Source organism: Cajanus cajan, chromosome 10 (genome assembly GCF_000230855.2).
Source record: "Cajanus cajan strain Asha chromosome 10, NIPB_CcT2T_4, whole genome shotgun sequence".
Classification (NCBI taxonomy): Eukaryota; Viridiplantae; Streptophyta; class Magnoliopsida; order Fabales; family Fabaceae; genus Cajanus; species Cajanus cajan.
The window spans coordinates 16,989,174-17,061,262 of NC_138526.1; the positions used below are offsets into that span (position 1 = coordinate 16,989,174).

Genomic DNA, 72,089 nt, shown 5'->3' on the forward strand with positions numbered 1-72,089 from the left:
AAAATGATATTTACCCAAACCAAGCAATATCATGCATCATGTTAGGAAAATCCCAAAAACATGATAATGCTTAGTTAAATAAACACTATGCATGCATATTCATCTCCATCATCTCATATCATGCATTTTATTGTAGATCATGGAGGGATCTAGAGGAGTGCAAGGGCAATTGAAGAAAGTGGACTTCTTATTGTACCGTGCCGAGAGGTTGGATCGCCTCTGTACCTTGATGCCACGAGAGGCTCGTTTGGAGTTTGAAAAATCCTATGGACGAGTTCTCGACTTGATGAAGATTTGTGTAGATCCATCTTTTCTGAGAGCATTGGTCCACTTTTGGAGTCTCGATCTACATTGTTTCGAGTTCCCCCAGTTTGACCTAGTTCCTACTCTCGAGGAGTACGAGCTCATGCTACGATGGCCCAAATCAGCCGGGGTCTATATCTTTCATGATAACCATGTGGCCGTGGAGAGAGTTGCCACTCAGGTCAAATTACCATCACGATCAGCTGCCTTAGTGGGGAACGGCAGTATTAAAGGTTGGAAGCTTGCTATGATTGAAGACCACCTTTCTTCCTTGGCTGGTGAGGGAGATTGGTTAGCTTTCAACAAAACTCTAGCGTTAGCTGTATTTGGGATGATCCTTTTCCCCTTTTACGCTAACACAGTGGACCATGCTGCGATGGACGCTTTCTTCGCTTGGGACGTACACATGAAGAGTCCCGTACCTGCCATTCTTGCCGACACCTTGCTCTCTGTTCATTTGTCTCAACAGAAGCAAGGAAAAACCATTCGATGCTGCACCTCCTTGTTGTATGTGTGGGGCATCACACACTTTTATGCCTTTAGTCATATGGGGACTTTGCCCGATCCGTTGAGAAGTTTTTCGAAGATCCCCGTACGCCGCCGATATGCTTCCGAGTGGAAGGAGGAGATGGAACAGTGGAGTATTGAACACTTCACGTGGGTTTGCCCTTGGTTCCGTCCAAGCAATGTATTGATGAGATGCGGCAGTTATCCAAGCATACCATTAATGGGCCTCAGAGGTTGCATAGCCTACTCACCAAGATTGGTTATGAGGCAACTGATGAGGACTCAGATCATTCCTACTATAGAGGAGCTTGGAGGGTTGTGTTTCTCTTTTGATTATGAGCATCAGAAGGACATGCACGCTGTCATGAAAGCGTGGGAGAGACCAACCTATGAGGGAGATCTCGAGCTTGGAAAGCCTCGGGTATCCGTCTCCATTGATTATGAGGAATGGAGGAGCAAGAGGGGGGTGCCTCAACCATCCACTTCTCGTGCAACCACAGCAACAAGGAAGGCATTGCAAGAACAAGTCGACGCCTTAACCAAAAAGCTGGAAATTATGGGAGCTCAAATGAGAGTTCTTGAAGAGAAAAATGAAGAATCCAGTTTTACTATTGATGGTCTTCAAAGGCAATGCAAGAAGAAAGACCACGAGATAGAGCGGCTCAAAGATGAGTGTGCTAACCTCAATGAGGAGATTACTCGGGCATCCAAAATGCCAAAGGTTGAACCGAGTAGTCAACTCCAAGAAGTCAACGCAAAGATAGCACACCTTGAAGCCGAACATGCAAGGCAGGCACAGTTGATCAAGAACATGCAAGACGATCTGCTCTTGACTCGATCCGACGCACAACAATGGCGGGAAGTTGCTCAACAACAAACCGCAAACCTTTCCGATTTCCGCAAAAAGGAAAGGGAGGGACTAGCACAAATGGCTAGACTCCGAGAAGAGAAGGATCGAGCCGAAGACGAGCTTAACGAGTTGCAGGCCATGATCAACTATCACACTCAAAAGGCGAAGGACGCTCAGAAAAGTAGTGATGATATGAGTCAAGCCGTCCATATGCAAGTTGAAGCAATAGCACGCCATGTGGAGGAAGCCGAAGACGAATGGAGAAGAAAAATGAACCCGCCTGTGGGTTTTTATCGGCTTTTCTTATATTGTAAAAAATTGCTTCAAAGCATTGTATGATAAGTTGTACACTTTCTACGATCAATGAAATCAAGTTTTGTAATTTATGAAATCTCTCAATTGCCTTTGCATTTCATAGTCATTCATTTGCATTTATCTCTCCCGGTAATTTAATAATAAATATTAATAAAAAGAAAGAAATAATCGATGCGTATGTTCAGAATGGATCGCACGCCATTGGTCATTAAATGCAAACCAACAACTGCACCAAGCAAGCACACGGCGACTCCGTTGTTGGTAATCAAGACAGACGAAAGGGAAGGTCCGACACCGTTAAGGATCATCGCTCCAAGGCCTTTCCCCTACAAAACAAATAAGGCTGTGCCATGGATATACGACGTCCATTCTTCTGCCGACAGCGATATCTCCAACATCGCTGGACTTGGGGGCATGACTAGGAGTGGCAGGATCTACTCTCCCGAAGATCTGCACGATAAAGCTCCCAAGAATAAAGGAAAAGAAAAAGAGAAAACCGAGGAAGATAGAGAATCCGAGGAGGAGACTGATGAGCTGTTAAAATTCATCAAACAAAGCGAGTACTCCATTGTGGATCAACTTCACAAGACACCAGCAAAGATCACTTTGTTGTCGTTGATCCTAAGCTCCGAACCGCATCGGCAAGCTCTGTTGAAAGTCTTGAACGAGGCGTATGTATCACACACCATATCCCAAGACAAATTTGAAGGAATTGTTAGTCACATCACGGCTAACGATCACCTCACCTTCACAGATGAAGAGATCCCCACCGAGGGATCGCACCATAACAAGCCCTTGCACATCTCTGTAAAGTGCAAGGAGTATCACATCGCGAAGGTCTTGGTGGATAATGGATCTTCCTTGAACGTGATGCCAAAAAGAACGTTCGATCAGATGGCAATCAAGGGAGTCCAAATGCGCCCAAGCAACATGATCGTTCGAGCTTTCGACGGCTCTAAAAGAGAAGTGGTGGGAGAAGTCAGTCTTCCAATCCAAATCGGACCCACTATCTTTAACGTCGAATTTCAAATAATGGACATTACTCCTGCATACAGCTGTCTCCTCGGCCGACCTTGGATTCATGATGCGAAAGCTGTACCCTCTACGCTCCACCAGAAAATCAAGTTCATCGTGGGTGACAAACTGGTGACCGTACAAGCTGAAGATGACATACTCATCAGTAAGCCATCCAACATACCTTATGTGGATGCAGCAGAGGAAGCTTTGGAAACCGCCTTCCAAGCATTGGAAATCGCCAATGTTGAAACGTTTCCCCGAGAAATGAAGAAGGTAGCCCATATGCTCACAAAGAACGGATACTTGCCAGGACAAGGATTAGGCAAGAACTCCCAAGGAATCCCGGAGCTACCCATTATCAAGGACAATCCGGGGAAACAAGGGTTAGGATACAACCCTGTTAAAGATCAAAGAACGAAGAGGAATCAAGATCCTTCTCGACGTTCTTTAAGCCAGATCTTTAGGAAGGCTGGTTCACAAACGTCAAGGCCAGCTGTCGTCATCAAGTGTCCTTTTCCTTCTAATAGGGATGTATAGACTCAGTGACTATTAGAGATCACTCCTCGGGGACAGCCCGACCCCCGAGCCTCGATAGGGCACATGTTTCCGCTGCGATTATAATAAAATCATTCTTCATTAATTTCTTGTTGCTTCTTTTCTTGCTTGCAATAAAATTCTAAACCACATTATTTAACCCTGTTTGAATGAACATAAGTGAGGTTAAAATCGTCTTAATAATCAATAAACCCGCATCATTTTTATGTGGAAGTGTGCATGACAGCTTGGAGCACCTTTTCTTGGCATCAATAAGTGCCATCATGGATAAAAGAAATCTTAAAGATAATAAGCTCGGCAGGAAACCCAAAAAGGAGACTGCGCAAAAATAAGAGCAAAAGACCCGCTAGGAATCCCACAAAAGGGTGACCTAGGCAAAAGTTAGGGTTACAAAAATGAACAAAAACAAAGGTCCGCTAAAACGCCACAAAAGGGGGTTTTAGGCAAAAATAAGGACAAACAGAAAAATAAAATAAATCCATGATGGTACCATCAATTGAATTCAACAAGGGGCTCAAGAAAAGCTATCCAAGTTGTCAAAGCACAATCATTAATAACAAAGATGTGCTTAACTTCATAAGTGTTTAATCGAACAAACCTAAACACAATAAGCCTACCATTGGCCAGCCATTCTTACAAAATCCATTTTTCAAAAATAAAACAATCCCCTCTAAAACACAAACTTTTGAAAAATATATCTTTTCCTTCTTTTCTCTCTTGTCCCAACGATTTTTGAATAATCTAGTGGAAACATAGAGACATAGTGGTCAATAGGAGGGTTGACACATCTTCTAAAGGAAGGGAAGGATTATTTGGTTGATGACGCCAAATCCCAAAATCAAATACGCATCATTCCTCGGTTACAGAAATCGGCAGAGCACAGCTCGTCTAGAGGAATGGCAAAAATCCAAATAGAAGAACGCATCGATTAATTCTTTTGAAAAAATGAATCAAATAGAATTAGGTGCATCATATACTGCATACATGCATACAGATGATAGGTGTACTGGAAGATCACTTATTCTCTGCTTCTAAAAAAAAAAAAAAAATGAAAATCAATGCGCCCGTATTGAGTTTAATACGGGCGTATCAAGGTAAACGTTGAAGCAACGTTTCGTATTCAATACGGCGTATTAAACACAATACGGGCGTATTGACGCTCAATACGGCCGTATTCCATGCAATACGGGCCGTATTGATTGCCACATTTGTACAATAACGGGAAAGCCAATACGGCCGTATTATATTCAATACGGCCGTACTGGCGAAAACTTCTCTATAAATAAGCCTCCCCCCTCTCATTTTTGCATACCAATCTTCATTCTCTGCATATTTTGTTTGTGAGTGCACCCTAGACAGCTTCTCAGAAATGGCAGAGTCATCCCGAAAAAGACAGAGAGCCCCAGCTCGACGTGAGATGACGGATCGACACAGGCAACGGCTGGAGCTCATAGAGACATTCAACTTCGAGCCGTCAAGGGTGCTCGACTTTGACCTTCTCCGAGCAGTGGGCTTGGAGGATGATGTCAGGGGTTACTTCGGCAGCATAGGATGGGGATTTCTCCTTGATTCCCCTTCTCAGCTGTACTTGACAGCCACGAAGGAGTTCTTGGCCTCCGTCGGTATTACTGAGTCGACGAACAGTTATGGGGAAGATGTCTGCTCGGTTGACTTCTGGATGAATCAGGGGTACCGCTCCTTGACTTTGGACGAGTTCAATGTCCAGGCAGGATTTTTCAGCCGCACTGATCAGCTGGAATTTCGTGATGCCATATGCGAGTGGCCTGATCAGTGGACTCCGGTTGACATGTAGAGATTGCTCACTGGCCGAGAGGATTACCAATCAGGGGTAAAGGGCTCCCGGCTTCCGACCGCTCTTCGGATCTGCCACAAGATCCTTACCAGTACTATCCATGGCAGGTCCAAGAGCCCCGAGTCGATTACTCGTCCGGACCTGCTGGCATTATATTGCATGGCCACCGGACGGAAGGCCAACCCTGGATATTTCTTCCTCGAGCATGTGAAGAAGCTGGGGGCACGAGAGGGAGGAGAGTCTAGACAGGGGTATATCTTGGTCGCCCCACTCCTTTCACAGCTGGCGGAGACATGGGGATGCCCCGATGGCGAAGAGCCAAGGGCGCTGGCACCAAAGCTGATCGGTGCTACCACTTTGATTAGTATGAGGATCATTACTAGATCAGTTGGAGGGTTTGTACGAGTAGATGGCCCCGATGCCTATGCCGACATCCTCAATGACCTCGACTTTGAGGGCGATGGCAGCCCACAGCCAGAGACCGGCACTTCGCAGTCGGATAGGGCCTACTTTGATGCCCGCTTTGACGCTTTACAGCAAAGCATCGATACTCGATTCGATGCTTTTCAGCATAGCATCGGCACATGGCAGCAGAGTGCAGATGCTCGACTAGATACCTTGATGCAGGGGTTCGACAACCTCTCCGTCTGGATGCATCGCCGCTTCCCGGACCCCCCACAGGACCCGCCGGTAGAGGAGTGAAGACTGGCTTCTGTTTTATTGCTTTTTCATGCACTAGTTCGGTTGGGCTTAGCCCCATTTCTCAAATTTTCCTTGTACAAATTCATTTTTAGTAATGAAATTTGCCACTTTTGAATTCAAAATTCTCTAGCAATTTAAATTCTGTACAGAAAAAGCCAAATCAGAAGAAAAGGCAAAACACAGAAAAAGCCGAAAATGAAAAAAGGCAAGGATGTAGAAAATCCAACAAACAGTTTGTGCAGAATAACTGAGCCTGGAGAGGCTTACCAAAATACTCCTCATCCTCCACATCAAAGAATAAATGAGCCTGGAGAGGCTCGCAGAAATAATACTCCCCAGAGGGAACCTCAGCTCAAGCTCACGGGAAAATCCCCAGCGAGAGCTATCAAAGCAAGATCGACGCAATCCCCAATGGAAGTGCGATCATCCAAACAGTATATACAAGTCAAAGGACTTAAACTTCCTCAGTGAAGATAGCTCTCCAGCTCAAGCGTTGAGTGAGGCTAAGCCTGCAGAGGCTTCCTAAATAATACTCTGGGTTACATAAGATCCCTAAATCCCCAGTCGCCTACTCAGAGGCACCCCTTCAAGAAAAATCACAAAAAGATCAATAACCATTCCCCAAGAGGAATCCGGCACTCAGCCGAACACTGAACATCAAGATAATTCGCCTACTCAGAGGCACTCTTCCAAAAAAGGAAAAAATATATATCAATAAATATTCCCCAAACGGAATGTGGCATCCAGCCAAGCACCAAACGTCAAGATCATTTGCCTAACAGAAGAGGCCAGTCAAGAAATGAATGACAAAATCCCCAGCGGATAAACAGCCTACACAGAGGCTACAAAATCAGAAAATCGAAAAGAGTCACCCGAATAAGGACAACCGGGATACTCCACCAACGTCAAAGGACGTCAGCCAAACATAAGGCATCGCTCAACTCAAAGAGAGAGCATCTGTGTCTACACCCCAAGGAGTCAAAAATTCCCCATGGGTACCAACAATGCAATGCAAGTTGGGGCACAAGAACCTATGAATGACTGCACATCCCCTAGACGGATCCCTGCGTTATCCAGCCCTCAGCGGCACAAAATCAGAAAAACCGTCGAAGCAGCATCGTGGACTGTGGAGACAAAAATCATATCAAATCATTGCCGAAGTGATCAGAAGACACGGAGGCAGGACCTGGAGAGGGTAAACTCACACTGCTGAATGTTAAGAGGCAGGACCTGGAGAGGGTAAACTCACACTGCTGAATGTTAAGAGGCAGGACCTGGAGAGGGTAAACTCACGCTGCTGAATGTTAAGAGGCAGGCCCTGGAGAGGGCAAACTCAGCTGTCGATGTTAAGACGCAGTCCCTGGAGAGGGTAAACTCACCTGCCGATGTTAAGACGCAGACCCTGGAGAGGGCAAACTCAACTGCCAAGTGTTAAGCGGCAGAGCCTGGAGAGGCGGTACTCAATCATCAGGGTGATGTTAACACACTGGTGTCTAGCTTCCGGCTCGGGCGTCGAGTGAGGCTAGGTCTGGAGAGACGGTACTCAACCATCAGCGTCATCAGAGGTGCGTTGGTGTCCAACTTCCGGCTCGGGCGGCGAGTGAGGTTGGGCCTGGAGAGGCAATACTTAATCATCAGTGTGATGTTAACACATTGGTGTCTAGCTTCCGGCTCGGGCGTCAAGTGAGGCTAGGTCTGGAGAGACGGTACTCAATCACCAACGTCGCCAGAGGCACGTCGGTGTTCAACTTCCGGCACGGGCGTCGAGTGAAGTTGACCCTGGAGAGGGTAAACTCAGCTACCGAGGATGTCAGAAGCGCCGAGGTATGCACCCACCTGGAGAGGCTACTCAACAATTTTCCACCGGAAGACACTACAAGTCAGAAGGTTGGCGTATTACCCGGACAATTGGGTCAACTCCTTTACTTGTCAATCGATACACCAAAAAGACCGTTTGACTAAGTAAAGGGGGGGCAGCTGTAGACCCCTAAAATTGTCCGGGTCGGAAATAAAGCTTGAAGACTCTCGAAGACTGAAGGAAGATCAGCCAGAAGGACTCCTGGAAGGCCCTAGGAGGGTTCTCTGTAGGTCTAGAGGTCTTAGAATAGCTCAAAATAAGGAAGTGGAGGGAATGAAGCCCAATACGGCCGTACTGAACTTAATACGGCCGTATTGAAGCTTCAATACGGCCGCAGTGAACTCAATACGGCGTATTGAAGTTTCTGAAACTTCAATACGGCCGTACTGAAATCAATACGGCCGTATTGAAGCTTCAATACAGCCGTATTGAACTCAATACGGCCGCATTGAAATTTCTGAATTTCAATACGGCCGTATTGAACTCAATACGGCCGTATTGAAGTTCAAAAATTTCAATACGGCCGTATTGCTTCTGTAGGCCGTATTGCGCCTATTCCCTATAAATATGACGTCAATTAGACGTCATTCCACACTTTTTCAAATAGTTTTAACCCTCTCCTTGAGTATTCTGGGGTTTTTGAGCAGTGTTCTGCCCTAGAAATCACTCGGAGAGTTGATCCGACAAAGTTTTTGAGCCCCGAGCCATTTTGCTTGAGGATCGAACCTAGTCGAAGGGAAATCCTCCGGATTTCCATAGTTAAAAGTCTTTAGGAAGGAGCGAGCGAGCTTGTAGAGCGAGGGAACGCCAAAAAGCTTCCCAGTTTTACTCAATATATAAAAGCACGCTTCAAGAGGTTTCTTCTTAAATCCTTCCTTTTACTGCTTTCTGTGTGCATATTTAAACTGTCATCATGTAGATAATTAATTTATAATCGCTTATAATAAATAGGGGTAATTTAGTAATTTTACGCTGTTATTTTAGAAAATAATCTGTCATAGGGAACCCGAAAGGGGCGCTGTGGGGTGCTAACACCTTCCCCACGCGTAACCGACTCCCTTACCCGACTCTGGTTGTAATGGCCAAAGTTGATTTATAAAATCAATTGCCTTATCCCTTTTTCCAATGTTTTGAGTAAAACATTGGTGGCGACTCCACGAACCCTCCTTTTGCGAAAACCACTAATCCATGGAGGGTCCCGCTTGGGATTAATATGGATTGGTGAGACGTTTTAATAAATAAATTGGATAGGATCGACAAGGTCTCAGTTTGAGAACAAGTCGTTCTAATAATCCAATACATTTTCAAAACTAAAAATAATAAGCGAGCTCGACCGTCTTCGCGACCGCCGAGGCCCGTTCGGGCCGGTGGCGACATACACTTGACACTTTACACTCATTTTTTAGAATTTAAAGTTGTTTCTTCTACAAGTTTCTCTAAATTATTTCTTCTCTCTCTTGGAATTTTCTCTTTACATTTTTCTACACAAAAGAATTGTAGAGTCTTGATGAAGATGTGTGGCTAATCTATTCATCTGATTCGAGGCTTCATGAATTACGATAAAATTTAAGTTCTCATCAATCAATTATTACCGAACAAATTCTCTTCGTCTTCTTCTCCATTCTAGATCTATTTTCCATTTTCCATGATTATGAATTTTTTATTGGATTTAGATAAGATTTGGAGATTAATTTTGAATTTAGATCTAGACCTAAAATAACCTAAATCAATCGTTCACTGTTTTTCAATTTAAAGGAAATTGTGAAATTATAATTGAATTTCATGTTTTTATGAAATTCAATAGATCTACATTTAGATTATTCTCGTGTTGATTTAGGTTGATTGATTTTGGATTATAATTTGAAACATGAAAATTTTACCATAACAATGGAAACCCTAAATTGATGTAATTTCTTATTGAATTTTTCAGTTGAATTTTTTTTTCATGTTTGCAATAATCTAATTTCTCTTTGTTGTTCATAAAAATATTTTTTCTAATTGCATGATAATTTTGAATGCTATTGACTTTTGTCTTCGAGAAGAAATGACTTAGGTTTCTTATATTACAAATATTTGGAGGAAATCTAGTAATTTTTAATAATGATTCAGCATCGCTATCAACACACTCCAACATATGAAATCAAAGTTAGGCTCCAATGTTAGCCATTTCTATGTTTTAATTAGAAGTTGTATTGGCATTCTCAATTTTATGTTTGAACCACTTTGAGAATGTTCTATTATGTTTGTTGATCAATCATTTCTCAAGCATTTATGGATACTTTTTCTTCACAATGTCCTTGTGAGTATCTAGGTAATGTACAACTTCATTGAAGTCTTTCAGTATATACAAATGTGTTTTAACACTTCTCGTATGTAACTCATAATCTTTGCATTTCATAAACCCTTACAAATAATTCTTCCATGATAACCAGACTTAGGTACCCCCATAGCTTTAACTTCTAATAAGTATTCATTACAAAACTTAATAGATTTCTCTGCAATATATCTTTCAACAATGGATGCTATAGATGGTATTGATTCTCCATATACCCTTTCAATATCTTTATGTATCACTCAATAGGGTAAATCCATCATAAGAATGGACGAAAACACACCTTCATTTGATGCCAGATAAGAATGACTTCATTCTCTAAGTCATCCAAGTTTTGAGGATTAACCACTTTACTAAACATTACATTAAAGAAAAACAATCTAATTATGTCATATCTAACATTCTTAGGCAATATCTCTCAAATCATCATTGGTAGCAAATTTTGTGTCGAGATGTGACAATCATGAGACTTTAAACCTAGTAATTTAATATTTTTCATTAATACAAGCTTCTTGACATTGGAAGAATAACCTTGTGGAAACCTTCACGTCCCGTAAACACTCATAAAAACTTTTCTTTTCTTTTTTAAACAACATATGACATGTTAGGGACAAAAATGCCTATTTATCATAAAATTACGGAGCTAATTGTTCTCTTATACGTATCTCAACCAAATCTAAACAAACATTTACACCATCCTTTGTCTTCCCTTGAATGTTAAGAAGAATTCCAATAAGATCGTCACACACATTTTAATCCACATGTATGACATCTTTGCAATGTCTTAGATCAAGCATCTTCCAATATGCAAGATAAAAGAATATTGACATTTTCTTCCATATGTTTTTCTTAGTTGGTTGTTTTTCATTCTTTCTAAGTAACATAGTTAAATTCTTCACTCATTCATAAACTTTGTCACTAGTTAAGGGCGTCAAAGCTACTTCATTTTCTTAACAACCATTAAATGTTTTCTTCAATCTACGCCATAAAGATTATGACTAAGAAATCTCCAATGCCCAAGGTAAATTGTTTTCCTTCCATGTTGAAATTAATGGTGACATGTGTTATTTTCACATATAGGACAAGCTTTATGACCCTTAATATTATAGCGACCCAAGTTGCTACATACTAAAAAATCATTGGTTGTGCAAAATGACGTGGCACGCATCTTAAATGTTTCAACTGAAAATTTGTTAAATACATCAACGCCTTCCTCCCATAACATCCTCAAGTCCTCAACCAAAGGGCTTAGATAAACATCAATAGCATTTTCTGGTTGTCTTGGACCTAAAATCATCATAGATAACATACATGTTTACACTTCATACACAACCATGTCGTTAAGTTATAAATCACTACCAAGATAGCCATGAACTATGTTTATTTCTTACATTACATATGGATTCATTCCATCTGTAGCTATTCTAAGCCTATGGTTTCTTAAATAATTGCTAAAATCTGTAAACATAGAATCTAATTTCTTCCATTGCAAAGAATTTGTCAAATGCCTCAATTGTCCATCTTTCTTCCATCTATCTATATATTACCTAATGTTTTTGGCATCATGGACGTTAGTGAATAATTGCTTCAACCTTGGAACAATAGAAAAATATCACAACACCTTCGTGAGAGGACCTTTGCTCACCCCACATTTAGAGTCACCTTCAGTTTGTATAGTGATACCCCATATTGTGGATATGAATGGATTTTTTTATACTTCATACCCATTGGACAATATCTTTAATTTTTGTGTTATAATTATGTGTTGACAAAGTGTTACCTTTGAGAAGCATGTCACTTAGTAACTCAAGCAATTATGTGATATTTTTATTATTAGTTGAACCATGTTTTGCCTGACAATTGAACAATCTTAACACCTCAAACAATCGTGTTACATTAGAACAGTTTGGATACAAAAGGATTCTCCACATCACTACACAAACGATCATACACATACACACATTTGAAAAAATTAGTCCGATCATATTGTCTAGTTGATCGTCCATTTCTAAATTGACTTGTTCTTCTTATGTTTGAGACACTTGCACGCATGACATGTCTAACTATTCACCATGCCATGTCCATACTCTTTAACTTCAAAGGAAACCATCCATAAAACATGCTCTTGTATAATCTCTACTAGATGCCTTTACAAATTGAAACAATTCACACATGATAATGGAACATTCCATCATTGTTAGTAACATTTCTTTGTACAAACTGAAAAACTCTTTAACTCCATTCTCATATTAAAAATTTATGCATAAACAATTCTTCCAACTCTTATACAATAGCATCTACATTTAACATAAACCATACCAACCTCAATTTTTAATACAAGGTGTGGGACTTCCCATTAAAAAAGACAATTCTTTATACTTGACTAATATACAAAATTTGAGTGACATTTCGTATATTAGACTCTAAGTACCCAAAATGAAGGTGGTGACATTAAATTCACCACAATCAAGTATGTACTCAAAGACCAACAAAAATAGTAGTAAATTGAAATCTTATCAAATTTAAAATGAGACTTAACCTTTCTCTATATATTAATCATTTATAAAATATATCTTTCCAAAATTGTTCAAATAGACAATTCAAGATTCAAAACAATATACATTAATTGTGTAACTATTGTATTCAATATCAAGCGAAAAATTAAGGTTCACTCACAATCAATCAACCCTAACAACTATACTATAAGACTTTGAGATAACTAGGTTATGTTTAGTTAAAAACTATATATAAAATCAACAATATAATATACACATGTAATTAAGTTTGTAAAGACCACAAAAATTAAGTTAATAATAATTAAAATATTTATTTAATTATTACTAACTTATAGTGTAATAAAAATATATTTTAATTATAAATTTTAATTTTTAATCTATATTTTCTGAATTGACTAATATCTTTAATCTTATAATTTTTAAATTAAATTCTTATTTTCTAACATTTTATCACTAATAATTTGTATATTATTTAATTATATTAACATAAATTTACTAATTATAATATGATATAGGTACCTAACATATTTTTTTTTAATTTTTAATTTTATCTCACTTAATTTTAAAATATTTTATTTAAATTATCTAATGTTATACTTTATAAATTTTTACATTTCAACTAACTTAAAATTGTCTAAAATTTTGTTAACCATCTAAATTGCCTAATGTTGCCAACTATCAATATGTCCCAAAGGAACCACACATACCTTATCACAGTTCCTAATATTCATCTTAAATCTAATAAGGCTGTTCTAATTATCCATCTCATTGCCATATATCCACAAATTGCCAAATTTCCTATAATTGCTACAAATTAGTTCTTTATGTGCATAGAGAATACACACATTTCATCAAAAATTAATGAGCAAAGGTTAAAAACCTCCAAATCAGAATATTAGGTGTGTATTATCCACCATAAAACATAAACAACAACAAACAATTAAAGTACTTATTGCATAAAACATAAACAATCAAAGTTCTCATTGCACATGGAAGAAATTTGGAGACGAGATGAACTTGGAATGAGACACGTGCAAGAGGTCATAATAGAAGGGAGGTCACTACGGAAATGAGTGGCTTAAGTCATCGAAAATTGTGATTGAGGTCATTGTGCAATAATCACGAATGTCACATAGGAAGAAGAAGAATATGAGCAGAAAAGTGTATTAACACTTTTCACCCAAAATAAAAAGCCTTTCGATTTCATGTTATGCATTACCGATCATAGAAAGGTTGGAGGTCAACTAGAAAGTTTACCATCTCCAACATATTTTATGATTGGTGTTAATACAATCGACATATAAAACTCTTTCTACGATGTGTAGATTGACACCCATCATATAATGTTTTTCCATATTTATAGTTTTTCCACCGTGTCACTTTGTATGACATGTGGATTTGACCCAACATAAGATCTTCGTCATAGAAAATGTCTTTTGTACTAGTGGGGTTCTTGTGAAATTGGACAAATTTGCATGAATTAGTTATAGATATGCTTTGTATATGTGTTGCAATATTTTTACCAAATGCGAGTGAGGGGAAGTGATGAATGTGGATAAGTTTGGAGGACCCTATATCACACAGCTCATGATTCTATGAAGTGCAAAATCCAATGTGTTGGTCATGGAGAAAGCCACGCTGGGCACAAAAATGCCGCCAAAAAGGTCCTTGACTCCTTTGTGTTAGGCTAGAGGTATCTCATCAAAATTTGTTTTGACGTCGTATATAAAAGAAGGTGACACTGAGCATGACCTAGATCATGCCAGGGTGGATTAGGTCCATAAGGGTCTCTAATTCCTCAACATTGAGGGTGGGGGCATCCACACCGAGGGCGAATTAGGTAGAGAAGTCCCACACCTTTTCACATTAGTCATGGACACCACTACTTTTAGCGTGAATATGGCATAGAGATTCATAATCTATCCACACTAGGTGGGAGTTTGACCTCAATGGGTATATAGTCATTTTCTTAATTAACTAGGTTTATACAGTAGTTTAGTATTGGAAGAACATGTGAAGAGTGATTATTTTTAGAATCAAAAGAAATGAATAAAGAAGTTAACAATTTGATAAAAGTGTTTGAAAAGAGAAAATTAAAGAAAGACTATAAGTGTATGAGGTTAAGTGAACAATATGATGTTATGTGTATGAATAATGAAAATATATAGTAGTGATTTATGTGTGAGATAGTGTTGATGAGGATGAGTATATGAGATGACATTGATGTGTAAGGAAATATTGTGATGCATGATATGATAAGTCATTATGATGTGATGTGGTGATGCGTTGAGCATGTAAGTCTAGGCTATGGATGACATTAATGAATCCAAGACTTGGTGTGTTGTGGAGAAGTCTTAGGACTACGGTTTGACAAGTATCACCTAATTGTCTTTGCATGTGTCATTTTCTATTGTTTTTCTTTGTGGAGTTCTTGTATTCATGTTATTTTGCAAGGTAGTGTGACTCTATGCAGGATGGTCTTGAAGGTCATCTACCTAGATCTTGGGGAGGTTATGGTAGGGAGCCTTTAACACAGGTGTTAGGTAGAGGTGGTCGACTCTAACATTTTGACTAAATATTGATAGACATCTTCTAGTTGAGAATGGATTGAGGGTATTACCAATTCGTGGTGATTCAATTCTATGGCTTCTAAGCTTCCTTGAGTTGGTAATGATGGGGAGATTGGTATCACATGCATATATGAGTCAAGTACATTCATTTTGACTTCTTAACTTTTTAATTGAGATATCTTGAGTGGGAGGAGTGATTTTTATAATGATAATGGTATATGATATGATTAGAATTTTCAATATGAACATGCATGTGTTAAGATGTTGAAGATGAATATACCTGCACAAATGATGCTAAAATATTATTGTATATTTAGTGAATACTATCCTATGCTTCATATGTGTTGCCTATGATTGTATTTGTGTGTTGGGGATGATCACCACTTACAATCTGATTAAGCACAAGAAGAAGGGTTTAACGAGAACAAAACTTAAAACTTCTTTAGTTACTTTGGGTCTTGCTCTAATAGTGTGATATTGGGGTGGAGAGTTCATAATTTTGCATTTATAGTTAAAATATGTTTTATAGCATTATACGAGTTATGTTAGAATTATGTAATGAGGTGGTTTGTGTCTTGTTTAAATTTTGTTTAAGATTATTCATGTTTTGGTTAAGAGTTTTATTATAATAGATTTGTGAATTCTTTTATTAATTAAATGAATTAAATTTAAATATGTTTTATAATGATTTTAATTTATATATCTTTTAAAAAAAAATTGTCAGTGTCTCAAAAACTATGTTAAAAAATCATCAGAATAACGTTATAAAAATCGGCTAATTAGTTTCCGAATATTAAAATTGGCTAATTAGTTTCCGGATGTTAACTTTTTTATCCACCCACCTAAAAACAACTGCCCAAACTCATTTACTGTTTGGAGATAACATAGCCATCGCCTATATCTTATTCATATATCCAATGTAGAACAATAATTGTTTAACTTATCCATGCATGCAATTATTCAATGTTGCAATAACTTACACCTTAAGTATTTGTTTTTTATTATACTTTTTTGAGCAACATTAAACCTCGAGTCGCTTAACAAAGTGATCAAGCATTCAAATACGTAGTGACATGATGTGGGAAAAATCTTGTTAGTGGTAGCTCAACTATTAGTGCTAAGAAATTTCTTGGGGATATTAAATTTTTTTTTTTTTTTTGTGACTGATTAGTTAAAATATTCATTTACAATCGTATCCGTAACGAAAAAAAAAATCATATCAAAACAGGGAAGGTTTTGGCCTCTTCAATTCTGCCGTGGTCAAGGTCGATTTTTGAGGATTAGGTTTATTGCATTCAATTTCATCTTCTGGATGGGTTGAAAACTCCCGAAAAAACTTGTTTCACTCCACTTACATAAATAATATATATATATATATATATATATATATATATATATATATTAAATATATTTTAATTCTATAGTGTAAAAAATAAGACATCAACAATTTTAAAAAAATAATTAAGATATTTAAGATATTTTATTTTGAGAAAATATTTTCTATTTACATTTTCTATCATTACTTTTACTTAAAAATATTACGTTATTTTTCTTTAGGTTAAATTATATTTTTAGTTATTATTTTATATTTATTTTAATCATTTATATTTTTAAATGTTTATTTTGTTATTTTTTTTATATTTTGATCAATTCGATCCCTTTTAAAATAATAATGATTATTTAATTTTATAACACAATTTTGAATTAATCTTTTTATTGATTTGAGACGTCAAACTTGTAAAAATAAATTTAAATATGTAAAAATTATTTATAGAATTATAAATATAATAAAAATCATGTGAAAAATATCTCATAAACAACTAGAAAATAGTATGAAATAATAGTTTTGAAATTTTTGATTGTGTTTTGGATTAATTTTTATTCAATTTTTACTATGTTTACAAAAAAAATTTATTTGAAGTTTAGTTGCGTTCAACAGTTTTCATATAATTGATTTTAATATAAGAAATTTCAAGTCTTGAATTAATTAAAAATTGATCCAAAATCATGTTTTGAAATAAAAAATAATCATATTTTAAAAGGATCAAATTAATCCAAATTTAAGAAATAAAAAACCAAAAGAATATTTTAAAATATAAATGATCAAAATAATCTAATAAATAAGATAAACGAAGAAAAAATATAATTTATTCTTTTTTATTTTATATTTTTAAAAGTCATATAGAAAAAATGAAGAAAACAAACAAATATTTTCACTGCTTTTTATATATAAAAAAATTAAACAGGAAAAGTGAAAATAAAATATAATTTTTAAACAAAAAAATGTAATTATAATTTTTTTAAAAATTAAATTATTACAATTTTCGATTTCAACTTTATGATTTAACTATGATTATAATTTAAACTAGTTATTTAGTTTTAATAATTGTGAAAAAAAAAAAGAATGAGCATAAAATAATCCTTCTTTTTCTGTAAAAAATAAAAATAAAAATATCCTTCTTTTTAAAACTTGTAATTTTATACTACAGATTTAAGTTCAGACGACGCAGATATTTACATTCTCAAATCTGCCCTCGTCTTCACAAATTGAATATAATTCAAATCAAAATGGATTTTTCCAGATATTAACATTCTCAAATCTGCCTCCACATTTACAAATTGAATACAATTTGAATCAAAAATATTTTTCCTGTTAAAATCTTGGAGAGAAATAAATAGATATTCGAGAGTTCGAATTATATTGATACTTTATGAAAATTTAATATTTGATCATTTTGTGTTTAGAAATCTGTATAATAATATTATTACTCTGTTTTCAGTCTATATAAAATAAATAAATGAAATTTAATTTGATTTGAACGAAAAAGATTAAAATATCACAAAATTATTCTATGAATGCCCCAACTCCTCCATCAGAGGGTACTTATCTCACATCAGATATTATTTCACTCACTGATCAAAATAATAGAATCTGACGAAATATTGCAACAAAATATATTTATTTCTTTCATAAAGGATTTTTTTTATTTTATTTTATGTCAGACGATATAAATCGAAAAATCAGAATGTGAAATATTTTCAATTGTTTAATGACCCACATGATCATTCTCCAGTTATATCTCTTAAACTAGTATTGACCCCTGAGAAGAAAAATCAATATAAGAAAGGAACAATTAGAAAGTCAATATATATATGCCGATCGATAATATAACAATGCTGATTTTGAAGCAGAAAAGACAAAAGGGTATTCTTTCAAGACAGCCTAATTTGAGAGGATAATTTTGAAATATCAAAGACCTGTAACTACCATTTTTGTCTAAATTCTTTCTCTAATTATTTTAATTAAGCTCAGGTAATAAAGAAAAATCAAAATTGGAAATGAAATAGGTACCTTGAGTAAATAAATAAATAATGAAAATGGTGGAATGTTCTAAGAAAGAGAAACAGAATCGGTTTAAGTCAAAATTGGCTCTTAAAAATAGAGTAAAGACAAACATTTGATTAGTAAGCAAGAAAATTACGTTTTGTACTGGCTTAGTTGTATAGTTGTACGTACGTGGGTCTCTTAGTGCTATGCAGGTCATGCACGTGCATGGAATAGAATAGCGACCATACACGACTCTGAACAGTGAACAATGACAACCTAAACCTATTGATCTCGTGAAAGGGTAATGGAGAGAAGAGAACAGTGCAGCACACCCCAATAGTTTTGTCTTTAACCATAAGCAAAAGGGTCAAATAGAATAATAATAATGAACAAGTCAGATTTTGAGTTTGGTACAATAAGAGCACCTTCTTTGCTTAATTTTCAATTCAAAAATCAACCCAGAAGATCCGCCAGATTCTTGATGAAATCTGTCGGATCTTGCTTTCCAAACTGTCAGATTTCCTTGGTGGATTTTGTATCTTCTTGACCATGATGTGCTCCCTTTTAAAATGTGCATGCCACCCTCCTTCATCACATCACTTTTTTCATTCTTTCTTCTATTCCTATTCATTTTTCTCTCCCTAGCTTCTTTTTTCCTATTGCTTTTTCACCTCATCATCGAAATTATGGGCATAGCCGCAGAGGCCCCGTTTCATGTTTTGGCTGTTGATGATAGCCTTATTGACAGAATGTTGATTGAGAGGCTCCTCAAAACTTCTTCCTTTCATGGTAAGTTTATTTTTTTTATCTTACTTTTTAATGTTCATAAACTTAATTATAGTGCTTACTTTGAAGGAATCATAATTATGTGGTTTGTTTGGTCTTATATCTTACATTCAGTATTTGAAGGGGCAATTTGGTTTTGCTTAACTTGAAATCTAATTCTTTTATGTTATGTTTTGCAATTACAGTAACAGCCGTGGATTCTGGCAGTAAGGCTTTGAAGCTTCTTGGTTTGGTTGAAGATGAGCAGATAAATGAAGAGCCTCCCTCTATTGCTCTAGAAGCTCATCAGGTTCAATTCTCTTGCAAAATCTCTAAATAGTTATGCATATATATTGTTTATCCTTTTTTTCTTTGATCAAGTTTAAATGATGTATGATCTAATTCCTTTCACTTGTGATTGCAGGATGTAGAAGTAAACCTGATCATAACTGATTACTGTATGCCAGAAATGACTGGCTATGACCTGCTGAGAAAGATCAAGGTAAACTCCTGGGATATTTTGTCTTATAACATGTCTTGTGTTAGTCTTCTTTATATGATGGATCCAGTTTATGTTTCACAAAAATATTTCACTATTTTTTCCTCAATTTAAAAATTTGTGTACATCACAAAACTAAATTTGATTTTTTTTTCTCCCGCTATTCAGTCAAAATTTTGAAATGATGGGATCTGATTTCAGAAATAACATATTTTATATAAATTAATTAAATGAGATATTTGCCAATCTTTCATGAAACAGAATCTTAAACCATTTTTTTGATGGGCATAACAATCTTCAATTGCATGAATCTTTTCCGGTTTGATGCTAGAAAAATAACAGAAAGTTATTGATTTGCAGGAATCCAGATCTCTTAAAGACATACCTGTGGTGATTATGTCCTCAGAAAATGTCCCATCAAGGATCAACAGGTGAGGGGAATCGCCTCTTATTAGCCAAATCTTATTGTAAAGACAATAGTTGTGTCAAATCCTCAAATTATGAGGCACCACATGACTGAACTACAAATCTAACAATAACTCATTTTTGTTTGTATCAGATGCCTAGAAGATGGTGCTGATGAATTCTTTTTGAAACCAGTTCAACTGTCAGATGTAAACAAACTCAGGCCTCATTTGTTGAAATCAAAAGTTAAGGACGAGGAAGACCAACAAATCCATGACAAAGGGATTAATGAAACAGAAGTCATTGCCCCAGATAAAACTATACCAAAAAATATTGTCACAAAAAATGGTTAAGTCTAGTTATAAATTGATGATATACGTAGATGCTCCCTAGAACATTTATTTCTCCTCTGCCTCACCAACTAACTAGTGAGAAGAGTATATGCCAGCTCAATCATATATACTAAAGAAATGTGTTAGTATAGGCCCCTGACAGAAGAATTCCGTTTCAAATTCAATTTTTTTTCTGACAAATATAAATTATTTTAGCTGATATTTCTCTTTCTTTAACGGGTCAAATGCACTACAAGGTTCTTTTTTTCCCTAGTTAATTAGTGGTCTTGCCTTCTTATTTTGAAAGCAATGTACCTATAAAGGCTCTTCTCTCCAGTGATGCAATTGGGCCGGGTAAAAAAGAATGGTTAAATTATACCAAGTCATTATTTACTTATATCAAACCACGCTAAAATGCAAACGAAATAAACCGGATTTTAAAGCAAAACAATGTACCTAGTTGTTTGGTATTTAGCTTTCAAAACCGAACCCTCCTAGGTTCGGGCGATCGTGGCCGTGTCGTTATTAAAGATATAATTATTATATATATATATATGAGAAAAAAAAATATGAAATAAATAGAGATAATAATTAGTTAAAGATAATTCATTTATAACAAATGGTGTCTCTAATAATAATAAATAATAGACTATAGTTATACAATATAAATATCCCAAAAGATAATAACTGATATAGATTATTAGGAATAAGAAATAAAAAGAGAGAAAAGGCAAAACAACTATATATTGGATAGGCTTAGCAACATAACTAGGTTTTTTACTCATCATCATACACTTGTCCTTTGATTAGGACTATCCTATGTTCTATGCCAAAACATTAGTGTACATATAGTGCGACCATAACACCCGAAATATAGCTTAATGTGGCTGGCTATCTTAAAGTACGGGGAAATTTCAAGTTTGATAGAAAGGAATGAAGACTCAAATTCAATAAAATGGAGACATAAAAGAGGAATTCTTAGAAACCCAAGTGCAAGGGTCAAGGAAATGTTGGGAGTTAAGGGATTTACTATACATGACAAACTCTTGATGTATTTTCTCACATGGGTTTTGACACTTAGAGGAAGCAACCATGCTAAACCAACTAAGGAAGATGTAACAAGTCCCACATCGGAGAGGTCTCCTTACCAAGGAGACCTTATAAGGCGGGAGGTTCTCCAACCTCTTGGGCCGGCTTTTGAGGGATGGTTCCCCTTCTTAGCCTTATGCTTGTTACAATTGGTGCTTTCATTGAGAGTCAGCCAAATCGAGAAGGGCTACCCACGGAGGGTTCTGACCATCGGAGGGTTCTGACCGACAAAAGGCCGAGTGAAGTGTCGATGAGTGAAGTACCGTGGAGTGCAGCCATCGAGGACGCTGGCTTTCGAAGGGGGGTAGTAATGTAACAAGTCCCACATCGAGGAGGTCTCCTTACTAAGGAGGCCTTATAAGGCGGGAGGTTCTCCAACCTTTTGGGCCGGCTTTTGAGGGATGGTTCCCCTCCTTAGCCTTATGCTTGTTACAATTGGTGCTTTCATTGAGAGCCAGCCAAATCGAGAAGGGCTACCCACGGAGGGTTCTGACTGGCAAAAGGCCGAGTGAAGTGCCGGTGAGTGAAGTACCGTGGAGTGCAACCATCGAGGACGCTGGCTTTCGAAGGGGGTAGTAATGTAACAAGTCCCACATCGGGGAGGTCTCCTTACCAAGGAGGTCTTATAAGGCGGGAGGTTCTCCAACCTCTTGGGCCGGCTTTTGAGGGATGGTTCCCCTCCTTAGCCTTATGCTCCTCAAAAGCCGGCCCAAGAGGTTGGAGAACCTCCCGCCTTATAAGTCTCCGTGGTAAGGAGACCTCCCCGATGTGGGACTTGTTACATTACTACCCCCTTCGAAAGCCAGCGTCCTCGATGGCTGCACTCCACGCACTACAAGAAAAATGTAAATTTCTGACGGAAATATAAATCCATCAGAAATTTCCAACAAAAACTTTTCGACGGAAAATTCCGTCGGAAATTTCCATCGGAAATCTTATTTTTAATTTATATTTTTAATTTCTTTTTTTAATTTCTTATTTTTAATTTATTATTTTTAATTTCTTATATATATTTGTAGTATTAAAAATTTTATATATCTTTTAAAGGTATAAATATATATTATAATTATTTATTACAAGTTTTCTATATCTACGATTAGTATTAAAGATGAAAATAAATTAGGTTATACTATATTTTATTATAATTTACTTGGTTTGAACCTAACTTTCTTTAAAAATATATATTTTAAGTGTGACTTATTTATCTATCATAGATAATTTTTAAATATTTGGGTAGAACTACATTCATATAGACTTATTTTATAATAATTTAACACTATTAAAAATATAAAAATCTATATGTTAAATTTATAAAAATAAAGTTTAATTTATTTATGATATAAATATGTTTTTAATATCTAATATATATTTTTAGATGATAATTTATTTTAAAATATATCTTATAATAACAATTCTAAATGGAATATAAATCTTATGATTTTTCTTATTTTGATTTTTTTAATCAATGTATACAATTTTACTATTTTGATTTTTTCAATCAACGTATACAATAAATAAAAAGCACAAAAGAAAAACATGCATGCTACAAATTTTATTTTATCAAAAAAAATTTTGTTTTAATATATTACATTATATATGTGAATATTAAGACATATATATATATATATACATATATATATTATAATTAAACTTTTTTTAAAAATTAATTCATTATTAAGAAATTTTTTTTATCACATGAGAATTAATTTCCTTCAAAAATTTGACAGATATCAAATAAATAAACATTTTTTCTGAATCTATATATTTATTTTATTAGAATATATTTTTTATTTTTTAAAATATATTATTTTTTTAGATAAAAAATTATGTATATGTCAAATAGTAGTGAGGGCAAGTGCCTCACTATTCCAAACGTGCAGCTGTCGCTGTATATATATGTATGTGTGTGTATATATATATATATAATATAAGGGGTTATAATTATACCGGTGTAACTTTTACTAAGTATTATGCCGCTCTATAACTTTATATTAAATGTGAATTTTGTAAATCCAACCGTTAAATTGAAAGTTCATATCACTTTATACGTGTATATCAAATTTTGTTAAAATTGAACAACAACTGGAAGATAATCCAAGTGTTCATATTTTAGTGTATTTTGAAATGAATATATTACATCAATTTTGTTTTATAAAAATGAAGTATCAAATCATCTTGGATTAATATAAAGTTTTGTATATATAATCTATAAGAGATATGAACTTTCAATCTAACAGTTAGATTTACCAAATTCACATTTAATATAAAGTTATTGAGCGGTGTAATACATTGTAAAAGTCGCATTTAATATATATATATATATATATATATATATATATATATATGAGGGGGGTTATAATTACAATGGTATAAATTTTACTAAGTGTTACACCGCTCAATAACTTTATATTAAATGTAAATTTTGTAAATTCAACCGTTAAATTGAAAATTTTTTACTCTTAAATCATATATATATATATATAGACACACACACACACACACACACACACACACACACACATATATATATATATATATATACATGAGGGGAGCTATAATTACAATGGTATAAATTTTACTAAGTGTTACACCGCTCAATAACTTTATATTAAATGTGAATTTTGTAAATTCAACCGTTAAATTGAAAATCTTTTACTCTTAAATCATATATACAAAATGTTATATTAATCGAAGATGATTTTTTATAAAACAAAATTAAATCTGTCAAAAAATTTATATTTTTGATGAGAAAATTTTTGTAAGAAAAGTTATATTATTGATAGAATATTTCAGACAAATTTATATTTGTCGAAAATGTAAGAACTGGTTTTAAATTTGATATGAAAATATTATGATATAATTAGATAAGATTTTAAGTTAGTATTTTATTAATGGTTGATAATTAAAAAATAAAACATGGATAAATACATTATTTGAATTTTATATGTTTGATTTAAGATAACTTACAAAATAACTCTTGGTAAAGTTATTCCGCTCAATAACTCATGGTGTGTTGAATTTCATCGATCCAATTAATTGTTAAATTAAAAGTTATTAAATTTTACTAATAATTAATATAAAAAATTAATTAGTTTTGGAATAAATTATTTGCTAATTAACAATATAATTGAAATATTAATTATTTTAAATTATTTAACTAAAATCTTATTGACAATTTACTATATATCTTAATATTTTTGTATAACTAATATCTGGTTTTAAATTTGATATGAAAATATTATATATAATTAGATAAAATTTTAAGTTAGTATTTTATTAATAGTTGATAATTAGAAAAAACAAATAAGGATAAATACATTTTTTAAATTTTATATGTTTGATTTAAGGTAAATAAATATATTAAATTAATTAATAATTTTTTTAAAATATTAAAATTTAATTTATAAGTATGTAATAAATAAATATTTATAATTTTATAAATTATATTATCATTATAAATTATAAAATTAAATAATTTAAATTATAATTTTAAATAAAAATAAGTAGATGTTAATTATAAAAGTAAGTACATATAAATAAAGAATAATTAAATATATTATTATTATTATTATTCGTAATATAAAATTATTATATATTATTATTATAGTACAAATATGAGATTGTATATTTGAAGATGACTTAAATGAATTAATTTGTACAAGTTATACTGACAACAAACATAGACATTTCGGTAGCTTACTCATCAGAACTTCACAGTTAAGCGTGCTTGACCTGGAGTAGTACTGGGATGGGTGACCTTCTAGGAAGTCTCCCAGAAATTGCACAAGTAAGAATAAAACACGCTAAACAGTGAAATATTGTGAAATAGAACCCTTGAGAGGCCAAATATGAGAGTTGTTACATTAATAAATTTATTAAAATTAAAAACAAATTATAATTTCTGACGGATTTTTTCGTCGGAAAATTTGACAGCAATTTCCGATGGATTTTTCTGTCGAAAATTTTGACAGCAATTTTCGACAGATTTTTCTGTCGGAAATTTCCGACGGAATTTTCTGACGGAATTTTCTGTCGGAAAAATTATTTCCGACGGATTTTTTTTTCCGACGCCACTTTTTTCGACGGATTGAAATCCGTCGTAAATCCGTCGGAAAAAGCAAAATCCGTCGGAAATTTACCTATTTCCGTCGAAAATCAGCATTTTTCTTGTAGTAACGGTACTTCACTCATCGGCACTTCACTCGGCCTTTTGCCGGTCAGAACCCTCCGATGGTCAGAACCCTCCGTGGGTAGCCCTTCTCGATTTGGCTAGCTCTCAATGAAAGCACCAATTGTAACAAGCATAAGGCTAAGAAGGGGAACCATCCCTCAAAAGCCGGCCCAAGAGGTTGGAGAACCTCCCGCCTTATAAGGTCTCCTTGGTAAGGAGACCTCCTCGATGTGGGACTTGTTACAAAAGATTTGGCAAGGATTTTTCGAGTGAAGAATTTAATAAGGTTAAACTGAATTATATATGTTCATTATGGAAATTATGTTGAAGTCTAGAAGGTTCAATGATTACAAGTTTCCATACCATTTTCTTGTCTCAAGGTTCATGAATTATTTCAATGTGGATGTGTCAAATGAAGTGAATGACTTCACTATACATATCCATGAACTAAGAGAGGAAAACGTGAAAAAGATGGATATGATTAAAATTGAACATGGCTGAATCATGAAAGATGAAGAGCAAGAGGAACAACCTCAAAAAGATGAAGAATACGTAGAAAAAGAAAAGGAAGAGGAAACAGAAGTAGACTCACTAACCAAAAGAGATTTTTAATCTCTTTGTTAGTTTATGAATTATCAAATAGTAAAAACTTATTTGATTGGTAGAAAGAATGGGGAGGCAAATTTATAATGATAGGCTTAGTTGAGAGGAAAACTAGCTTAGAGGAATAGTTGGAATAGATTTGAGTAGTGGAAATAACTTACTAGTTGCTTGGTTAAAAATGTTGGGTACATGGCCTATTTATAGGCCTCAACACACCACCATTCATGTTTTATGTAGAAGATTCTAGAGATATCTATTCTAGAGTTTTCTATCTATATGTAATTATCTACATAATTCTAGAATTTGTATCATTTAGTAGTTACTAGCATATACACTACAAGAAAAATCAAGATTATCTACAGAAAAATCCATAGATAAGCATGAAAATCCGTAGATAAGTATCAATTTTACGGATTATCTACGAAAAAAATCCATAGGTAATAAGGTCGTAGATAACGTTATCTGCGAGAAATTTCGTAGGTAACGTTATCTACGGAATTTTCCGTAGATAACCCACGAAAGTTGTTATCTACGGATTTTATCCGTAGATAATCTTCAAAAAAAAATTGTTTAATTTTAATAAATTTATTAATGTAACAACCCTCATATTTGGCCTCTCAATGATGTTATTTTATTACACTTCACTTTTCAACGTGTTTTGTCCTTGCTGCACGTTTTCTGGGAAACTTCCCAGAAGGTCACTCATCCCTAAATTACTCCAAGTCAAGCACGCTTAATTGTGAAGTTCTGATGAAATAAGCTACCAAAAAGCAAATGCATGTTATCAGTATAAGTAGTACAAATTATATCATTTAAGTCATCCTCAACTATACAATCTCATAGTTATAATATTTTTGGATCCCTCTTATTTTGGTATGTCCAGACCGCTATAAAAATATAAAAATATATATAATAATTATATTACTAATAATAATTATTATAATATTTAATTAATCTTTATTTATATATATATACTTACTTGTATAATTAAAAATCTACTTATTTCTATTTAAAATTAATATTATGATACAATTTAAATTATATATATATATATATATATATATATTCATCTTAAATCTAAGATATAAAATTCAAGAAATTTATTTATTCTTGTTTTATTTTCTAATTATCAACCATTAATAAAATACTAATTTAAAATCTTATCTAATTATATCATAATATTTTCATATCAAATTTAAAACCATATATTAGTATGTTATTTTTTATCATTAATTTATAAAAATAAAAAATTTCAAATGACAATTTTTAATAATATTTATTTTTTACCAAATATTCTTTACATCACATAGAGCATAAAAAAAATTTTCCTATATCCCGCCAAGGTTATCTACGAAAAATCCGTAGATAACCCACGAAAGTTGTTATCTACGGAATTTTTCGTAGGTAACGTTACTTACAAAATTTTCTGTAGATAACCCACGAAAGTTATTATCTACAGAAATTTTCGTAGATAACCCACGAAAGTTGTTATCTACGAAATTTTTCGTAGATAACATTAGCTATGAAATTTTTTGTAGATAACAACTTTCGTGGATTTTCTACGAAAAATTCCATAGATAACAACTTTCGTGGGTTATCTACAAAAAATTCCATACATAACAACTTTCGTGAGTTATCTACAGAAAATTCCGTAGGTAACATTACCTACGGAAAATTCCGTAGATAACAACTTTCGTGGGTCATTGTTATTGCTTATTTATTGTCGCAGTAGATTGTAGTAGGGCCATCTTGTTGTTCTCCCATTTCTACAAGTATTCTTCGTAGCCAAATTGCTTGACTTGTAGCTTCAATTGTTGCAACATATTCTACCTCTGTGGTTGGTCGTGCAACTGTTGCTTGTTTTTTTGATACCCAAGAAAATATTCCTGATCCGTGATATGACATAACTAGAGGTGCTCTTCATGTCATATACCGATCCTTCCCAATCATTGTCAGTGTATCCGAGCAAACTTGAGTTGGTCATTGTTTTATACCAAATACCAAACTCCTTTGTACCTTGTAGATATCTTAGAATTCTTTTAGCTGCTCCAAAGTGAATTTGGCTTGGGCTTTGCATAAACCTTGATAAAAGACTCACAGCATACATTATGTGGTCGTGTGGTTGTTAAATATAGTAAGCTTCCAACCAGGCTTCTGTAGCGAGATGCATCAGCATCTAGTGCTCCATCATCTTTTTGTAGCTTCTCCTTTGTCACAAGCGAAGTAGTGACAGTCTTGGAACCACTCATCTTGAACTTCTTCAAGAGAGCTTCAATGTATTTCTTTTGACAGATGAATATCCCTTTCTTCTTTTGACTTACCTCAATACCAAGGAAGTAGTTCATTAAGCCAAGGTCTGTCATTTCAAATGTCTTCATCATGTCTTCTTTGAATTCTGTCATCATCTTCATATTGTTCCTTGTGTAGATAAGATCATCTACATACAAGGAGACAATGAGAGTGTCATACTGACCTTGGGTCTTGATGTATAGTGTTAGCTCACTCCTACTCCTCCTAAATCCATGGTCGGTGAAGTATTGATCTATTCTACTATACCATGCCCGAGGAGCTTACTTCAAACCATATAATAAAGCTTTTCTAAGCCTTAGTACTTTGTCTTCATTTCCCTTGTTTATGAAACCTTGTGGTTGCCCTACATAGATCACTTCTTGTAGTACTCCATTGAGAAAAGCAGACTTAACATCTAGTCGGTAGATATTCCAGCCTTTTTATGCTGCAAGAGCTATTAGAGCTCTAATTGTATCTAGGCGTGCTACTGGGGCAAATGTCTCATTGTAGTCGACTTCAGGTTGTTGTGAATACCCCTTAGCTACCAACCTTGCCTTGTGCTTTTGTATGGTGTCGTCCGGATTGAGCTTTGTCTTATAAACCCATTTTACCCCGATGATATCTTTGTCTTTTGGATAGTCTACTAGATCCCATGTGTTATTTTTTTCAATCATTTTTATCTCTTCTTCCATAGCCTTAACCCATACTTGTTGCTTTGACGCTGCTTCAAAGCTTTCAGGTTCAAGTATGGCCAAGTTGCAGGTTTCATATATATCCACCAAGGATCTAACTCGTCTTGGAGTAGACTTTGGTGATGGCCAAGTCTAGAATTAGGTATCATCTAGTAGTTACTAGCATATACTTATGTATTTTTCTAGAATAATCTAGCTTATTCTAGAAGTTTGTATCACATTTTAACACTCTTGTACTACAAAAGATGGATGTTTTGTTGCATCTCAACCATGAGAATGCAAATAAGGTGCATAACTCTTTGGATGATCTGAATAAAAGGATGGTGAATGTTGAAGCAAGACTTGGGTTAGGGTGAGTTCATGAATGTTGATCCTTAGAAGACTTAAGAATAGGAGATAATATTTGAAGTAGTCTTATTTTGATTCTTATATGTTATGGGTTTATGTTGAACAAAAAACGAACATATGTTTCTAATATTACAATTTTGATGACAAAACAATGACCTTTAGAGACTAATATTTGTGTAGGTCATTATAGGATACATGCGTTCAACGATACACTAGGAATAAAGAGCAAACATATTTTTATAATAAACATTTTCTACAATCATGTAAAAATGAACAAGTGTAAGGCTTAATAACTTAGGATAGTCAATGCCTTTATCTAGCATCCAATGCACTAAGAAGAGTGTTTGCGTCTTTTAAGTTTTCACTAGTCCAATACTTGTTGGACGTCTTCGTACCTTATAGTAAGCTTTCAAATGTTCAGAAAATGTATTGCAATAAGCATTTTGATATTTGGTATGCGTTATAAGGGTTATTATACTTTATTTCGTTATTTGTGTACGTGTGCAGAATGGTATGATGAGTTAGGCCAACACTGTAAAAAAAAAAAAAGTCAAGCTACAAACAAAATTTTCAGGACCTAATTAATCAATAAGCTTAGACTTTGTCTTTTCCTCACTTTTTTTCTAATCATGTATATGGTTTTATAAAGACCTGAAGCTCTAAACAAGTATGAAGAACTTTCTTGTAGGTCAAGCGCTTTTTCTCTCCTTCTCTTTCTTTATAAAGATAGACTGTTATTTATTGCTTTGCGTGTCAAGTGGGAGATTGGATCCAAAATTACGAAAGGATTATGATCTATCTAGTATAGTATGATCGATCAAGTCATTCAGTAAAGTCTCTTAGCTAGGTCTTTACTTTAAATAACCAAATGTCAAAGGTACTCACCAATGGATACATATCTAAATCCTATAAATACAATAAAACTTGAAAAGAAATAGTCAGACATTGTGATTATTGTAAAATTGCTTTAGTTATGCGCAAACTTTGTGAAAGTTCTCTAAGTCTTGTAACCATCATCTAGTGAACGATTAGTTAGGAAGTTTTAAGTTAGAAACCCTTTTCTTAGTAAGTCACCTTCTTTGAGTGTATCGATTACTAATGTAATCAATTGCATCACGGGATAATGTGTTACATAGTGATAATTTATTTCTTGGCCAAAATAGTTACTCTAATGTAATTGATTACATGAGATATAATTGGTTAAATGTGTAAGTCAAAAATCATATTTCATTTATAAACCCTAAACCTTGAATTACATGAAAAATGTAACCAGTTACATGAGTATAAGAAATGAGCTTAGAATGAACACCTTCCATTGTAAATGATTACAAGTCAGGATAATCAATTACATGTATGCTAAAACAAGTGCAAAAGTCAACTTCTTAGGTTCAACATCTAACATTGTAGAGGTCAATACGGTCCATGGAGAATGAGGAACAAGTTGTTAATCATCCACCTCTGGTGCCTTACAAATTCAAAGGCAAAATACACCTATACAAGTAGCTACTATGTACATGTACTATACAATGTATATACAATGAAAGCTAAAAGACTAATAAGAGGAATCATACTCAATATTCATGAAGAGCATAAATTTAAGAAGCACCTCCTTTGTAGAAGCCTCCTTGAGCTTCCTAACTATGGACCTAGTTAAAGGCCCAATAGTCTTTATGTGTGCACTCTCCTTGGATAGTCCTCCATCACCAAAGCTTAGAATAAGTTTAAGATCATGGATAGTCTTCCTAAGATTTGGGAACCTAAAGCCATAGTCATATCAAAAGCATGTGATATAAAGATCCTTACTCTTGACGAGCTTTTGGGAGCTTTGAGAGTTCATGAAGTTCTCCTGAACGATAGAGACCAACTTAAGGCAAATAAGTCTATTGCATTAAAAAGCGATGAAACTAATAGAAAAAAAGAAAGCTCTAAAGGTTGAATCTGAGCAGCAACTTAGATGAAGGCTCTAAGAACTCAACAGATGATGAAATATCTCTCATGTCTAAAAAGTTTAAGATCATGATAAAAAAAATGAAGACTAAGGATCTTTCATAGAAAGAAAGACAAATTCAAAAGACCTACTCAAGATAACAACAATAAGGAGGTCACTTGTTATGAGTTCAAGAAGCTTGGACACATGAAAGCTAAATTCTCTACACTCAAAAAGCGATAGACTAGCAAGAAGGAAGCTGAGAAAAGTCTAATGGCTAAATGGGAAGATCTGGACAAAAGTAGTAGTAATTCAGATGTGGAGAAAGCTAACATCTACATTATAATGGATGCAAAAACTTATATAGACGATACAAATATAAAGGTAAAATCTAACTCCAATTTTTGTACTTTTGATGATTTTCATGTGGAAAGGATGTCCTATGTAACTCTTTTGGTATACTTTCACGTGATCTCTCTCAAGTACAAAAGAACAGAGAAAAATGTAATGTCTCACAAAAAGAAAATGATGCACTCAAGAAAGATATGTTAGATGATACTAGAGAGATTCAAACTCTCAAACGAGAAATCATTAGCAATGTTCCTCTTGAGATCACAATTTTATAGGCTGAAAACATACAACTCATAAAGGATCTTGCTAACTTTGTAGATGGATCATCAAAAATGAACATGCTTTTAAAACATAGAAAACTTCCATCTAACAAAGGTGTTCTCAGGTTTGATTATGAATCTAGAACATGACACTTCAAATCTAAGACTAATTTTGTAAAATATGTGGAAAAGGAGGACATCATCCAAGAAAATGCAAAAATAAATAAAAGGACAACTCTAAGGTTGTGGGTGGTAACAAGAAAGGACAAAAAAAGATTACAGTACCAAAATATTAGATAATTTCTATTTTAGATATCCTTAGTGGGAAAAATGAAGGGTTCACACTAGTACCTGGGTAATTTCAATCTCATGAAGGATCAGTCTTATTTGGAGGCAATAGAAAAGGAAAAATAAGAGGTATAGGTAAGATTGATAAAAATTCTATACCTATTTTTCATAATGTTTTATATGTTGAAGCTTTAAAGTACAATGCGTTTAGCATAAGTCAATTTTGTAATAGTGGATATATTGTGACCTTTGACAAAGATGCATGCATAGTCAAGCATGATGATGAACTTGTGCTTTTTATTGCCTATAGGAAGAATAATCTCTATGTGATTAATCTAGAAAATTTGGCTAATTGAATCTAGAGAAGAGGAAAGATGGATATGGCATAAAAAGGTAGGATATGTCAATTTGAAACATATTTCAAAATTATGCAAAAATATTTTAGTAAAAGGATTACCTAGCATTTCTTGGAAAACTCAACTTCTCTATGAAGCCTGTCAGAAAGCGAAACAAATTAAAACTTTTTTTAAACCTAAAAAGATTGTTTTCACTTCTAGACCTCTAGAACTATTACATATGGATTTACTTGGTCCAACCAAAACTTTAAGCCTAGGTGGTATGAAGTATGGACTTGTTATTATTGGTGACTATTCTAGATATGCATGGGTATACTTCCTAGCCAACAAACACGAGTCTTTCAAAATCTTTGAGTTATTATGTGAAAGAGTTCAAAATGAAAAAGGATTTTGCATATCTTCCATTAGAAGTGATCATGGAACCAAGTTTGAAAATTATAATTTTAAAATGTTTTATGAAAATAATGGTGTGTTTGACAACTTTTGTTCACCATGAACACCTCAACAAAATTGGATATTTGAAAGAAAGAATCCCACCTTACAAGAAATAGCAAGAAGCAGTTAATACTACTTGTTATATTCAAACCAAAATATTGATAAACCTTTGTTAAATAATACTCCTTATGAATTATGGAAAGGAAAAAGACCTTAAGAGTTGATTTTACCATATACTATTTTTAAAATTATACAAAACCGTAATATTTTAGTCTAATTTTATTAGCTTGACCTTTCCTAACTAATTTTATTATAACTTGAGTTCTAGACCTTTTTTTGGATGATTATAGCATAATTTGAAAGCTAACATCTAAGTATATAACTATTATGAAGACATCAAAAGCTAGTTTGCATTTAAAAGGATGCATGGGTGTACTTCTATAAAATAAGCATTGACGAACACTGGTGTGCTTTATTAAGCACGGTGCCCTCAACTTTGACCATGCAGGAACATGATTTCTTAAGCACGATTGTGGTGCCTCTTACATATGCTTTGACAAACATGCTTCCTTTACGCATGACCATGCTTATAAGTCCAAAGCCACGAAATCGCATTGTGTCTAACTAATTCGCACACAATTTTCACTCTTTTTATCTATTTTGCATCAAATCATAAAATTATCTAATACTCATATAATCATCCCAAAATTAAACATTATACTCCAATAATGTTTTTGAATTGAAACAAATTACACTAATCCCCCAAATTATGCATATAACCTTAACCCTCAAAATACAAGGCAATTCAATTCATCACAAGATCAATTTAGCCATGCAATTTCATCATCATTACTCACAATTTTACAACAACAATAATTATATAGTAACATCCACTACAAATCATTCACATAAGCATAAATTAACAACCTAAGAGGCTTAGGGGTTGCCTCCTTACTCTTATTCCTCTTATGTACCCATAGATGTAACTATTTGACTCCTCTATTTCCTTGAGGGATGATTCTCCAGCAGCACTATGTGCTATATATAGTTCCTTCTGCTACCCCCGCACTCCCCCCAATGACCTCATTTAAGTTTTCCTTTACAAGTGCTCTTAGGGTTTCAAAAAATGCGTAAGGAAAACCTAATCCCCTGCTAGTTTTATTTTTAAAGTCTTCAAGTTGCGTCTAAATTCCAATAAAAACTTTCTTCCCTTCCTCACCTCCTTTCTTCTTTATTTAAGGCTTAAATATGTTTTTAATCTCTCAAATTTTAGTTAAATTTGTTTTTAGTCTCTCAAATTTAAAACCTATTTTTTTAGTCCGTATAATTAAAAAAATGTTTTAGTCATTATACTCAATTTTGTTAAGGAATCTTTCAAATATTGTCACATAAAATCTACCTAATAGTGTCCCTCTTAATGAAAATATCACATTAAACCTAGATGATACTATGTAACTATCTCAATTTGTCACTTTTAAAAATGTTATTGGTGGCCTAAGGGAATAAACCAAGATTTTTAAAAATTATAAGGACTAAAATCAATAGTTTTAAATTTGAGGGACCAAAAACAAATTTACTCTAAATTTGAGGGACTAAAAACATATTTATAGACTAGTGGTTTAGCCACTCATAAAATCATAATCTAATTAAATCGATCACTAAGTGATTTTGTGACTAATTTTGTTAGTTTAAAGACCAAAATAGTGGTCTCTAAAATCAAGTTTTCTTATAGCGACTCGTTCCATCAACTGTGTTTTCTCTCTTATTCTTCAAGCAAAAAAGTAAAGAGAAGTTGGTGGTGTTTTTTTGGTTGACTTAGAGAATGTTATTGCATATGTTGTCAAATCAACCAAATCTACCTTCAATGATGCCAATAAAGACAAATATAGGTCCTTGTGTGCACATTATGACATTGTAGGCCACTTTAAAGACAAGTTCTTTTAGCTACATGGATATCCTCCTAGACATAAAAGATACTAGCCACTAACTATAGTGAAACATGTTGCTGATTCTTTAGTGGTGACTCATGTCCAAGGAACAAAATCTCTCAAATTAAACCCCCAACTTTGCCAACAATTGATGACTCTACTACTATAACAAATAACCTAACCTTCACAACATGTACTTGATCAAATGTATTAGTCCACCTCCATTGGTACGAGTCTTTTCTCTTCTTTTATGTCTTACCCTTCTATTTACTTTGTTCCTAATTCAAAATATTTGGATTCTTGATTTAGGAGCTACCTCATGTATCACATTATCCATTTCAAAATTTTATACATATTAGCCTTTAAGAAATAAAATTTCTACCTTATTTGATAATTATTCTATAAAAGTTAGTGGTTTTGGTGTTGTTGTTCTTAAATATTAATTAAGAATTCTTTCCATGTAAATATTATTTATATTTCAACCTTACTACAAAATACTTCCTTATAAATTGAGTTTATTGATGATTCGTTTGTCATTCAGAACAATTGAATAATGAAGAGGATTAACACGAGTAAACTACACTAAGCCTTTTTCCTTTTACATGCGACATTTTACATGCGACAATAAAACAACACCATAGGCAAGTGCTCGACTTCGACCCTTTGTTTGTTCTTTTGTGTTTTTTCAAATAATAAACATGTAACTAAGGAAACCTTTAGTCTTTGGCACACTAGACTAAGATATGTTTTAGATACAGTTTTAAAATCTTTTTGCAATAAAAACTTTGTTTCACTTTCTAACTCCATTGATTTCAAATGTTGTCTTATATCTCCATTTTCTAATTTTATAAGATTCTCCATTTTTGTTTATGGACCATATCAACTCCCAATCCATGATGGAAAGGAATTTTTCCTCATAATTCACATGGGTTTACCTAATGAAACATAAGTTTGAAGCTTCTATTTTTATTTAATAGTGTGTTTCGCTTTTGTGATAATTAGCTTTGACAATGTATTAAGAAACTAATATCTAACCCCAATTATGCAAGAAATCCTTCTCAAGACACTTTTAACATTAAAAGTGTTACTTACCAAAAAGATGATTTTTCCTAAGAATGTTAAAGACTTGATTATAGGTTAGATCTCCCCAGTGATTATGGTGTAAGTAACACTTTTAATGTTAGTGATCTTATTCCCTTTGCAAGTTATGATAATGAGGAGGTTGACCCTACAAAGTTGAGGACAAATCCTTCTCAAGAGGGAATGGATGATGGACCATGGGCCAAAGATCCAATCACTAGAGCTATGGCCAGGCGCATACAAGAAGAATTGGACAACTTGAAGACCAATAGGCTTTCTAAGCCCAAGGTTCTCTTCATTTGGACTACTCTATCATGAAGAGAAGGCATAGTTCTAATTGTATATAACTTGTACATAGTTTCCTTGTATAGGCCTATTTTTGCCTTTGTATTTGGAAGGCACTTTATTTTCTTTTATTTCTCATTGTATATTGTTTCTAGGGTAGGTTACTTGGGGACTTTGACTCTATTTAACCTAACTTTGAAGTACACTTATTTTCTATTTTTTTCAGTAGTAGAAGTGGGGTGGCATTTAGCAATGCTTGAGGGTGTAATTAATAATTGGGCCAGGATTGGGCTTAGGCAAAATTTTATATATTGGACTCATTTTGCTCCTAATTTTTCATAGATTTGATTTAGCTAGGTTTCAACCTTTTTGGATGAACCTAACTAAACCAAATCAAACATTTTTGGAAACATTAAAGTGAGCAAAATACATCCATGGCCGCCTAGCCTAGCCTTTCTCCTTTGGTCGAGTTTCTCTTCTCCTTCAAGGCATTTGAGAAGCTTGTACTACAAGCTTCTCTTTAGCTTGCTTTCCAAGCAAGGTAAGTGAGAAGCTTGCTCCACAATCCTCTTAACTAGCTTGGACGGTCAAGCCAACCAAACCATGGTTCACTTGAACCATGGTTAGAGTTAGCTTACTCCACAAGCTACCTCCTTCTATAAATTTGTAACTCTAACCTTTTCCCTCACTTTTGATGAACGAAATTTGAAAATTCTTTGGAATTTCTCTCTTCTCAAAGTCACCAAAACCATGGAGAACATTCTCCCTAGGTTTTCTCTCAAAGGAACTTCAACCTTTGAACTAGGTTCCTCAAGCTTCTTCAACTTCTTGAAGTGGCCGAACCTCCTTAGTGCATTCTTCACCATTGAAGCTTCCTTCAAAGGTGTTCATCTTCATTTGAATGTTTCAACCTCAAGAGAAGAAGGGACTTAGCATGGATCTACTTAAAGAACATCAATCTCCTCCAAATAATTCCATCACATTCATTATCTTCCAAAAAGACAACAATCTATGTTGACGCTGATTAGTGGATGTCAAGTAACCAGAAAATCAACAATTGGTTTTTATTTTTATTTTTTTTGAAGTTCCCTCAACTCGAAGTCCAAGAAATAAACCACTATGGTTCATTCTTTTGTAGAAGCGGAATATTGTTCTCTTGCCTACCTAACTAGTGAACTCCTATGGATCCAACAATTATCACTACTAGAAAAATTAAAATTAGAGAGAGAACGAATCTGTCACTAAATTTTATAAAACTGATTTCGTCAAAAAAAATTGGCGTTACAAAATATTTAGTGATGGATAATTTCAATCTGTGACAATCAGTGACGGAATTAAGGCATCACAAATAATATATTTTTCGTCACTAATTTATAATATTAAATATTCATAAATTAATAAAATTTTGTCACAATTTGTGACGGATTAACTCTGTCACAAATAAATAATTTGTGATGGATTAATTCTGTCACAAATTTGTGAGGGATATGTGTCTCTTATCAATGTCACAAGTTGAGAGGGATGTTGGCATCTCAAGGGTTCTATTTCACGACATTTCACTTTTTAGCGTGTTTTATCCTTACTTGCACACTTTCTGGTAAACTTCCCAGAAGGTCACCCATCCCTATATTACTTCAATTCAAGCACACTTATATTACACTCGTTGAAGTTTCAATTCCTTTCATTATGATGTTCTATGATGATAAGTCTAGGATCCAACTTGCTATCGGTCCATCAACAAATTAGTAAACCAAATACATTGATATTGATTGCCACTTCATTTGGCAACATGTCTTCTAGTTTTCTCAATTTGGTTCACTTACCTTCCAAGCATTAGCTCCTTGATATGCTCACAAAAGCCCTCCCAAATGTGTAGTTCCATAAGCTTATATCCAAGTTGGTCGTTCTCTATCATTATCTCTAGAAATATTTTCATAGATAGCCAATTATGCGTGTGTTGGTTGTTATTATTTTTAATTAGCTTTCATTATTATTTCCTTATTTTCAATTCCTCTCCTGATATTTCCTTATTTTTAATATTACACTATTTTTATATATAAACACTGTAATATTACTATAAGTCATATAATTATTTTTGTTTTTCAATAAGATTTTTTTCTATTTTTTTCTTCTCTTTCTTCATGTTATTATTACCCTAATAACCATTAGCATAAAAAAGGCATTTCATGCCTCCATGTACTTTTGAAAAAATAAAAATAAATTAAAATTAAATAATAGTTAGTTTTTTTTAGGTAATTATAAAGGGTAAATGAGATATAATATAGAAATTATAAGGATAGAGAGTTTAAAATTTATATACATAAAAAAATATCTCCTTTATTAATAATATAGATGAAACACTGTTATTTCAATATTTTTTTGTGCAAAGTTTGTCAAATTGGAAATTCTATTTAGTATGATGAATATATGTACACAAAAGACTGAATCAAGATTTATGTTTCATTTTGTATTTTATTTTATTTCTTCACTTATTAATTTTACACACTAAGAAGTTCTTATATAGTAATACTAAAAAAAAGTTGCCATGTACAGAGAGAATTGCAGAGAATGACTCTAGACCACTTCCTAGGAAACCACCTAACTTGGATGGTGCGTCAGATAAGGGGATATCATTTTGCGATAAGGTGATGCAAGGGAGGGCACCGATATCTCGATCTGAAAAGAGTGACCTAATTGTTGCAAAGTTGTTTCGAGTGGAGTACGAGGATGGTAATAGATTAAAACCCAAATGTTTCTTAGAGGAGTCCGTTGTTCAATCACTAAGAGCCCTATGGTAGGACACAATCATCGTAAAGATGTTAGGGAAGATGCTTGGCTTTGTTTCTATGAAAGAGTGGTTGCGAATCCTTTAGAAGTTGATGGGAGATTTTGATCTCCTGGATATTGGCCATGGGTTCATTATGGTCAAGTTTGATGCGGAAGTTGATCGTGAGAAAGCTATGTTGAAAGGCCCTTGGTTCATATATGATCATTACCTATCAGTATGAGAGTGGACGCCAGATTTTGTAGTGTCGAAGGTTCAAATCGACGAGACTCTCGTCTGGATAAGATTTCCTTCTCTTAGCATATAGTATTACGATGAGAATGTGTTGCTTTCACTAGCCTCAGTTGTTGGGAGACCCATGAAAGTGGACCTAACCACGTTTAACATTACACAAGGACGGTTTGCATGGGTCTGCATTGAAATATCGCTGGATGAACCAGTAGCAGGGCGGCTTTGGTTTAGGAATGTTTGGTTTAAGATCGAGTACGAAGGGCTACACCTACTATGTTCAGAGTGTGGAAGGTATGGTCACTTAGCACGCGATTGCCCTAATTAACCAATGCATAAGGATGGTTATCCTGCACTTGGCGAATGAGGTGTTTCGGTTCTGGTGGTGGCGACGAAGAAGGAGCCTCAAGTTGCATGTAACCTGAGTCTGTTGGTTTCTAAAAATCTTGAAGATCATGGCAATGAAAATTTGCATGGCGATTGGATGATCGTGCGAAAACAGAAACATAATGGCAAGATGAGGGACCTAAATATTGTGCATGAGAATGATTCTAGGAGTGGCGAAAAAACTGAACAAATCGCAACACTTTTGCTATGTTTAACAAGACTTTAAATGATCAGAATCCTCCTAATTCAATGAGGGTAGAAGTCAGGGTGAAGACTTATGAGTTGAAGTTAAATTTGAATGTGAACTCGAATCTTAAAAATTATGGTCATGCAAGCACGTCGGCTATTTGTGGGGACAAATCTAACAAACATCCACGTCACGCCCCTTTAAGATCTCCACGTGACATTGTGGCAGGGGCAATAAGACAAGATATTCCTCCCTCCAATTCCCAAGGGTCTTTGGGGCCCACTAAAATTGATAAGGCTACGTTGCATGATAGCACACGTATCATGTATAAACGTTTGGTTCCTGCCCCAGGTCCGAGTATGCATTTAGATCCTTTTGTAACAACACCAGTAACGTCTCCTGTTTTAAAAACATCACTACCGGTCTAAGCCATTGGTGGGCCTCACATGTTGTATTTTGACGAATCCCAACTGCCTGATGTTGGCAAAAGCCCTCTCAATTCTCCTCAGGGTCAAGCTGACATGGATCTAACAGTGGATGAAGAAGAGAAGGATATGGTGGAAGAGACTCTTGTTTGTGACAAGGTACCTAATGGTCATTGAGAGCATAACCTAGGGATATTGTGTTTTGGTCCTTATAATATTTGTTGTTATGGGAGCCAATGATATCAAAATTTTCGCATGGAATGTTAGTGGGGTGGCTAGGAAACGAAACCTCACTCACCTCAAGGATACTTTGTGCAAACACAATCTCGAGCTCGTCTTTCTTTTCGAGGTACATACCCAATTTTCTTTGGTGAAGCGCTTGTGGGAGAGTATGGGCTATTCAAAAATAGAGATTCAAGAAACACGGGGACACATTGGAGGAATCTGGGTGCTTTAGAGCAACACTTCGGGTGTCGGGTTTACGCTTATTGATTCACAACCTCAAATCATCTCTTCAAAAGTCTGTAGAGGCTCACTTAGTTGGATTTGCTCTGGGATCTATGTTAGTCCCATACCCACGGTTAGGACATGGTGCTGGGAGGCTTTGTGTGAGCTTCGAGCACGTTTTTTGGAACCTTGGTCAATTGTTGGAGACTTCAACGAAATTCTACATGCAGTGGATTAGAGGGGAGGCACCTTCTATCCTAATACAGCATCTAAGTTTAGTAATATGTTGGATGAATGTATTTTATTATCTCTTAATTAGATTGGAGGTCATTTTACATGGCATAGAGTAGTTGGGCAATGTGGCCACATACATAAGCAGTTGCGCAAGGCAGTGAGTGATGTGGAATGGCGCATGCGTTTCGCAGAGGTTGTTGTGGAAGTTCTCCCTCGTCGTCATTCTGGTCAAAACTCGCTCCTTCTACATTGTGGGGGTTATAACGACACTATGGTGTTCGATCGTTTTGTTTTGAAGCTGCATGGTGAACACATAAGGCATACACGGAGGTGGTTCGTACAACATGGCATGGTGGGCATGGTAGTCTAGCTCAAGCTTTAGCTAATGTTCGTGAGGATTCGGTGGTGTTCAACAGGGAGATTTTTGGCAACATTTTCACACGTAAAACTATCTTGGATCGTCGTATTCGTGGGATCGAACGTTCGTTAAAAAGGGTTAATTCCCTCCAACACTCTTACATCTTTACCTCCAGTTACTTCAGGAGTACGAACTTACCCTCTTCTAAGAAGAGACTTTGTGGTTACAAAAATTGAGAGAGAATTGGGCTAGGTTGGGTAATAAAAATACTCAATTTTTTCACATCCAAACAATGATTCACAAAAAGAAAAGTCACATTTATGGGTTATTTCTAACTCTGGGCGAATGGTGCACAAATGAAGATCAACTCCAAACAGCCACAGTGGATTTTTTCAAGCATATCATTAGGAAAAGTAATGGTAATATTGACCCTGTTATAGCCCCTAGCTTGCCAAGGTTCCCTTCTGAAGTTGTTACCATGTTAGGAGGACTCCCTTCTAGTGAAGAAGTGTTTATAGTTTTGAAGACTATGGCCTCTTTTAAAGCAACGAGATTGGATGGCTTCTAGGCAACTTTCTACAAAACGTATTGGCACATTATTGGGGAGAAAGTAGTTCAGGTAGTGCAAGAGGCGTTCATGCATGGTTCCTTTGATCCTTCTTTGTCAAATATACTCATCACGCTCATTCCAAAAGTGGAGGACCCTAAAAGGCTTATGGAATTTCGTCCTATTAGCTTATGTAACATTATTCATAAACTAATATCGCGAGTGTTAGTAAATAGACTTCGACTGTGGTTGCAGAACATAGTGATCCCTCTCCAGAGTAGTTTTATTCTAGGGCGAAGCACTTCAGATAATGCAATAATACTCTAAGAGGTTGTTCATTCTATGAAAAAATTGAAAAAAAAAAGAAAAAGAAAGGGGATGTTATTCTTAAATTAGATATCGCTAAAGCTTATGACACGGTTGAATAGGGCTTCATTCAACAAGTTCTTTTAGAGTATGGTTTTCCTCAAAACATTATTCAGCTAATTCTAAATATGTTGTCTTCTCCTTCGATCACTATTCTTTGGAATGGGAAGCAAACACCAGCTTTTTCCCCAAAGCGGGGGCTTCGACAAGGTGACCCTATTTCTCCCTATTTACTCGTCCTTTGTATGGAGAAATTAGGGGCAATGATCACTCAGGCAATCCAACATGGGGAGTGGGGTGCGTTTCAAGTCAGTCAAGGTGGGCTGAAAATATCACATCTATTTTTCACAGATGATGTTTTGTTTTTCATACAAGGAAAGCCTGCACATATCAGGCATATGATTTCCAAGCTTGACAGGTTCACTTTAGCATTTGGGTTGTGTTAATCCTACCAAATCAAGGGCATTTGCCTCGGGTGGCATCCCACCTAGTCGTCAACGAAAATTATCTCTTATTTCAAGTATAGGTTTCTTAGACGATCTTGGTCCTTACCTACGCTTTTGGTTTCCTGTGGGAAGGATCACAAAAAACATGTTCTCACACGTGATTAACAAGGTGCGAGTTCGTCTAGCTTCATGGAAGGGAAGATTCCTAAATAGGGCGGGTCATGTGACAATTGCCAATTCAGTATTAGCGTCACTACCATCTTACACCATGCAGGTCCAATGGCTACCCTAAAATGTTTGTGATACCTATGACAAAATGGTTCGTCAGTTTATTTGGAATGGAAGCATGCAATGTGGGCTTCATTTGGCTACTTGGGATGTCATTACGCAACCACGTAAATTTGGTGGATTGGGTGTCCGCGTGGCTTTCCTTCAGAATACGACACTCTTAGGGAAGCTAATTTGGGAGTACTATAACAATGAAGGGAAGTTATGGGTGCAACTAGTTAAAGCCAAGTATCCGAGTGACTCGCTTTAGGAGTGTTTACAAGTAAAAGGATCCTTTTTCTGGTCCTCCTTATCTAAAGCCTTTAGAATTCTTTGGGAAGGTTTTCATCTGCAACTTGGACAAGGTGATGTCTCCTTTTGGTATGACAGATGGGTAGACGCTTCTCCTTTATGATTAGTTATCTCGTACGTCCATTTTCAAGATGTAGTGTTGAAGGTGAGGGATGTCTTTGTTTAGGGGCAATGGCACTTACAACAACGTTACACGCCAATAATGCCTACGTTAAGTGATAAGATTCTCTCGAGTCACGTATCTTTACACACTTCCTTACCTGACGTTGTGGTGTGGAAGGACTCGCTATCAAGTGTCTATTTTGCAAAATTAGGATATAGATGGTTGTTGGCTCGTTCTAGTCAGACCTCGGGGGAGTCTTGGACTTGGCTTTGGAGGTTATAGGCATCGAAAATGCTGAAGTTCTTTGCATGGCAATTGGCGCATGGCATTATTCCCATTCAATAGTTATTATGGGCTAGGCATGTGGGCCCTGATACGTTTTGTTTTAACTACCACTCCAGTTATGAAGACTTATATCACTTGTTCTTTGAATGCAATAGAGCAATGGCTGTTTGGGCTCATATGGGTATCACGCAGGGATGACAACGCGGCGGGTCGGGTACGGGTTTCATGATACCTGTCCCCATCCCCGCGAGTCAAACCCATCCCCGTTCACGTACCCGCACTACAAGAAAATTAATTTTTAGTGATAACTACATTTGTCACTAAAAGCTTAAAAATTCGTCACTAGAAACATTTTATGACAATATTTTGGTTTGTCACCAATCGTCACTAATACGCGAGTCACTATTAAATTAGTGACGATTTTTCAAATGTCACAAATATTAGTGTTTATTGTGAGAAAATTATTGTCACTAATATTTATTTGTAATAGTGACAAAATCAAGTTGTCACAAATATACAATAGAATAGTGATAAGTTAATTGCCACTATTAAGAGTTTTAAATCATAAATATATTATCATTAGTGTCAAAGTGTCTTGTCACAACTAGTAATTATTATTTTTATTATTATTTAAAATAATATTAATAATAATATAGTTATTTTTTTATTTTAGTCTTTAATTTCATTTTCTAATTATGATATTGATTTAAATTTTATCTATAATTTTTTACTTTTTCTATACAAATTACTCTATTATAATACCTTTTCAAAATTAAATCAATCTTACAATATCAATTCAAAATTTGAAACTTATACCCAATAATTCATTCATTTATACAAAAATGTATTAACAAAATACACAAAAAAAATAGCTTAAATAATTATATTATAAATTTTCTCATAATATTTATTTTAACAAAATGTAAATAAAACTAATCAATAAATATGCTTTGTCATTATTACAAGAGAAAATGTAAAAAAGAAAATTATTGGGTATTCTTCTAAGAATAGCCATAAACTTGCTTGTTAGCAAAAACATTCCATCATTCCTTCCAAGTCTGAGCTGCTTAATATTGTTTGTAACGTCTGTGAATATGTTAATCAAAGAGATGGCACCAATTTTTAGTCCCACTAGATGGATTACATCATAATTTTTGAAGTCTTGTGTTGCGGCTCCATAAATCCCATTAGTTAATAGCCTTGACACCTGCAATTAATTTAAGTTTCACTAGGATTAGAATGAAGTCATTTTACCAAATTTTAGTATCACAATGTATATTTTCATGATAATATATTTATTTTAATCATATATTTAAAAGAACATTAAAAACAACTCAACATACCTTAAAATCATAACTGTTCGAAGAAGACATCTTTGATCCTCACGTGCTAGTTAACATACCTACATCAATTATATAGATGTAGTAATAAACATTATTCTATAAACAACATCAATTTGAAATAATGTTTGAAGTAGTATTTTTCATGCAAAATTCAACTCATGGAAATAATCTTCAATTGTGATATTAAGCTTCTCAAAATCTAAATGTAAATGCTTTAAAGTAACTTACAAAACAAGATTAAGAAAAATCAAGAATATTCTAATACAGGATAAAAATTATTGAATTTACATACCCAAATAAAACAATAAAACAACATAAATTCATAATAACATAAAAAGCCCAGAACCCTCTTGAAAATGTTCCACACACTTAATTAAGATTACGGGGAAAAAATCTTTCCACAACAAATATCCAAATTAAAAAATCAAAATTTATTATCTTTCCTATATTGTTTCCAAGTTCCAGCACAAATCTAGTGACATAAAAGAAAAAAAATAAGATACCTTTTTTGTGTAAGCAGACTCAGAATGTACCGTGAGATATCGAACATTGACGATGATTCTAAAATGTCTTGCTGGAAAATATTATTGCGAAGTTATAATTTTTTTTCTTGACAATTCGAAACCTATGTTTTTGGAATCAAGAGAGGGATTTGGAGGGAGGTGCCCAAAGTGTCAAGGTTCGAAGCAATGAGGCAGAAGGAAATTCATAATTTTTTGGAGAAGAAAGCAATAACCGTATGGAAAATAAAAACTGAAAATCAAATATGGCAAGAAAATAGACGAATAAAAAGATCGTGGATGCATAATGGCGGAAAGATAAATTCTTAGAAAGCGGGAAAGATTTCAAATTTCTTTTTATTAATTTCTATTTCAAACAAAACATAAGATACTAATAGTAATATCAATATGTATTATTTTTATTAAAAATGTATTATTATTATTATTATTATATGTCTAAAATTATATGTTATAGAATAATATATAAATAAACCAACTTACCATGCTTAAAAAATTATTAATAAATCTAAATATATTTTTAATTAAATAAAATTTCAAATTAAAATAAAAAATAGTTAATATTTTAATATGTGTAATACACAAAATATTTATTTATTTTATATCAATATTTAAATAATTTTAAATATATAAATTATATAATAATTGTTATATTAATAATTAAATTTTATTAAATTTAAATTTATAAATAAATTTATATAAATAAGAATATATATCTTAAAAGATAATTTTTTTAAACTCATTATTCAACTGGGATGTTTTTACTTTTTAAGAGTTTTGTTCAATAATAACTTTTTTACTTTTTAAGAGACTTTTTTAATTTATCTTTAAGATCAGATTAAAAAGGTATAAATTCAATTAGTTTGATTTGTATGTCGAATTTTCAATTTTAGAAATTGAATGATATCAATCCATTTGATTAAAAAATCCTATTATTTTTATTATACTTTTATTATTAATTTTGGTTTGAGTTATGATGTTTGAACTTTTAGTGAAAGATAAATATATATTCAAATATGAAAGTCCTTTATTATATTTCACTTATAAAATGAAAGTCAATTATTATTATTATTTTGTTCTCTCATTTTTTATTATTGACTACTGTAATTATGTCATTTTTAAGTGATAAATTTAATTTTACATTTAATGATATGGTTATTTTAAAAAATTTAATGTTAAATGATTTAAGTGAGGTATTTTATAATATTAACAAATAGATTTGTATTGGATGTTTTATTTGTTGGACTTGAATGATATGACAATATATTTTTGGTTAAATTTTATTTTTATTTCTCTATAATATGAAATTTATAATTTTGTTCTCTCTATTTTTAAATTCATAATTTTAGTCCTCAATTTTATAAAATTCACAATTTTGGTCTCTTCATTAAATTTTCATCTATTAATCATTAAAATTATAATGTTTATTGTGACCTAATATTATATAGATGACATGATAATCAATATTTAAGCTAAATTGTACTTTTAGTTCTAATTAGAACTAAAAGTGAAATTTAGCATGAATATTATTAATATCAATTGCTATGCTATCTATTTAAGATCAAATCATGATTAACGTTACAATCTTAATGATAAAACAAATGAACATTCAATAAAAAGACCAAAACTATAAATTTTATAAAATCAAATGAATAAAATAATGAATTTAAAAATAGAGGACCAAAATTGCATATTTGATATTATAGGAGGACCAAAAGTATAATTTAATCTAAGCTTAAATATGTTTTTAGTCCCTCAAATTTAGGGTAAATCTGTTTTTGATCCCTCAAATTTAAAATTGTTGTTTTTAGTCTCTGTAATTTCAAAAAAAATTATTTTAGTCCTTATATTCAAATTTTTTTAAGAAATTTATCAAACATTATTGCATAAAATCTACCTATTCGTGTCCCTATTAGTGAAAATATCACATTAAATTTTGGTTGATATTGCATAATTGTCTTAATTAGTCACTTTCAAATATATTATTGGTGACCTAAGAGACTAAAACAAGATTTTTGAAAATTACAAGGACTAAAAATAACAGTTTTAAATTTGAAGGACCAAAAACAAATTTGTCTTAAATTTGAGGGCCTAAAAACATATTTAAGCCTTTAATCTATATTTTATAATTTTTCTAGTGTGATTTCTTATTTTTGTTTTATTACTTTAATATTAAATTCAGCGATTAGATCTAAACCAAATTGAATATGATTGTATTAGATTATTTCAATTTGAATTAAAAATTAAAAAATTAAAAATTGAATCAATTCAAATCAATTAGAGTTGATCGAATTAAATTAACACTTTTATTATAATAAAATAGGGTAAAAATAGACTTTTTGTGGTTCACTATTTCTTAAAAAATTAAAATAAAATAAAAAATCATGAAATGAATACTTAGTTAAAGAATGTGAAAGGTTTAAAATACTAAAGTAGAACAATGAGATCACAAAATATTAAATATAAAAAAAATACAATGGAAGAGTAAGATTAATTTAGATTTTAGAGTAAAATGTGAAGAAAGAAAAAAAAAGGACAAAATTGAAACTAAGGTGGTATTAGTTAGGGTTGTATGAAAAGTGCAAGAGATAATTTTTTTTTTTGCAATCATAATAAACCAAAGTAAATAATAAGAGTTACACAAATTAAATTAGTCTTTAATGTAATATTTTTAAATATTTTTTTAAGGTAGTGAAGTGTAAATATAGTATTAAATTAATAATATTTTATTCTTTGGTACACTAACTTTTAAGGTTAGTAAGGTCTTAATAAATCTTTATGTTTTTTAAAAGAAGTTTTAATGAATCTTAATCTAGTATTGTTTGGATATTTTAATAAACTTACATATAGTTAAAGTTTATAATAAATTATATATATATATATATATATATATATAAATAAATACTAAGTTCAAATATATAAATTATATTTTAAATTTGTATAGATAAATATTTTTAAACTTATTAATTATATTTTATATTTATGATAAATAATTTAAATTATAAAAAAAAAATATTTTTATTTATTAATAATTTATGTTAAAATATTAATATTTTATTCACAAATAGTTATGATAAATAAAAACTAGATTATATAATAAGTTAAAATAATTTCTTCAAATTCTTTCGTTGCAAAAGAACCTCTAAAATTATTTTTATACAAGATAACAGATCTTATTTGATATATTGAGATTAAATTTAATATCTTAATTAGTTATTTTGATATTTTATTTATATTAGGATAAATTATCACATTAAATTATATGTTTAATTAGTAAATATATAATATTAATATAAAATATCTTACGAATAGTAATTATTTTTATTTTAACCTTCTAAAGGTGCAGGACTTGATTCTCACCATGATCAAAATTTTACTCTAATTTTATATTTTTTAAAATAGTTAATTGATTCATTGTTATTCAACTTGTATTTTTTTTTGTATTACTCATAATAAACATTTATATATAATCAAATTAAATATTTTAAATATATGTCAAAATATTATATATATATATATATACTAATATATAAAAGCGATACCTTTTTCAGTAACCACGTTGGTTTCCACATTTTTTTTATCATCCTATCCTTCTATTTAAAAAAAAAATATAGAAAAAAAATATTTTTTTTTATCAAATTTAAGAACTTAAAATTAATAGATTAATCATAACATCAATTAGATCAATATATTTTTTTATTTTGTTTTTAATAGAGGCACGAAGTGTCTCGATCCCACTAGTATATATATAAAGGGGATATCCCTTTAAGTAATTATTTGGTCTCCACATCTAGTAGACTATTATACCCTTTTATTATTAAAAGATTAAAAAAATAATATATTTATATATCCTAAAACTTGAACTTAAGACCTTGAAGCTTAGAAATCAACTACAATACCAATTGAGCCATCAAACATTAGTTGCTTATTTAATTTTTATTTAATTATTATAGAGTTACGAAGTGTTTCATCATCACTAATATAGAATAAAAGAGGAGTATAGAGATCAATAATTGGTGAAATTATTTTTCAGGCGATTGTGGGATAATATGAGTGAAAAGATACTAATTTAAACAAATTTTTGCGTATGCTTTAATTTTCTGATTTTATTAATGGAGTCAATTCAAATTTTTTTCCACCACTTTTAAGATTAGTTGTTTTTTAGTGTTGAAAGATTTGCCACCAAATATTTCTCATGTCAAACTAACTACTCGGATTTGATTTTAATAATTTACTAATACACTAATATTAAATATTTATAATTAATTATAACTAGTATTTTGGCATGTGTAATGCACATGTTAAATACTTATTATATGCACTAAATTTTATAATAAATAAATTATATAATATATATAAATTATATTTAAAATTTGATAAATAATTTATATTATATCACAATATTATTTTATTTATTGATAATTTATTTTAAAAATATTAAAATTTAATTCATAAATTATTAGAATAAATACAAATTGAATTAGATAAGAAGTTAAAATAATGCATAAAAACTCTCTGGTCGAAGAGAAATCTTTAAAATATTCTAGAGGTTCATGTTTAATATATATGAGTTGATTAAAATTTATAATAAATTATATAATATTTTTAAATATATAAATAATATCTTAGAATTATGATAAATAATTTGTATTGTAACAAATCATTTATTTTCATTTATTAATAATTTATTTTAAAATATTAATATTTAATTCATAAATAATTATGATTAATAAAACTAAATTAGATAATAAAAGCCCGTGAAACACTCTCATATAAAGATTCGTATTTAATATATAAGAATTAATAGATACAAATACTTCAAATTTTAAATGATGAATAATGAATAATTTGTCTATAATTAAAAATAAATGATAACTTTAATATTATAATCACTAAACATGGATTATAATACTTATGATAAGGTCATTTTTTTTGTCACTAATATATTTTGTATGTTTAGTAAAATTTATTAGTGACGATTTTAAAATAAAACATAAACTTTGTAAACATTAGTGTCAAATTTTTTTGTGACAAACATATTTTGGTCACTATTATTAGAATTGTAGTGATGACTTATTTTTTGTCACTATTATAAATAATACTAGTGACGAATTAAAATTTAGTCACAAAAAATATATTATTAGTGACAAGTTTTACTTTGGTCACTTTATTTTAGTCACTAAAAATCATATTTGTTGTAGTGCCGTACCTGTCGGGTATGTGATTTTCATCCTCATTCACGTCTTCGTCGGGTATCGGGTATACCCGTACCCGTACCCGTACACGTCAAATTTTTTATTTTTTATTTTTTATAAAAAAATATGATATTTTTAAATTATTTTTTTATTATATTATAATTATAATTAAGTTATTTCTCTATCTCATATTATAATAAATAATCACACATAAAAAAATATTAAAATTCTTTAATATAATTAAATATTAAAAGTGAGCATTAAATTAAAAATGGGACGGGGACGGGTACGGGGTGGGTAAGTACATACCCGTACCCGTACCGGTACCCGATTTAAAGTATCGGGCTTTACCCGTACTTGTACCCGGTCAAACCGGGTATTCCCCGTCAAAGTCGGGACGGGTTCGGATATTACCCGCAGGTACGAGTATATTTGCCATCCCTAGTATCACGGCTTCGGTGACAAGAGCCACTTTGGCAAAATCTAGTTGGTTAAGAGATACAATTAGTATATTGTACATGGTGTACTAGGACTAGTGGTATTATGGGAGATTTGGTTGGCAAGGAACTCACTTTTGTTTAAAAATAAAATGATCCCAACGCATGTGATTGCTTCATGTACTTGGGGACTATATGGTCTAATCTTGAGGAGTTTTCATTAGTTGGTCGTGAACCAGGAGGAAAGATGGGTACCTTGTATATCCTTCCCAGTTTGGCCCAGGTTGTGATTCACGTAAATGGGAGTGCGTTGGGTTCTCCTAGTCCAGTAAGATATAGGGGATTACATAGGGATAGTTCTAGGAGATGGCAATGTGGTTTCTATGGTGATGCGGGAATTACGGATAGTCTTCATGCAGAATTGAGAGCTATTTAGAAGGGATTAATGATTGCTTAGCAAAGAAACTTCAAGAACGTGATATGCATGTCTGATTCCCTTCATGCTGTCAACTTAGCTTTGGGGTCAAGTGAACCTTTTCACAGGCATGCGGTGTTAGTCGTGAAGATAAAAGATTTGTGTTGGGTCACATGCACTCCTTATGCAAAGGCAACCAATGCACAAATTTTCTTTCCAAGTGGGGTCCAAATTATGGAAGCGAGTTGGTAATCATTGATGACATCCCTGTGAGGTTGCGGTCGTTGCTTCAAGAAGATAGTTCAGGTGTTTTGTTTAGGAGAGTTTAGTTTCTGTTTCCTCTTCTTTCGCTTTTTACCTTTTAGCTATGTATTACCAAAAAAAGAAATTTTACACACTAGAATACCATCCATATATTTGTTTTATTTTCGCACCACATAATCTCATATACAATACTTAGCGTAAGATAATTTGAAAAGATTTATATTAAGTAATAATTTATAAGCTAATTTTATAAATTTAGAAAGTTCAATATAAACTTTTTCAAATACTACCTTAAACATAACCCATGCAGTAAGTTGGATTATGGTCATATTTGTCGCAATCGAAATCATGACAAAAATGATGTAAAAATATTTTTTTTTATGAAATCGTCACCAATATTTTATTTTGAGGGGAAAGACATTAGAAAATCCTTTAAGAATGTGGTCTTTGGTAACAGAGTTGGATCCGAAAATCAGTTACGTGTAAGGATGGTATTATTAACACCCTACAATGTTTGTTAAAAAATGTACATTTAATTAATTGAGCAAAATTATATAACTTAAAAAATATTTATTTTACCCCTAAGAAATATTTTTTGATCCTTTAATTTTTATTATTTTTTTAATGAAAAGACTTCTTTTCTTTATATGCATTTTTATTATAAAAAAAAACTTGCATAAAGATTTCAGCTAGCAAATGATTAATCATTAAACCATCAAATTTGGTAACATTAAAAATAAAATTGTTACTCAATTAATGTTATAGATAACTATCACCATTAATTTTCAATAAAAGATCATTTTATTTTACCTTATGCGTGAAAAATTATGATAGCAAATGACTATTCTATAAACTTTCATGATTTACATAATATTAAAGGGAGAAGTGTTACTCAATTAATACCACTAATCATTTCACAATTGTTTTAAAATAACTTATATGTGAAATATGTCTCTTTTTGTATCTTTTGATTAAGGGAAAAAATCTTGCATTTAGGTTAGCAAATGACTAATTATTAAACTCTTATAATAACGTTAAAGATAGAAATATTATTCAATTAACGCTATTAATTGTAATATATTTTTACTTTTTAAATATTTTGAAAGATAACAACTTTCATATTTTACACATTCTTATTTAAAAGAAAATATGATTGCACAGGAATTTAAACTAGCAAATGACTAATCATCAAGTCCTCACAATCAAATAGTGTCGAAGACAAAACTATTATTCAATTGATATTATTGATTGTTGTCTATTGAAATAAATTTCAAAGAATATTTTTTTATAAGAAAATAAATTCTATTTTACTCTATGCATAAAAATTAATGATAGCAAATGACTATTTTATAAATTCTTGTAATTTAAGTGATATTAATGGTAGAATTGCTACTCAACTAATACCAAAATCATTGCATGAGTTAAACTATTACTTGTTTATATAACACTACACGAATGTCATAAAAGGAGAGCCATACACTTGAAAAGAGTTCAAAATTACATATTTCTAAATTACAATAAAATAAAATAAATGAAAAGATAAAAAAAGGAAATTATGCGGGTACTACATGCATTTGGTTCTTATTAATTTTCTATCATTAAAGAAAGTCTAAAAAAATAAGAGAAAGAAAAAAATGTGTCTTTTCCAAACCAAAGAAACGCTTTAAAAAGAAAACTAATGAACTCTGGGGGTGGAGATTGCTAAAGATAACGAATCATAAAAACTAATCTATTCTAATATTATGAATGCATTGTCAACATTTTTAAACCAAAACCAACGAAAGTCAAAAGGCGACAAAAGAAACAGGAAATATCACGTTTATTGCTTTGCAAATAAAGTTACATCATTGCAATATATTAAAAGAAAGGGAAAATGCAACTTAAGAAGGAAAAGTACTAAATGACCTAAATACAAAAAGTGAAATTGCATACTCTCGTATAATGGTTGAAATTGTAAAGCTAGCTCCTCTCTTTTGCAATAGGGATCTAGAAGAGTACATAGAAACCCAATGCAACTTGTGGAAAAACCAAGAGCGTCCTTTTCAAACAAAATTTCTCTAAATCTTTAACTTAATTTCTCTTTAGTAAATTTTTTCCCCAATCTCCCCCATGTCTTCGTATGTGCTATTTTAAAATAGAGTTTTTTTTAACCATCTCTCCACTATCTTTAATCACTACAAGAAAAACGTAAATTTTCGACGGACATAATTTGTCGGAAAGAAGGAAAATTCGTCAAAAATTCTCTATTTTCGACGGATGCAAATCCGTCAGAAAAATGGGCATCCAAAAAAAAATTTGTCATAAAAATTTAATCCGTCGGAAATTTTCGATGGATACATCCGTCGAATATATCCGTTGGAAATTGTTTGAAAATCTTTATATGATTTCGACGGATAAATTCGTCAAAAATTTTTTTGTTTAATTTTAATAAATTTATTAATATAACAACCCTCATATTTGGCCTCTCAAGGATTCTATTTCACGATACTTCACTTTTCAGTGTGTTTAGCCCTTACTGCACAATTTCTGGGAAACTTCTAAGAAGAGAACCCATCCCTATGTTACTCCAAGTCAAACACGCTTAACTGTGGAGTTCTGATAAGATAAGCTACCAAAAGGCAGAAGCATGTTGTCAGTATAGGTAGTATAAATTAATTCATTTAAGTCATCCTCAACTATACAATCTCATACTTATACTATCTTTGGATCCCTCTCATTTCGGTGTATGTGGACCCTTATAAAAATATAATAATATATATAATAATTATATTATGAATAATAATAATTATATTATCAATAATAATAATTATATTATATTTAATTATTCTTTATTTATATATATACGTACTTTTATAATTAACAATCTACTTATTTTTATTTAAAATTAATATTATGATACAATTTAAATTATTTATTATAAATTTAAAAGTTTAAATAATAATTTATATATTTTAAAATGAGAAGGGTTATAATAACACCGGTGTAACTTTTACTAAGTATTACACAGCTCAATAACATTATATTAAATGTGATTTTTGTAAATCCAACGTTAGATTCAAAGTTCATATAACTTTATATGTTTATATCAAATTTTGTTAAAATTAAACAACAACTTGAAGGTAATCAAAGTATTTATATTTTAATATATTTTTAAATGTATATATTACGTCAATTTTGTTTTACAAGAATGAAGTATCAAATCATCTTGAATTAATATAAAATTTCTATATATTGATAGAAGGAACTTGAAGAGGATTGTTGTTCTTCAAGAAATCCACCGTCCAATGACCTTGCTCCTTGAGGTTGAACACTTGAAAGTGGCGGAAGCTCCTTGAAGAAAACTCCAATGGAGGAGAAGCACCATAAGAGGTTCGGTTACCTCTTGAAGGAATGAAGAAGCTTGAGGAACCAACCTTCAAGGTGAAGAACTTTTGAGAGAGAACTAATAGAGAAGTTCTCACAGTTTTGGACTCTTGAAAATGAGAGAGAATTCTTAATTCTAAATCTCATAAATGTCAATAGTGATTACAAGAGTAGAAATTACAAATATATAGAGGTAGGTAGCTTAAGGAGCAAGCTAACCTTAACCATGGTTCACTAGGAACCATGGTAAGGTTAGTTGTCCTTCTAGGTGAGTTTAGAAACTTGTGGAGCAAGCTTCTCACTTAGCTTGCTTGGAAAGCAAGCTACGGAGAAGCTTGTAGCACAAGCTTCTCAACTCCTTGAGAATTAGAGAAGCAATTCGGCCAAAGAGGAAGCTAGGCAAGGTGGGCAGCTAACTCAAGTTTTGCTCACTTTGATTATTTCAAAAATGTTTGATTTGATTTAGTTAGGTTCATCCAATGATGATGAAACCTAGCTAAATCAAATCTATGAAAAATTAGGAGCAAAATGAGTCCAATATGCAAAATTTTGCTTAGGCCCAATTCTGACCCAATTACTAGTCACACCCTCAAGCATTGCTAAATGTCACCCCTCTTTTCCTACTGAAAAAATAGAAAATGAGTGTATCAACAAATGAAGTTAAATGGAGTCAAACTCTCCAAGTAACCCACCCTAGAATCAATATACAATGACTAATAAAAGAAACTAAAGTGCCTCACAAATACAAATGCAAAAATAAGCCTATACAAGAGAACTATGTACAAGATATTTACGACTAGAACTATGCCTTCTCTTCATGATAGAGTGGTCCAAATTGAAGAGTACCTTGGGCTTGGAAAGCCCACTGGTCTTCAAGGTGTCCACTGGTCTTCAAGGTGGCCATAGCTCTAGTGATTGGGCCCTTGGCCCATGGTCCATCATCCCATTCCTCTTGGTTCCTTCAATGTATCACCTCTTGGATTCCTTGGCCTTGGCCATAGTCTATCATATATGATCTAAGAGTAAAAAACTTTCAATCTAACGATTGAATTTATAAAATTCACATTTAATATAAAATTATTGAGCGGTGTAATACTTAGTAAAAGTTACACCGGTATTATTATAACTCTTCTCTTCTAAAATAGTATTAGAAAATATTATTTTTATAAATTAAATTTTAACATTTTAAATAAATTATTAATTAACTTAATATATTTATTCATCTTAAATCTAAGACATAAAATTCAAAAAATGTATTTATTCTTGTTTTATTTTCTTATTATCAACCATTAATAAAATGCTAATTTAAAATTTTATATAATTATATCATAATATTTTCATATTAAATTTAAAACCAAATATTAGTTATACAAAAATATCAAGATCATATAGTAAATTGTCAATAAAATTCTAGTTAAATAATTTAAAATAATTAATTTTTCAACTATATTGTTTGCAAATAATTTATTCCAAAGCTAATCATTTTTTCTATATTAATTATTAGTAAATTTAATAAATTTTAATTTAATAATTGGATTGATGAAATTTAATAACTTTTAATTTATATTACCAACGGATATATCTATCAGAAATATAAATTTTTCGACGAATTTGTATCCATAAGAAATTATCGACGGATATATCCGTCAAAAATATACATTTTTCGGTAGATTTATATCCGTCAAAAATTACCGACGGATATATTCTCAGAAATATAAATTTTCCAACGGAATTTTATCCGTCAGAAATATAAATTTTCCAACGAATTTTTTTTGTCAGTAAAATCCGTCAAAAATATAAATTTTTTTTATAGTGAATTCCTTCATTTTAGCTAATCACCTCTTATCCAATAGCCTTATTTTTTCATTTGTTCCTTAACTACTCTATCTTTTTGAAGACCAAGTCCTCATAATATCTCCATTTATTTTCTCTTATTTTGTTTTTAATAACAACCAAATAAAATTGGTTATTTACAATATTTTAATTATTTTTTTAGAATATTGATAACACATGAAAATAAGAAAGATTATGTTTACTGCGCTGATCTGTTACGTTTATAACTTTTGTTGCTTTCAATAATAATCTATACCCTTACTAGTCGGCACGTGTAGGAATTCTAGCTATATTCCTTTGTTTCAAGTCTTCTGTTTTGGTATGGAATCTATGGATGATGATAATTCAATGTTAGCTTCCTTAATTAAACGTCACTTTTAGTAGCTTGGGTGGACAATAATTAACTGCACTAAACCATAATAAAAAATACTGATCTGTGTAAAATAAAAACAACACTTAAGTTCAGTTCAGTTTTTTAAAATTGAAAAGTGCAGTTTAGTGCACTACTCTAAAACTGTTTGGCTTACAAGAGTGAAGAAAAATAAAACCGAGAGACCCCTTTTGTATGCTCTGCCAAACTGTTTTGCACTACTTTAAAATATGATTTTTAATAAATGATTGACAAAAAAAATAGTTCAAATGTTAGAATACAGTACAATGAACTACAGTTTAGGGAGAATAAATAGTCCAGTTTAGTTCGTTTATATTTATTTATAATTCAATTCAAACAAACTTCTTCACAGTTTAATACAGTTTTTATAAGTATAATTCAGTTCAATTTGTCCACTCTTTAGTTAATATAGTAGGTAATCTATATAAACTTTTTAATTTCATAAAATGAAAATTAGCTTTACAGAAAGGGAGTTGTTATGGTACCCTAAAAAAATAGAGGGGTTTCAATACATTTTTTTATATAAATTCATAAAATATTTTAAAAAAACTAATTTAATTATAAAATGAATAATCTAAATTATACTTATAAAATAAAAAGTAAGATAAAATTATAGAAATTAAAATTATAAGATTTTAATAATATTATAAAATATTAAAAAAGAAAAAAATTAATAAATAGTAAAAATAAAAAATTATTAAAATTACAATATAAAAATTCTAAAATTTAAGACAAAAAGACAAAAAAAAATATACTTAAAAAATTATTAAAATTAAAATATAGAAATTCAAAATTTTTAAATAAAAAGATAAAAATATACTTAAAAAATTATTAAAATTAAACTATTTAAATATAAAATAATATTATTACAAATAAACTGGAATATATAAAATAAAAATAAAATAACTAAATAATTTAAAAATTAAAAGAATAATATATTATAAATATTATTTAAATAAATTATTAAAAATATAAAATATAAAAAAACTGTACCGGTACCCTCTCAAATAAGATGGGTACCGTAGAATTTCTCTTACAGAAATTAAATATAAAAGTTTTTGAGCGTAAAAAACTAGAAAAACATTTTATAAAAACCAAAGTAAATGAAATAATTTTAACTTCAAACTTAAGATGTTAATTAGTGGTTCACGTATTTATGGAATAGTAATTAACATGGTTTAACAAATATGGCAATCAAATAGCACAATCTTGAAATCACAAAATTCTATTTATTCATAGTAGAAGCATCATTTTCTCGTAAGTCGTAACGGATTTTCTTTCAATGACACAGGTAAGATGCTCTTGACTTGGCTACACCATATAATACAAACGATTGAAGTGCAGGAGCCAAGCATGCATACATTCTTATGGCTACAAAGTTGTAAATTACCAGAAAAACAAGCAACGTACGTAGGCATGCAAGTGAACCTCTTTATTTAGTACATATTTAACATGCCACGTTGCATGCTTCAGAAGTGATCGTTGTCTTCAACTGGTGGGTGCTTACCATAAGGTGGTTTCTTGTATGGTGGATACACAGGTGGTTTCTTGTAAACCGGTGGTTTCTTGTAGGGAGGTTTCTTGTAGGGAGGTTTCTTGTAGGGAGGTTTGTAATAAGAATCATCAGATTCAGCTAGAACTTGAGGGGCTAGAATAAGACTCAGAGATACAAGGATCAACACAAGAAAGGATAAGTAAGAAGCCATCTTAATGATACTAGTGGTGCTGGTTGTTGCATGTAACACACAAAGAATGAACTGTTTTATAGGAGCCAGAGACTGTGTCCATGGAGGGTCTACATCCAACTCATTTATTATTTGGATTGTCATTTTGTGAGAAATGTCAAAAGTTTGGTATGGATTTTTCTAAAGGATAGAGATTGTTTGGTCCCATTTATATAGTAGTCATGGTTTTGTTATTTAACAATTATTGTATACACAGCTTGTCTTCCATCATCTTTACCATCACATATGATATGTACCCCAATTATTAGACATCTATGATTTCAACTAATATCTGCATCACAGGTAATTAGTATTTTTTTAAAATTTATGAAAAATTAATAAAAAATGGTTACGTAACACTTATATTGTGATCATAATGACTTCCAAAAGCTTGAATCTCCTAAACTAAACACGTTGAATCAGTTGTAAGAAAGAAGGATTTTTAGTAGAAAAATAAAGAGGATTGACTCCAGACCTTCTCTCTACCTTTTTTATTTTCTAAAAATATAAATTTATAAAATTTGTTTTAAAAAGAATTTCATATATTTTTTGTTTAAAATGAACCAATATAATTTTATTTTAACCATCTTAAAAACAACTTGACTACTTTCTAAACTTAAAAGTTCTAAAACAACATAATAATAATCCAACAATTTAATTGTATATAACATATAATTAAAATAAAACACCTAAAAAATGAGATGTTAGGTATACTCCATTATTAGAACCTTTAAATTTCCTAACAGCAATTAAGTTTCACCTTTTTCAATCTTTTCCATCCATAGGTATGTCAAATGTACTGTCAATTTAATTTTAAATGATTAGAGAATGTATCTGAACCATTTTTGTGCACATAAAAAATCACTCACTCTTTTGCACAATTATCTATATTCAAATCTTACTCTTTTGGTTATAAGTTCTCCCAAAATCCTTAAAAAATAAATATAGAGAGACTTGAAATATCTCTTCTCCTACTAGTAAACTATAATTTATCATCTATACTAATAATAAAAGGAATTGTATCCTTAGTCACTACTAAAAAAGTGTTATTTTTTTTTGTAAATTTTCTTGCAAAAAAAACATTCGTAGAAAGTTTTTGCGAATTTTCCTGAAAAAAAATATTTGCAGAAATTTTTTGCGAATTTTCCTACAAAAAAATATTTGCAGAAATTTTTTGTGAATTTTCCTGCAAAAAATAATTTACAGATATTTCTTACAAATTTTGCTATAATTTTAATAATCATGGAAAAAAATTTCCATGGTAAAAATTTGCAGGAGATATTGTAAGAATTTTATTTTGTTTCTTGCAGATTTTCTTGTAAAAATAAATTCGTAAGTAATGTTTACTAAATGGTAGAAAAATTTTACAGGTAACTTTTCCTGCTGATTTTCCTATAAATTTTAATTCGCAGGAAAAATAAAAATATATATTTAAATTCATAAGTTTAATATTTTAAAAAATCTTCAAGTCCCACATCGATTGAAAATAAAACAACTAAAGAGTATATAAGTTGGAGTAACACTTACCTTACAAGTTGAATTGTATGGTTGAATGTTAGGCTTATAATCTACAATCTTAGAATTTAAAAGATTATATATGAGGCATGAAAATAAAAGATTATGAATTCTTAAAATATAGAATTTATAATTATTTTTTTTTATTTTTTTTGTAAAAAATATTCCTACAGAATTTCTTGCGAAAAAATTCGCAGGAAAGTTTCCTGCGAATTTTCCTACAAATTTTTTTTTGCAGGAAAATTTCCTGTAAATTTTTTTTTGCAGGAAACTTTCCTGCGAATTTTTTTCGCAAGAAATTTCGCAGGAAAATTTCCTGCAAATTTTAAAATTCGCAAAAATATATTATCTACGAAGGTATTACCTGCAAATAAAATTTCGCAAAAAAATTTGCAGGAACAACGTTTCCTGCAAATGTTCATGAAAAATTCGCAGGAAAAGTCGCATGTATTAAGAGAAATTCTAGTAGTGAGTGTACACGATTTCTAAACAAATTTCTTCTTATAAACTACCTCTCAAATTATTCTTTCTTTCTCCACCAGTTTTTATTTAGTTTTAATTCTTTTTTTATTTATAAAATCAGTCAAAAACTATATGCTGACAGTTACAAGTACTCAATAATTGTTCACACGTTAATTATTAATATTTATTTTATTTCTATTTTTAAAAAATTATAGTAATAATAAGAGGGATTGTTTTTAATGATGTATAAATTTTCTGCACAAATTTAATCTTATAGCTACCTTACAAATTATTATTTTTCTCTCTTTTTTAATTTGGTTTTTATTTCTTTTACTGTTTAAATTTTTTCAAAAACTACCGTTTCAATTACGACTACTCAATAATCATTCACATTTTAATTATTAACATTTAATTTTAGTTTTTCAAATACACGTAAGTACAAAATTTTATTCTTTTTGCGCCAATTCACATTAATTTAATTACTCCAAGGACATCATGTAAATTAAAATTGTAATATTAATATATGATTGGATATCAAAATGACTGCAAGTTTAGATATTCAATTAAATAAATAATATATATCTATAGACTTTAAAAAAATTGTTAAATTAGTGACTAATACCACAACGCTCAGCAAATTTAAGAATTAAATTAGCTACTTAATCCAAATATATATAATGTATATCAGTTTCACAGTGTGAATGGGGTGCGCACGTAAACACAAGGGAGAAGACTAATAATTTAGTACCTTAAAGCACGGACTTATATTAATTTCAGAAGTAGCAAATTTCATCTTTCCCACTTTCCACTCCGTTGAAATGCCCAACCGCATAAAGAAATTTCAGGACATGGATAATAAATTAAATGTCAAAGCACACGAGCCTTGAAAGTTGAAAGAATCATTAGGGAATTAATGAATTACAGTACAGTTCTGATTTTTTTTTTTGGTTTGTTTAAAGGTGTGTGAATGTAAAGTTATTTTGTGGCAACAAAATTAATAATAGGTAGATATAGATTGTAGTAATAAAAAAAATTGTTATATAATGATATATATCTGACATATATATATATATAATATGTGTCATTAAAAATTGTCTTTATTCATATAATAAATACAATATATATTAGTATATTGTTAAAAAAATGTATGTATAAGTTTTAATGACATACAAAATATATTGGTAAATCTTATTCAAAATCTACTAAAATTATGTATAGTTATATGTCAAATTGATATATACCAACATATATTATACCTTTAATAACACTTTTTGTATGTCACTATATGTAACATTTCTTGGAACCTAAAATTTTTATGAGTAGTTGGTTAGGAGAGAAAATTTCTACCATGCATTAATCACTATGCTCCATCCCCTCCTTATAAATAACACCTCCCATATGCTTCATTTTTATCCATCCCAAATTCTAATTCCTCATTGAGAGTCGTTAGAAGCTAGAGTATCTTTAAGTGAGTGTATTTTTCTATTATAAGAGAGAGAGAGTGTGTGTGTGTGTTATTGTTCTCTCCTTGTATTTAGAGAGGTTGTAATTTCTCTTCTGCTTAGTGAAAACATTTTTCAGGTCTTGCCCATGGTTTTTCCTTCATTAGTTGAGGTTTTTCATGTAAATATATTGTGTGTTAATTCTTATTTTTCATCTCTTATTTTAGCTCAGAGTTATTGTCTTGTTACTTTGGTACCCAACAGTGGTATTAGAGCCTATTGATTATTGGTATTATTCCGCTGCAATGCACACTGGTAAAGTGTTGGCCGAAGAAAATTATGAGTATGCTCTATGGTTGCAACATAGTTTGATTTGCCTCATCAAAAAAAGATAGTTATTCTTGTAATTAGATATATAGTGTGGTAGTGTGAAGACACATGTTTAGGAAATGTTTGGCAAGGAAATATTTGGTATTTAAGTGTGTATCTAGTGGCTCACCTCTCTTTCTTGGGAACTTACATGTTGTATCGGTTCATGGTCTACCGTCATTGTTCCAATAGGGGGTAATATTCATGGTGGAAGTTGCATAAGTTGGTTCAAATAAAAGAAAAATAGTGTTAAATCATGGTAACAAAATATGAGATAGAGAAGTTCAAAAGGAGTAATTTTTTCCCGTGGAATTTGAAGATTTGGGCAATTTTGAGGAAAGGCAATTGTCTTGATGCAATTGAAGGCAAACCCATAAATATCACCGATGAAAAGTGGAGAGAGATGGAAGATAATGTTGTTACCAATTTTCACTTGGCAATGGAAGATTCAATTTTGTCCAATGTTTGTAGAGAAGAAAACTACAAAAAAAGATTTGGGATACTCTTATCAAATTATACGAGGCCAAATCACTTCATATCATAATATTCTTAAAGGGAAAACTCTACACTCTTTGAATGAGTGAGTCCACGTCAATAATAGATCACATCAACAATCTAAATATGTTTTGCTTAGCATCAAATTTCAATATAGCAAAAAATGAACTTGTAAAACTTTTACTTTAGAGTTTACCATATATTCATATGATCAACTTGCCATCAACACCAAAAAATAGTTTTCGTTCGTTGTTTATCCTTTAATGATATTGACGGATCTATTCTTAAAGAAGAACCTAGGAGAAAGAATAAGGAAGATAGGCTAGAAATTTTTGAGCAAGTATAGGTGTTAATGATGATAAGAGGAAAATCAATGGAACATGGCCTAACTAGCAGTCAAAATCATAGTAGATAAAAATCTTGGAAAAGGAAAAATTTTAAATGCTACAATTGTGGCATGAGAGGGACATAAAGAAAGATTTTTGGCAAAAGAAGAGTTGAGGAAGAACTCTAAAGCATCAACCTTTCAAGGTTGTGTAACAAGTACCTTAAATGATGAATAAATCTTGTATAGTGAAGCAACAGTGAGTTCTAAAGACGGAAAGAAACTCCATGATTGTTGGATATTGGATTCAGGTGCAACCTAGCACGTACATCAAGGTTGGTTTTGCACTTATAAACCTATCTTGAGAAGATCCATGTTCATAGGAAATGATCATGTCTTAGAAATTTTAGAGTCAGTACTATCAAATTAAAAATGTAGGATGGTATATTGTTTGAATATTTCAAGGGATGTGACATATGAAAGGTTTAAAGAAGAACTTATTATTCATTAGGCAATTGAATGACTTTGGGTGTAAACTTCGTACTAAAGATGGGATATTAAAGGTGGTGAAAGGAAATTCGGTAGTGATGAAGGCAAAGAAGATCACAATCAATCTATACATATTTTTAAGAGACATATTGCAAGAAGTAGATGCATCAATTGCAACAACAAGTCAAGAAAAAGCAACAATGATGTGGCATCATCAATTAACTTGGTCATGTGTCGTCAAAGTGAGGCTTGAAAATCCTAGCAGAACATAATCTCTTACAAGGGCCCAAAATAGTGAATTTACCATTTTTTGAGCATTATGTGATAAGCCACCTACATAGGTTGAAGTTTTTCAAAGTAACTACTACAAGCAAACACATACTTGATTCATATTCACATGTTTGTCGGAAGTATTCATAAGAAGAGAAAAATACTTTGTATCATTCGTTGGTAATTACTGATAGTTCATAATTAATACATATTTTAGTATATTACATTAATATTATTTGACATTTATAAATGTCCTAAATTGATGAATTGGTTGACATTTTCTTTAGTGAACTATTTTAGTTTCAATTTTAAATTCTAGTTAACTTTTGTAATTTCTCTACTTTGACATTTTTTCTTCCACAAACAATATCTTGAGCTCCCAAACTCAAGATCGAACATTCTTGGTGTCTCTAGAAATCTAATATAGAGATCTATAATTTCTTTGTTGGGAGTTTCACCTAATTCGGATATCTTAGGGTCCAAAAAAATGCACCCTAGTGTTACACATCTGAACTTTATTTTGGGTTTACTTTAACAACTTATTGCATTAGTAGTTTAACCTTGTTAATTAGTTGATTAGTGGATTGGGCTTTGTAAGTATTCTAATTAGACCACTATATTAGTCTATTAATAGGTGTTATGAGACTTGTTATGTACACTTTCTCTCATTTTTCATATTTTAGAGATGTTTCCTCTACAAGTTTCTCTAAATTATCTCTCTACAATTTCTAAACAAATGAATTATAGCCACTCAATGGATATGCATGACTAATCCATTCAATAAATTTAAGATTCCATGAATTATGGTAAAATTCGAGATCCTAATCTATTTTTATTGTACGAATTTTCTTTATCTTCTTCATTTTAGATCTATTTTTCGTTTTTCATGATTATGAGTTGTGATTTAATAGATCTAAAATAGATTTGAAGATTAATTATTGATTTGATTCTAGATCTAAAATAACCTAAATCAACTAACTTAATCGTTCATTATTTTTTAATTTCACAAAAACTGTAAGATTGCGATTGCGTCTTGCATTTTTATGAAATTCAATAGATGTAGATCAACATTTTAATTAAATTTGCATTGATTTGAGGTTCATTAAATTTGAATTATATTTGTTGAATTGTGAAAATTTTATCATAAGGATTAACATCTTGAATTGATACAGTTTTTGATTCACTACAAAAGAAAATCTAATTAAATATGGCAGTTTTAGTGTGGTGGTTCAAAAAAGCTGCCATTATTTACTTTATAACACAACAATTTTAGAATTTTCCATTTTTTCATTCAAAATACTCCTTCTATTTTTTTTGTCTGACGTTTAAGGTTTATGCACAATAATTTAGAAAATGATTGATATTTTAGTTTTTCAAAGTATTTATTATTTATTTTCCTATTTTAGGTGATTAGAGAAAAAATAGATACATTAAAAATGAACAAACACATTAAGTAAACACATATTAATTATCAAAGATAAAAATAAATAAAAAATTAATAAATCGTTGATTTTAGAAAAATAACAATGAAAAAAGAACAAAACAATAGTGTCAAAATGATTATTGAAAAAAAAATGGAGAGAGTATGACATTTATAACTGTCGGTGTTTTAATTGGCAAAAAAAAATGTAGGTAAAATATAACATTATTAACCCCATATATTAAAGATGTCATTATTTTTCTTTAAACTAGACTTTTTTCTCTTTCCCACATTTTAATAAATATTTAGTTATCCCACTAATTTCAATTCCCATTTTCCCTCTTTTCTAGACTCATGTGAATCTCACAAAGCATTCTTTTCCTCTGACTAACCTCCCTTTTCTTCTCTATTGACGTAATTCCTTTTCTCTTCTTCTTGTAATCTCCATTTTCGTAATCTCTCAATGTTTGCCTTCATGTGTGTTAACGAACCATTGTAGTCTTTGTCATATTTCTTCGTCACTCTTTCAAGTACCATATTGTCACTGCTTGAAATACATATGTAAATCGTTAATTTCTTTAATTAGGATTTCCATTTACATTGAAATCGCCCTCCCCCTAATGGGTTTGCTTGATATATGGTGGTTTAGGGTTTAGGGCGCGTTCTTTTTTTTTTTTCTCTCTGAATTTTTTTTTTCTTCACATTCTCATTTGAGGCTTTGTACGTCTATCTCACATAATAGGTTATTTTTCAAGTTCTTCTTCCTTTTATTACAATATTCAATCTTCAAGTTCATCTTTCATTTTCTATTTACTTTCAATTTTGTCTTTGATTTCTCTGATTTTTAGAAAATTTGAAGTTAAATATGATCCGGTTAAATTTTGTTTTTATTTCTTCATTATAATAACCTCTTTGGCTCCCTTGATTTTGTCATCCATTTCATATTTCCTAATAATACTATCTACAAGTTTTTTAATTTTCATAAAATCTGAAACTAAATCCGGATGAATTTTATATTCTATTTTAGTCAATTCACATATTGTGAATACATATGATATTAGAATTTTACCCTTAGTTGATTTATGCAAACTAAAATTTGTTTCTATTTCTTAAATTTTTTATTTGCTATGTTTACTGATGAGTTAGTTTAATATATTCAGTTAGTTTTCTTCAAGCTTAGTTGACTGCTCATAAACTGTTTGACTCAATGTCAATCTTGAGTATGTTGTTTTCATGTGATGTTAGAGTCTTTCTATGTTCACTAGTGTTGGTCTTAAAGTCTGTATTTGTTGGGTCTTACTCTTTTTATTCTACTTTCTCATTGTGATATTAATTTATGGATCAAAACTCCAAATCAACATCAAAGAACGAGAGAAATTTGGGAAAGTTTCTTGCCACTTTTTACCTTGTCAAATGATATGTATTAGTGGTGCACCAAAATTGTGCCTTATCACCCTTCAAGCATATTCAATGTTTCTTCACAAACCAGAAACAACTAAAGATTATTATATGAAACAAATGATTGTTAACTAGCACGGTTTGCTTGAAAATCTAGAGTAATTCATAATAATTTTCAATTGAACTTAAGGAGGATATTTTTAGCTAGTACAATTTGCTTTGTTTCTATGGATTCATTGGAAAAGTTCATTTAGATTTTATTGAAAAATTCTTTGAAAAACTTACTTTTTTTACTTCTAGTTAAAAATATAGGCAAACTATATACTTAGTAATTTCACGTTTTAACTACTGCTGAATTCTTCTTTCATATAAGATTAATAAACTAGTTTTTGGATAAAACTTATTTGAACACATTATCTCCATCCTTGCAGGGTCCTTCATAAAAATCAAATCTTAATACTTGTGTTCACTCTTGCTTTATCATTTGGTTGTAATGTTACCACATTGTCTTGGAACGAATCCGTTTCTATATTACATGTTATTGCTATAATTAAATCAAATGTCTTCCCATATTATCCCAAAAAGAAACCAGTGCTTCAACAGGGTGATTCGGTTCAAGTTTTATGAGTTTCCTAGCGATATCACTTTCATTTAATGTTGCAAGAGCTTCCTCTATTGCTCTGACATGATAAAATCAATAAATTTATTTTGTATCTTTTGTAGTTTTCCCTGCTCAGCAATTTCAATAAAAAAAGAAGCACAACTTTTCAATAAATAAGTTTAAAACAAGGTAAAGAAAGAGTTAATCATCCATACATTGTCAGTGTTTTTACACTAGTAACCAATCATATATCTTTTAAATTATTTTATTTTATTTTTATTTCATTAAATGAGCAACTGACATAATTCTATTAAAAAATATAATTGGTTGCCAGTGTAAAAAAACTTTACACTAACAATGTACTGGTAATTAACTTATAAAGAAAATAAATTCGAGATAAAGATGAATAACACAACAGCAAGTTCAGTAATAATTAATCAAGCATTGAGTAATGCAAAAAAAAAAAAAAAAAAGAAATCAAACCTCATTAGACTTTGAAACATGAATACCAAGTTTTCTACATCTTAAAGACTTGTTGAACCAATTTGGTAACCAAAAAAAAATAGCGAGCAAGAAGTAACAATCCTCAACCTCTTGATGCCTCCAATTCCATGCTCCAACACTTCAACTCCAAACGACATAGCACCAAGGACAACAACATTGTGTGCACGAAGCTGTCGCTCTCCGTCATGCTCTCCCCCTTTTGCAAATAAATTTAGGCTTCAATCCTCTAAATGCGTCATATCAGTCTTTTTTAATTTTTATTGTTATTTAATTATACTTTTATTAATTTTATATTTATTTTACTTACCTAATTTCGATAATAATAAAAAATTGAAATGAAGATAATAGGGTCACCTTTGTTTAAAAAAATATTTTTTATATAAAAATTTAGTTAGTGCCTGCATCTGGGGGATATAATTTTGGAATATTAAAAAATAAAAATATTAAAAGGAAAATTTTAAAATAGCATCAACTTACCGACATTATTTTAAAATATAAAAGAAAAATCAGTTACCGTCTATAGCTGACACAATTTATAAAACAAGTATATTAAGAATATATACAAATAGACAAATGATTTAGTCTCGGCTTGTAATTATTTAGTGTTCACAAGGTTGATATTAATTGTGTCATTGTTTAGGCTGACACTTGTTGCCTGTAGCTATAAATGACTTTTCTTGTAGCGAAACTTTTCGATTCTTCTTATGAAATTTAGATCAAAAGGATCTTTGCATAATATGTGACATATGAGTAGTTGCTCCAATATTAAGCCATTAAGTATTATTAGATATCTCAATAATATTTGATTTAAAATTTACATATATATAAAATATATCTTTCATTTTAAATCATTTTTTTTCTTTTCAAGCAGTCCTTCTTGAAGTGATCACTTGTTTTATAAAAGTAACATTTCTTTTTCTTACAGACTCCTCTATCTTTAATCTTTAAAATGAATTTTTCTTTTGTTCTTCTTATTTGACTTACTTTTGTTAGTACTGGCTCCATCATGAGTTATGAAATGAATTGAGTTATCCTTCATTTTCTTTAATCTCCCTCCTCCTGAATTAATATGGCCTTAATTTCTTGAAAATTCCATTTTTCCTTAAGAGTGTTATAGTTCACTTGTAATTGACCAAATTTAACAAGAAAAGGGTTCAAAATAAATTGTACCAAAAAGGACCCACTCACTTCCATTTCCATGAAATTTAACTTTGCTTTTAGATTAGTCATTTCTATCACATAATCATGAATTAGTTAGAACCAATCAAATCTTTTGCTTGTTAGTTCACTTGATAGATTCCCCAAATTGACATGTCAATTATGTCAAGTTGTGAGTAATCATTGACTAATTTTATAAATTACTTTGCATTATTTATTTTGGGCATAGACGACTTTATATTTGTAACCATAATTAATCTTATCATGTTCAATGCCAATCTATTAGATCACTCCCAAGCCTCATAGAGAGACTTGTCAACATTAGTACTAATCTATGAAATGATTGGAGGACTTTCATCCATTACCAATATTAAGTCTAAGTCCACTACACCGAGTTGAAACTAGATCATTTTAGACCAATCAACATAATTCATTCCATTGAACTTGATCATTAAGTTACCCAAAGCAAGCATATTAAACATAATTGCATATATTTAAACAAACTCTCGCATTAATTCTTTGAGTAAAACTAATAGATTCAAACTACATCAACTTTACTCATGCATCTAAGTTCACCTTTGAGTGACAAATAAATACATATCCACATGAATAATGATACTAAACAAATATACTTTAATGGGCAATAAATCATACTTTTCTTGACATGTATCTTATCTTTGGATATACATACTCAACACGTATGAAAACAAATCTTTAATATCATTAATTATAAGCAATGATTCACCTTTGGGTAATCTTTATAAGCCTTATAATTAACAATTTTAAACAATCCAAACATATTAATTACATATCATTATTATTCTAATCAACTATATAACTTGAAATTATGTATAAACTCATAAAGAAAATCACTTTGTTGATACATAAACTCATAAATTAAATCACTTTGGTGATCAACAAGCCTTCCTTTAATATATATATATATATATATATATATATATATATATATATATATATATAGAAACCTGTAAATATTAAACACTTGCAAAGAGAAATAAATGAATTAAAAGAAGAAATTAATATAATAAAAACCCAATTAATAGAAATAAAACAAACAACTTATCAACAAAATGAACAAATAAAAGAAATCCTTGAACAAGATAAACCATCCACGTCAATAAATTCAGAAGAAAATATAGTTATAAGACAGATAAAAATAATACAACAAAAATGGTTAATAAAAGCTACATTAAAAATTGGAAAAACATATCATAAAACTTTTAAAACTTTAGTAGATTCGGGAGCAGATTTAAATTGTATAAGAGAATGTTTAATACCAACCCAATATTATGAAAAAACTGTTCAAATCCTAAGAGCAGCAAACTCTAATAGATTAAAGGTAAAATATAAACTTTCGAAAGCATATATTTGTAATAAGGGAACTTGTTTTAAAAATACGTTTATTTTAACTCCAGATATAAGTGAAGAAATGATTTTAGGAACACCTTTTTTAACTCAAATATATCCTTTTACAGTAACTTCAGAAGGAATACAATTTAAAGAATTGTTATTTGAATTTATAAAACCAGCAACAACAAAAGCAATACATAATGTAAAAGATATAAATGAAGAAAATTTTATAACAAGAATACAAGCAAAAACAGAACAAATAAAATATTTAAAAAATGAAATAAAATATAAACAAATTGAAGAAAAATTGCAAGATTCAAAGATTAAAAAAGAGTTCGAAAATATTGAAAAAGAAATAGTAAGAGAAATATATTTGGTACCAGATATTCATAAAAGAGGAGCGGAATAAAAGAGGAGCGGAATATTAATATTAATAAAAGAAAGAGGAGCTGAATTTTAAAAGATTATAAATTCATTTATTAAGGGTTCTATATTTTCAGTAAGAGTCCTTAATGTTTCAAAATTATGGATAATATTCTCATATTCCTCATCAGAGCGCCAATCTTCAATATAAATTAATATGGGAATAAAATAAGAAATTCGATGTAAGAAGAATTTTACAAAAACACGATAATCATGTC

At 31.4% G+C, this 72,089-nt stretch overlaps 2 protein-coding genes and 1 long non-coding RNA gene across 3 annotated transcripts; 1 reads left to right on the forward strand and 2 right to left on the reverse strand.

Annotated features, from left to right (window-relative positions):
- The first annotated feature begins 19,063 nt into the window (after nt 1-19,063).
- Nucleotides 19,064-20,889, forward strand: LOC109809277 (two-component response regulator ORR3). Its single transcript, XM_020372533.3, has 5 exons — nt 19,064-19,455; nt 19,638-19,741; nt 19,856-19,933; nt 20,291-20,361; nt 20,490-20,889. The coding sequence occupies exons 1-5, from the start codon at nt 19,236-19,238 to the stop codon at nt 20,686-20,688; spliced, it is 672 nt and encodes a 223-aa protein (XP_020228122.2). The 5' UTR covers nt 19,064-19,235; the 3' UTR covers nt 20,689-20,889.
- A 7,680-nt stretch (nt 20,890-28,569) lies between these two features.
- LOC109806965 (putative mitochondrial protein AtMg00810) lies at nt 28,570-28,941 on the reverse strand. The gene has a single exon (XM_020369495.2). It carries the CDS (start codon nt 28,939-28,941, stop codon nt 28,570-28,572), a length of 372 nt encoding a protein of 123 aa, XP_020225084.2.
- A 15,455-nt stretch (nt 28,942-44,396) lies between these two features.
- On the reverse strand, nt 44,397-46,908 carry LOC145952925 (uncharacterized). Its single transcript, XR_014430422.1, has 3 exons — nt 45,993-46,908; nt 45,490-45,548; nt 44,397-45,353 (listed from the first exon to the last, which is right to left on the reverse strand). It is a non-coding gene; the product is annotated as an uncharacterized LOC145952925 (long non-coding RNA).
- Between the last annotated feature and the right edge of the window lie 25,181 nt (nt 46,909-72,089).

Bases quoted from the DNA above. Each gene is read 5' to 3' on its own strand.
- LOC109809277 (XM_020372533.3), top strand. From the start codon at position 19,236: ATGTGCATGCCACCCTCCTTCATCACATCACTTTTTTCATTCTTTCTT. The intron at 19,934-20,290 runs GTAAACTCCTGG...ATTGATTTGCAG, and splicing joins ACCTGCTGAGAAAGATCAAG to GAATCCAGATCTCTTAAAGA. The intron at 20,362-20,489 runs GTGAGGGGAATC...TGTTTGTATCAG, and splicing joins GTCCCATCAAGGATCAACAG to ATGCCTAGAAGATGGTGCTG.
- LOC109806965 (XM_020369495.2), bottom strand. From the start codon at position 28,941: ATGAAGATGATGACAGAATTCAAAGAAGACATGATGAAGACATTTGAA.